Source organism: Herpailurus yagouaroundi, unplaced genomic scaffold, assembly GCF_014898765.1.
Source record: "Herpailurus yagouaroundi ecotype Mexico unplaced genomic scaffold, PumYag 192, whole genome shotgun sequence".
Lineage (NCBI taxonomy): Eukaryota > Metazoa > Chordata > Mammalia > Carnivora > Felidae > Herpailurus > Herpailurus yagouaroundi.
The window spans coordinates 15,286,628-15,358,716 of record NW_024412423.1 but is presented as its reverse complement, the minus strand read 5'-3'; the positions used below and the strand labels follow the sequence as shown (position 1 = coordinate 15,358,716).

Genomic DNA, 72,089 nt, shown 5'->3' with positions numbered 1-72,089 from the left:
GTGCCTTTCCAGGTCAGGGAAATTTTCAGCCATGATTTTCTTCAATTAAGTTTTCTTCCTTTTCTCTGTGTCTTTTCCTTCTGAATTCTCTGTAATGTGAATGGTGGTCTTCTTATGACATCCCCTAAGCCCGTTTAGCCATGTTTACTCTTTTCATTCTTTTTTCTTTATGCTGCTGTGATTGAGTTCCACTGCCTTAGCCTGAGTTCATTGAGCCTTTCTTCTTCATTTAGACTTCTGTGAACCTCTCGGTGTTTTTCAGTTGGCTTATTATATTCTTTATCTTTTGGACTTTTATTTTGATACTTTGTTATATTCCCTTTTGGTTGAAATTCTTTTCATCCATTCTTCTCCTTAGTTAAGTGGGAATATTTATGACCATTATTTTGAACTCTTTATCAGGTAAGTCACATAACTTCGTGTCATTAAGGTCTTTCTCTGAAGTTTTGTCTGGTCCTTTCATTTGGAACACATTCCTCTGTTTCTTCATTTTCCTTGATTATCTGTCTTGGCTTCTTTGCATTGTTTAAAGCAGCCACCTCTCCCATTCTTGAAGGAATGACGTTAACATTCAACCTTGTCCTAGTTCTTGGTTGTCTACCAAACCTTTGCAGTTTTCCAAGCAACTAATTTCTTTCTAGTGGCTTTAGTAGTTGAGGGTGTAAGAGCTGTCACTGTTCCAAAGAGGCAGATCTCAGCACCTAAATGTAGGCTGAGTGGAAGCCAGACCCTTAGGCAGCAGTATTTATTTATTTATTTATTTATTTATTTATTTATTTATTTAATGTTTATTTTTAAAAGAGGGAGAGGGAGTACAAGCAGGGGAGGGGCAGAGAGAGAGAGAGAGAGAGAGAGGGAGACGGATGATCCAAAGCAGGCTCTGTGCTGACAGCAGAGAGCGTGATGCTGGGCTTGAACCCACTAGCCCGTAAGATCATGACCTGAACTGAAGTTGGACAGTCAACCATCTGAGCCACCTAGAAGCCTCCAGCAGTTTTTAAAGTATGCAAAAATACTTCTTTCAGGAGAAGACTGGGAGGGTGATGTTTCTGCTTGTGTCCTCTATGCCGAGCCCTGGAATGACCCACAATTAAGAACTGCTTCTTGGGGCACCTGGGTGGCTCAGTCGGTTAAGTGTCTGACTTTGGCTCAGGTCATGATCTCATGGTTTATAAGTTTGAGCTCTGCCCCTGGCTCTGGACTGACAGCTCAGAGCCTAGAGCCTGGTTTGGATTCTGTGTCTCCCTCTCTTCTCTGCCCCTCCTCGTCCCACCCTCTGTCTGTCTCTCTGTCTCTCTGTCTCTCTCTCTCTCAAAAATAAACATTAAAAAAAAAAAGGACTGCTTCTTGGTTTACTACCATCCCATTGAACCTGTCAGCACAAACCCTACTGGCCGCTAGAACCAGACTATCAAGGGATGTCCTCTGGGCAACAGACATCATGGCCTAATTGCCAGATATGTACATAAGGTCTTTTTTTGGAGACTTGAACAGCCCAGGGTGGGGCAAAAGAAGAGCATGAAGTCAGCACCTTCTGGCCTCTTTAGTCTCTGGAAATGACTATTGTCAGCCTCCTGGTGTATGTTTAAGTACAAACCTGCCCCTCAGGCTGCAGCCATGAGAATAAGCTCAGGGGACTCTTTTACAGACACACTGTGGGGACAGGTGTCATTCTGCTGTCTCTGTGCTTGCCCTGCAAGGGAGGTAGGTTGTTAAAAACTGTCCATTTGTAACAGTCCCATGGGGCCTGCTGGTGCAGATCCCTCTGGCCACCAGAGCCAGGCACTTAACAAGTGTTTACCTTGGCGGCAGCCACAGAGATCCGGGCACCAGATGACTGGTTCCCCCCACCACCACCACCACGAGATTCCAGTGGCCCAGAGTGAAGCAGAGGAGAGTCACAGAGATGGTGCTCACAGGCCTCTGTCCACAGACAGTGTCTTAGTGGGTTCCTAGTTGGGAGCCAGACCAGAAGCCTGCTTCTCAGGCCAAAGCTCCAAGGCGGGCACACAGGTCTCGTTCATGCAAAGACTGGAGATGTTACAGTCTGATTATTCAGTACTTATCCAGATGTTACACGCAGATATTTTTCTGCATGTAGCCATAGTTTCAGTGCATATGTAGGAGGAGGTGAGTTTAGGAATCTCCTTCGTCACCATATTCAACCACAACCTCATTTTTTTTCCCACTCTGGTAAGAGTTGTCTTGTTGTCCTAATGCGAATGTAGCACGTTTTTTGTTTGTTTGTTTAGTTGGTTTTGTTTTGTTTTTAATTGTGTGATATTCTAGTTGAGGTTGTCATCAAATTTCTCACTGCTCTGGTTTCCAAGAGGGATGAGTTCTGAATAATCAGACCCTAACACCATCCGTTCACGTAACTTCTATTTCTTACACGCAATTATACAGAAAGCAAAGGTTTTCGGGAATACATTTATCCAATCACAATAGAAGTGTCTGTGTGGTGAAAACCATCCTTGAAAAATCAGCCCTGAAGGACTGATAGAGGAGAGCAACGTGGACGTGTCATATTATGCCCAGCGTAGCACATGCCGCAGTGCTGGGTGGATGATTGGTTGGCTAGCACTTAGAGTTTCCATTACATGAAACATTCCCGTTTTCCAACATCACAGCCATCATCATGGTGGGCAGATGTTCAGAGTAAATGGACTTAAAGGAGTTGACTATGAATATCACTTGATGTATTTCCCAAAATGGTCTTGTGCCTGTGGTATCAGCACTTGTGTATTACTCATAAAAAATGTGAGGCTCGAAGAGATGAAGAATTTGCTTGAAATTACCCAGGTCCTGAGGGCTGAGCCCGTGTTTCAAATCCAGAGTTTCTAACTTGGAGCTCTCCTATTCTGCAATGGTTGCTTTCAATTCTTCACTCCTCAGGAGTTCAGTCTGCAGCTTTCAGTAGTCTGGTCGTTTCAAGTTGAACACTTCTGACGGACAGTCATCTTTAAATCAATTTAAACTCCTTCTTTCATCATTAAGTGACTGACAGTCCTTTCAAAGTCAGACTTGCATTTGATATTTTAAAAAAGTTTTCGTACTGAAAAGAAAGAGCACAACATAGGCATTAAAAAATCATCCTGCATGGTACAGAAAAAAAAAAAACCAACAACTGGCCTGTGGGGTCATACACACTTGAGCTCCTTTAGTCACAAGATATTTACCCATTTTTGTATTAAATTTATTAATATTTATAATCATGTCAAGCCCTTAAGTATAATGGTAGATAGGACCTCCATGGTGCTGGTGTTCCATGGGCCATCCATCGAGTGGAATAACCTTTTTAAAAAATGTGTGAAATGATACTAACACTCACTTTGCAGGGATGCACTAAGAATTTGGAACTAGGCATTAAAAGTGGGCCGTATGTGGGGCGCCTTTGTGGCTCAGTCACTTGTGTCCAACTCTGGATTTTACCTCAGGTCATGATCTCACAGTCCGCGACTTGGAGCCCTGCATCAAGCTGAACTGCTAGTGTGGAGCCTGCTTGGGATTCTCTCTCTCCCTCTCTCCCTGCCCTTCCCCTGTTCGAGCTCTTTCTGTCTCTCTCAAAGAACCGTGAAAAATTTTTTTTAAAAAAAGATGCCCCACTCATAGAAACCATCTGGCTATTAGTACCTATTTTTGAATTGATAGGGAATAATGCTAATTACAAAGCCTCCTAAGAGGCAAGTAGATTTTAGGATGATGGGCAGGTACCGCATTGTGGTCAGGAAGTTAAATCTGTACTCTGATGAGTGGCTGCTTCTGAGCAAAAGCCACCACCACAAACCGCAATAATCTAGGTCTCTCCTACCCCTCTGACATGCGATAACCTCACTGGTGTGCAGGGTGTGTGGAGGTGTAATTTGAATACTCCGATAGACTCCTCTATAGTTCTACTTGTTCTGATATATTTCAAATGAACTTGCTTGGAATTTAATGGTTTTCTGCAAAGGACTTTGGATTTGAAAATTCTATTGAATGATAAATCTTTGCATTTCCCTGACCATATAGTTAGAGACACGATAGCTTTTATTTAAATGACAAGGTGAGTTTTACTTTTTTTTTTTTTTAATTTTTTTTTTCAATGTTTATTTATTTTGGGGACAGAGAGAGACAGAGCATGAACAGGGGAGGGGCAGAGAGAGAGGGAGACACAGAATCGGAAACAGGCTCCAGGCTCTGAGCCATCAGCCCAGAGCCCGACGCGGGGCTCGAACTCACGGACCGCAAGATCGTGACCTGGCTGAAGTCGGACGCTTAACTGACTGCGCCACCCAGGCGCCCCTGGTGAGTTTTACTTTTAGTAACAGCAACTGAGATTTTTAGATACAACCCTCCCAGAAAGAGCAAATGAAAAGCCAGACAACATATCGTATAAAAAAAACAAAAACAAAAACAAAAAAAACCATTTAGTTGAAATCAGGAAGCTGCGAAAGAAGTGAAAATTTGTGGAACCAACGTCCAGGAGTGAAGGGAGAACAAATTTTCCATGTATGTAGAAAGAGGCATAAGCCTGGCACCAATTTAATCACTGGGAATATTGTGAAATACGAAAGCAGTGGCTGAGGTAAGAAATGGAACACAGCTTTGGTCAGATTCACAGGACTAGGGAGAGAGAAACGGAGTGTGAGACCTGCCACGGCTTTCAGGTACATTCCAGGAGCAAGACTGAACCAAAAATAGAGCATTCCACTCCTCAGAAGGATTAAAAGCACCTTAAATTATTTTAATGTCTTAGTGGGTTAAGTTGATATGCTGCTAACCTGGTTCCTTGGCAAAAGCAAAAGTAGATCCTCTCTGAAGGAAAATACAGTCTCAGATTACCATGGCAGTTCTCATACACAATGTTTAGCCCTCAATCAAAAATGAGCAGCTGTTACAAGAAGACAGGTTTTTACCAGAAACTAAGAGAAAAGAATCAGCAATAGAAACTGACCCACAGGAGGTTCAGACAATAACGCCACCAGATGGGATCTTTAAAATAACCAAAATTAATATTTTGAAGGAACTAAAAGAAAAAATGGAGACTTTTATCCAAAAATGGAAATTATCAAAAATACAAAAATAGAAATTGTAGTGCTGAAGAAAAGAGTATCAAGAACTCAGTAGATGAGTTTAGTAGCAGAGTAGGCACAAGAGAGGAAGGAATTAGTAAACTGAATGCTAATTGGAAGAAAATGATCAGACTTAAGTTCAGAGTGAAAAGGACAGAATGGAGAACAGAGATCAGGAACACAGTGAAAATGTCTATTGTATGTGTAGCTATAGTTCCAGAATAGAGGTCTAGAGAATTTGGAAGCAACGGATTCTCAGCACATCATGGTACATCTGCTGAAATCCAAAGGCAAAGAGAAAATCTTGAAGGCAGTTCGAGTAAAAGCCTGTATCACCTGTTTTCAAAGAAACAACAGCAAGACTGACAACTGGCTTACAAATAGAAACAATAGAAGCCAGAGGATATAAGTATGTTATCCTTAAAAGCATTGAAGAAAAAACATATGTGAAACCGGAATTCTATAACCAGGGAAAGCATCCTTCAAAAATTATGAAAAAAATTATGGAATAAATTTTTAAAAAAAGAATGACCCCAGAAGATGCACAACAAAGGACCTGTAGAAAGCAGTTTCTTCAGGGTAAAAAAGAAAATAATACCAGAAGAAAGTTCAGAAACACAAAAAGGAATAAAAAGCAATAAAAAGAGTAAATCATAGGTAAATATAAATGAATGTTGATTTTATAAACAAAACCAATAATGTATACTGAGATTTAACATATGTAAAGGGGTGCCTGGGTGGCTTATTTGGTTAAGGTGTCTGACGTTGGCTGAGGTCCTGATCTCACAGTTCATGGGTTCAAGCCCCAAACTTTGTGCCGACAGCTCGAAGCCTGGAGCCTTCTTCAGATTCTGTGTCTCCCTCTTCCTCTGCCCCTCCCCTGCTTGTGTTTTGTCTCTCTCTCAAAAAGAAACATTAAAAAAAAAATACATAGAATTTCTCTTTTTAAGGAAAGAGAAGCATATACGGTAGAAGGACTTTAATCCAGTTAAAGTGCCGTAAGGTCAGTAAATCTAAGGATGGTCTTTTACATAAATGGTATCAGCAAAACTGTGTATTTCTATTGAGGGGAAAAACTTGTAACATTTATGTCATGCCCTTTATACATATATGAAATGGTTCCAGAAGGTCTGTCAATCTCAAATACAAAAGCAACAACAGTGAAGAATGTATAAGTCAATGTAGAATGTCTTCAAGAACTTAGGGTAAAGATTTTCCTTTTTTTTTTTTTTTTAATAGGGCACAAATGGCACTAACCATAAAGGAAGAGAGAAAGCCCTCTCTGTTATAATCTAAACTTTTGTTCAGTGACGCATACCACAGAGGGAGTGGAAAGACAAGTGTGCGGTATCTGTAACATGTATTACTCAGAGTACATACAGAGTTTCTAAAAATCCTTTGAAAAATAGAAAGAACTTAATGGGAAAATAGGAGACTTAGTACTTCATAAAGGAAGATAACAAAATGGCAAATATATGAAAAGTGGCTCAAATTCATTTTTTTTAAATTTTTTCTAATGTTTATTTATTCTTGAGACAGAGACAGAGTGTGAACAGGGGAGGGGCAGAGAGAGGGAGACACAGAATCTGAAACAGGCTCCAGGCTCTGAGCTGTCAGCACAGAGCCCGACACGGGGCTCAAATCCAGAAACTGTGAGATCATGACCTGAGCCGAAATCGAACGCTCAACTGACCGAGCCACCCAGGTGCCCCTCAAATTCATTTTTTAAAATTTACTTAAGTAGGCTTCATACCCCATGTGGGGATTGAACTCATGACCCTGAGATTGAGAGTCACACGTTCTACCCAATGAGTCAGCTAAGTGCCCCTTAAGTTTATTTTTTTAATTTATTAATATTTATTTATTTTCACTAATTTTTTAGAGTGTGTGAACAGGGCAGGGGCAGAGAGAGAGGGAGAGTGAGAGAGAGAGAGTCCCAAGTAGCGTCCACATCCAGTGTGGAATTCAACGTGGGGACTCGATCTCACCACCTGGAGATGGTGACCTGAACAGAAATCAAGAACGGGTGACTTAGCTGACTGAGCCACCCAGGTGCCCCTCAGATTCAGAGAAAAGTAAATTGAAACCCTAATAAAAGGAAACATTTTAATGAATTGTAGCAAGAGTTGGCAAGGATACGGAATTATTAACTGTAGGAAAGCAGAAGAAATACGTACTAATGGTGGGAGCGCAAAGTGGTTTGATCACTCAGACCACATTGTGAGAATACCTACTGGAGTTAAGCATATGCGTATATTATAACCCAAAACTTCCACTCTTTGGTATATTTCTAGCAGCATTGCTCTACATGTGCATCACAATAACTGTACCAGATGTCTGTCCACAGCTGCATTACCCATTATAGTTAAAAAAAACAAACAAACAAACAAAAAAAAACCCAAAAACTCAACACTGGAAACAGGCCCACCTGCCCAGTAACAGAAGAAAAAAATGCATAAATTACAGTATATTCAGACAACAGAGCACTACACAGAAAGGCAAGTGGACAAATAATGCTGTACCAACATCACAAATGATTGACACAGACATGGTGTTGAAGAAGAGACACCACAGAAGTATTTAAAGTCCAACGACAGGCAAAAGCCTTATTGGTGTTGGAGCGCGGGATAGGGGTTGTTCACCTTTGGGGAGGAGGTAGAGGACTGATTTCAAGGAGGTCTGTGGGGTGATTTGAGGAGCTCGCTTATTTGTTGATCATAGCGGTGGTCGTGTGAGTGTGTCCACCTTATGGTAATTCATCAATTCATTTGTTATTTCTGTGCTTTTCCCTCTGTATATGTCGACATGGTGTGGCAAAATAAACAGATACTCTGCTTTTTTTGTCTTAAAGTGAAGAAATTCTTAATTTTCTTTTTTTTTTAATTTTACTTAACATTTATTTGTTTTTGAGAGACAGAGCATGAGTGGGGGAGGGACAGAGAGAGACACACACACACAATCCGAAGTGGGTTTCAGGCTCTAAGCTGTCAGCGCAGAGCCTGACACAGGGCTCGAACCCACAAACTGTGAGATCATGACCCGAGCCGAAGTCGGACATTCAACTGACCGAGCCACCCAGGCACCCCTTAATTTTCTTCTTTTGAAAGGCTGCAGAAGTGATTTCCACTTTGTACAGTTGAAAAAAAGTTTTTGCACCAGTTAAGTATACAAATCCTATAGATTTTTTTCAGAAAAACCTGAGGAAATTAGTATTGTAGCACTTAACATTGATGACGATGTCAGATCAAGTATTTAAAGTTCTGTTAATTTATAGGGAGGTGTGTTCACTTAGATTCTGTATTGCTTTCATAAAACCTTTCTCCAACGGTAGTTGATTTTTGAAGCATCCTTCTAATATTTGTGTTTGTGCCTTGTGGACTTTCTGTTTTGATGTGTATCCTTTATGTACATTTGCATTTCTTCATAGTTGTAATTTTTCCTATCTGACCCGTCTGTTCATTATTTGAATATTAAATATAACTTGCCAGATTTGTTGCACTATTGGCTCATAATGATACACTGGTTACTCCAATTAATAGTTGACTGTCAGAGGCTGCCTTTTTCAGATAAATATTGTCATAGTAACAGAAACTATTTTTGTAGAAAAATCAAGTATGTAAACATGTGAATGGTATTATTAGAGAATAACTGATATACAATGTAGTATTAGTTTCTGGTGTATCGTTTCTGGTGATTCAGTATTTATATACATTAAAAATAGTCACCACAATAAGTCTAATTCATCCATGTTGTTACAAATGGCAAGATTTCTTTCTTTTTTAAGTCTGAGAAATACTCCATTTATATATGTGTGTGTGTATATGTATGTATATGTATATATGTGTGTGTGTGTGTGTGTGTGTGTGTGTGTGTGTATATATCGCATCTTTATTAGTTGATGTGGACATTAGGTCGCTTATGTATCTTCGCTATCATAAATAATGCTGTCACGAACAAAGGAGTGCATGTCTTTTTAAATTAGTGTTTTCATTTTCTTCAGGTGAATACCTAGAAGGTGAATTGATGTGTTGTATAATATTTGTATTTTTTTAATGTTTTTTTTTATTTTGAGAGAGAGAGATAAGTGTGAGTGGGGAGGAGTAGAGAGAGAACGAGAGAGAGAGGGAGAGAGAGACAGAGAGAGAATCCCAAGCAGACTCCGTGCTGTCAGTGCAGAGCCCGATTAAGGGGCTCAAACCCACAAACTGTGAGATCAAATTGAGCTGAAATTGAGCTGAAATTGAGAGTTGGACCGACTGAGCCACCCAGGCACCCTAGTATTTGTATTTTTAATATGTTTAAAAATCTCCATGTTTTCCCTACGGGCTGTACCCATTTACATTACCACCAATAATAGAGCATGAGGGTTCCCTTTTCTTGACATACTCAGCAACACTTATTTCTTGTCTTTTTGATCATAGTCATTCTGACTGGGGTAAGATGATAACTTACTGGGGTTTTGATTTGCATTTCCTTGACGGTGAGTGATGTTGAGTATCTTTTCATGATAGGTATGTATCCTTTGGGAAAATATCTGTTCAGGCCTTTGCCCATTTTGTTATTGTTCTTTGCTATGGAGTTGTAGGAGTTCTTTATATACTTGGATGTTAAACCCTTACCAGTTTCATCATTTGTGGTTATCTTCTCCCTTTCGTTGTGTGGCCTTCTTGTTTTGTTGATGGTTTCCTCTGCTGTGCAGAAAGCTTTTTAATTTGATGTCCCATTTGTTTGTTTTTGCTTTTGATGTCCTCGCTTAAGGAAATAGGCCTCCCAAAATATTGCAAAGACCAGTGTCAAAGAGCTTACTGCCTATGTTTTTTTTTTTCCTGTGAGTTTTACAGTTTCAGTTCTTATATTTAAGTCCTTCATCCATTCTGAGTTTATTTTTGCGTATGAGGTAAGAAAATAGTACTCTATTATTCTTTGCATATAAGCTGTCCAGTTTTCCCAGCACCATTTTTTTTTTTAATTTTTTTTGTTCAACGTTTATTTATTTTTGGGACAGAGAGAGACAGAGCATGAACGGGGGAGGGGCAGAGAGAGAGGGAGACACAGAATCAGAAACAGGCTCCAGGCTCTGAGCCATCAGCCCAGAGCCCGACGCGGGGCTCGAACTCACGGACCGCGAGATCGTGACCTGGCTGAAGTCGGACGCTTAACCGACTGCCACCCAGGCGCCCCTCCCAGCACCAGTTTTTGATGAGATGGTCTCTACCTCTTTGGAGATTTTTGCCTCCTTGCTGTAGATGAATTGACTGTATAAGTGTGGTTTTATTTCTGGCCTGTCTCTTCTGTTCGACTGATCTGTGTATCCATTTTTGTGCCACTACCATACTGTTTAGAACTGTAACTTCGTAGTATAGTTTGAAATCCAGGAACAGGATACCGCCTACTGTGTTTTTCTTTCTGAAGACTGCTTTGGCCCTTTGGAGTCATTTGTGGTTCTATATAAATTTTAGAATTGTTTATTACAGTTCTGTTTTTGAAAATGCCATGGATATTGTGACAGGGATTGTATTGAATCTGTAGATTGTTTTGGGTGGTTTGGACATTTAAACAATATTCCTCCAATCTGTGAGTATGATAAATCTTTCACTTTGTTTTGTGTTATCCTCAGTGTCTCTCATCAATGTGTTATAGTTTCAGAGTACAGATCTTTAAGCTTCCTCCTACGTTTTGTTTTGTTTTTTTGATGCAGTTATACATGGAATTGTTTTCTTAATAACTCTTGTTGATCGTTGACACATAGTTCACGTGTATAGAAATGCAACATATTTCTACATGTTAATTTGGTACCTTGAAACTTTACTGGACTCATTTCTGCCAGTAGTTTTTGGATGGTGGCTTGAGGGTTTTCTATGTATAGTATCATGTCATCTGTAAATGGTGATGGTTTTGCTTCTTCCTTTTTAACTTGGAAGCCTTGGTTTCTTATCCGGTTGCTGTGACTAGAACTTTCAATAATACACTGAACAAAAGTGGCAAGAGTAGGTATTCCTAATTCTGGTCTTAAAAGGAAAGCTGTCAGCTTTTTATCATTGAGATGATGTTAGCTATAGGCTTATCACATATGGCCTTCAGTAAGTGGTGATATGTTCCCTCCATACCCATGATATTGAGAGGTTTTATCAAAAGTGGATGTTACATTTTGTAAAATCCTTTCTCTGTATTTATTGGGATGATCATAAAATGTCCTTCATTTTGTTAATGTGGTGTATCATGTTGATTTATAGATACTGAACCATCCTTGCATGCCTGGAATAAATCCAACTTATTCATGGTGTATGATCCTTTTAATGTGTTATTGAATTTGGTTTGCTGATGTTTTGCTGAGGATTTTTGTATCTATAGCCATAAGGGATACTGGCCGATAATTTCTTTTGTAGTGTGTCTGATTTGGGTATCAGAGTGATGCTAGCCTTGTACAATAAGATTGGCAGCATTACTTTCTCTCGTTTTTATTTTATTTTATTTTTTTTTAATTTTTTTTTAACGTTTATTTATTTTTGAGACAGAGACAGAGCATGAACGGGGGAGGGTCAGAGAGAGAGGGAGACACAGAATCGGAAGCAGGCTCCAGGCTCTGAGTCATCAGCCCAGAGCCCGACGCGGGGCTCGAACTCACGGACCGTGAGATCGTGACCTGAGCCGAAGTCGGACGCTCAACCGACTGAGCCACCCAGGCGCCCCTCCTTTCTCTTGTTTTTAGATAGAGATGGCATCTTGTAGTTTCTGGGTTGGTGAGACTCAAAAGAATCCAAAAATTTTTTTCTTGGATTTTAACAAAATGTTTTGAAGAACACACAGTTGTTGAGTTATAATTATATGTACGGAATGGCAAAATTGCCATTTAATCTAAAGAGGTCGGCAGATTTTTAAAAATTCTTCTCTTTTCCCCCAAACCTATTAGGATTATGCTTTATTGTTTTGGAAGAGTATTGTTCTTAGTTTTTTCAAATGCCACTTTTACCCCCTTAACCCCAAAACTTCCTCATAAAGGTTTTTATTTTATAGCTTCAATTTATACAAAAATTAATAGACTTAATTTTCATCTCTAACCTATTCTTCATATTCTCTCCCATAGTGTTTTCTATTGTATCCTCTTAATTCTTAATCTTGGATTCTACTTTACACATGTGGGCATGTATGAAAAAGCCAACACAAAATTTAGTATCACCTTTCTGAATTACAATCAGTAATGGCAAGTGCCTTTCATTCCTTATATTTTCTAAGCCTAGAAAATTTTCCAAGTAGGTTTGTTTCTACAAGAATTACCAAATGAAATGTCTGAAGAAGTTACATTGTTTGAGATCTTTGCTTCTTAGTGTAGGCATTAGTGCTATGAATTCCCTCTTAGAACTGCTTTGGCTGCATTCCGTAAGCTTTCGCATGTTGTGTTTCCATTTCATTGTCTGAAGATAATTTTTATTTTCCCCTTTAATTTCCCCTTTCTGCTGTTTCCCTCTTTATTCTCTGTCTGGATGATCTGTCCAGTGTTGAAACGTTGGTAGAAAAGCCCCAATTATTGTATTACTGTTGATTTGTCTTTAAGCGATTCATTTTTCCTTCATTTATTTAGGGGTTCTGATATCGAGTGCATAAATATTTACATGTGTTACATCTTCTCAGTGGATTGATCCATTTCTCATTATATAATGTCCTTTGTCTCTTATTATTGTAGTCATTCTTAAAGTCTATTTTGTCTGATAAAAGTAGAGCTTCCCTGCCTTTTTATTTGCTTGTTTTTGGTTACCATTTGCTTGGAATATCTTTTCTCATCCCTTTATTCTCAGTCTGTGTCCTTTTTAAGGCTATAGTGAGTCTCTTGTAGACAACATATCATTGGATCTTGTTGGTTATTTTTTTTTTCCCCCACAGAGCCATTCTTTGTGTTTTGGAGAACTTAACCCATTTAGGTTTAAAGTAATTATTGATAGGTAAGGACTTACTATTGCCATTTTGTCGTTTGTTTTCTGGGTGTTTTGCAGATCTGTTGTTCATTGTTTCATATCCTCTCATTTTGTGTTTTGATATCTTTTGGTACAGATATCCTTTGAACTGTAATGTTGTTTGTGTAATTCTTTAGGTTTTTCCTTTTTTTTTATTAAAAAAAAATTTTTTTTTTAACGTTTATTTATTTTTGAGACAGAAAGAGAGCATGAACGGGGGAGGGGCAGAGAGAGAGGGAGACACAGAATCGGAAGCAGGCTCCAGGCTCTGAGCCATCAGCCCAGAGACCAACGCGGGGCTCCAACTCAGGGACTGTGAGATCGTGACCTGAGCTGAAGTCGGACGCCCAACTGACTGAGCCACCCAAGCACCCCTAGGTTTTTCCTTTAAAGGTACCATGAGGCTCACATAAAATATCTGAAAATTGTAACACCCTATCTTAAACTGAAAACGTAACTTGAATAGCATTCTTAAACTTCATGCTTTCCCCACCCCCATTTTTGTTTACTGATATTATAGTTTGCATATCTTTAAATATTTGGTTTTTAGTAACAGGATAGTACAGATATGGTTATTTTTACTATGTTTTAAAACTTGAAGTATCAGTGCATTATCTACCACCCTTCCATGTTACAGAATCTAACTTTGATTATGTATTTACCATTACCTGTGAGTTTTATGCTATCTTCTTAGATTTTTCTGATGTTAATTGGATTCTTTTTATTTCCACTCAAAGAACTCCCATTAACACTTCTGGTAGGGCAGGTGTAGTGGTGATGAACTCCCTCAGCATTTATTGATTGGTAAAGTTTTCACCTCTCTATTGCTGACGACCAGCAGTTTGGCCGGGTGTGGAATTCTTGGTTGAGTTTTTTCTTTCAATATTTTGAATATATCATCCCATTCTCTCCTGGCCTGGAACATTTCTGCTGAGAGATCAATAGTCTTTTGGGAGCTCCTTTGCATGTAACTCTGCTCTTTTTTCTTGCTAGCTTCAAAATTACTTACCTTTGACTTTTCACAGTTTAATGATAATGTGTCTCTTTGCAGCCCCTTGAGAACTCAACCTATTTTGGGTCCTTGGGGTCAGGTGTTGGGAAGTTTTCAGCCATTTTTTATTTAAATCTACTTTGTCACTTACTGTTTTTCTTCTTCTTCTGGAATTCCCAAGGAGTGAATATTGTTTCTTCTGATGGTGTCCTGTTGGTGGTAGGCTTTTCATTCATTGTTGTTTTTTTTTTAATTTTTCCCCCTTTGCATAATTTCACCTGTTCTGTCTTTTAAGTCACTAATGATTTCTTCTGCATGATCAGATCTGTTTTTGAAGCTCTTTATTGAGTTCTTCACTTCAGTCATTATACTTTTCAGCCCTAGGAATTCTACTTGGGTTTTTGTTGTTGATGATTGCTCTTTATTAGTGGAACTTTTCAGTTTGTGCATGCATTGTTTTCAAATTTCATTGAGGTATCTGTGTATTCTTACAGTTCACTAAACATTTTTTAAAGGATTCTTCTGAATTTTAGTCTGATATTTGAGAGCTCTCCATTTCTTTAGGGTGAGTTACTGGAGTTTTATGTTTTCTTTGGTGCTTCTTGCTCCCTTATTTTTAATGATCCTGAATTCTTGATGTTGGTATTTGCACATTTAAATAGTTCCTCTTCTCTACTTTACAGATTCGATTAGGCATAGACGGTTTTTCCCCAGGAAGCTCAATATGGTAGGAAGTATGTGCTAGGCGCATCCTTGGGCTGGTGAGGTTTGCTTTCAGGGTCTATTGTGGGTTGAGGCCACTGCCCAAGCTCTGGTCTGGGTTGGGAGGTGGGGTGTGGCTTTGAGAATGGTTGGACTGAACTCCTGCTTTGATTCTTTGCCCAAGTGAAGTGGTAGGATTCTCTGGTCAGGCATACTAGATGGTTGGGACTGGATACTAAGCAGCGTGGGGAATTAGCTTCTGTGCCCTGGCAGGGCAGCAGGGCAGAACCCAGGACATGCATGGTTCATTGATTGGGCACCTGAATCACGCAAGAGTACACAATGTATTTCCTGGCCAAACAAGGCCACTGGTTTTGTTCTTTCTAAATGGGTAAAGTCGTGAGCTATTGGATGGACTACATGTGCTCTGGCTAACTTCTCTGGGAAGGCAGGCTCAGGCTTTATTCAGCATTGCGTGAGGCTATGAACTAGTTTCTCTGTCAGAGCACATTGGGAGAACCAGCTCCAAGGTGGGTGGTAAGGCTCTTTATTTATAGTCTTGTCTTAAACCATTCTCTGCCTCAATTTCCCTACCCGACCAGGGGTACTAGCTTTGCTCCGCAGACTGTCAGCTCTGCCTTCCACATTCTCTGCTCAAGAATTGATAGGCTACTTAGCTTTGCAGGTGGTAGAGCCAGGCTTTCTGGCTTGGTGGTGGTGGTGGGAGTTTTTACTTAATGGTGAGTGGGGTATGAATTAGCTCCTCTGACTGGGTCACCTGGCACTGACTTCATTTTGTGGATGATCAGCTCTGCCTACCATACTCCTTGCACGAGCACTGCCAGGCTATGCAGCTTCCAGGGGTTTCTGCTAGCCTTTCTGGGTCAGATGGGGCTAATCAGAGTCACACTCAGCAGAGGGCTGGGCTCTGATTCAGTTCCACTGCCTGGGTGGGTGCAGACCAGGATCCAGGGCTGGTGAGGCCGTTGATTTATAGGACTGAAAGCAGGCTGACCCGCCCCCTGCTGAGTTCCCTCATCAGACTGTGCCACATCCTTGGTGCTGCAGATGAGCAAAACCACTTCTTGGGACCACTGCTTGGGGGCTGCAGGGAGGAAATGGGTTGGCCAAAGTGCCAGTGCTGGTTGTTGGAAGCCTCTGCTTATTTTTCCGTCATCATCAAATTCACTGTGCTCAAGTCCTGCAGATTCGCCCACAGTACCTAGGATTCAAGACTAGAGTAGGAGCTCCCAAGAAGTAACCCATAATGTTGGGGGAGCTGGATGTCCAGCCTGGGTTCTGTTCCCCACGGAGGGACAAGAGGCTCAGGGAGGCTTTCTCGGTGTGGTGCTGTGCCGGCCTGGTGGTGCGGCAACAGAGTCCCATACGTCGCTGCTCCTCCTGCCCTTCCCACGCAGTCGGTCCTAGTCTCTATGGCGGAGGGGTACATCAACCTCGCTATCTTGTTCTGATCCTCTCAGTGGTATCTGTTCCATGAATAGTTGTTAATTGCTGTTCTGAGAGGAACGGGGAAGTTAGGAACGACCTATGCTGCTATCTTGGTGACCTCACCCTCTAAAATAACTTAGGACATTAAGAATGAGTCAGGAATGGTATCACAGCAGTGGTTCTCAAAGTGTGGCCCTTGGAGCAGGAGGACTCAAAATATTAAAATACATTTTGAAAGGTATGTGGTCAGTACCTTGCCTGAAGACTAGACAGTAAGGACATTTCTGGCTCTAATCCTAAAAATGATACTCAAATGTGAGCCTAGTTTCTGGATTGTTGCATTTGGGAGAATATTCAATTATCACAGATACATTCTCATACCCGTTGGGAAGCCCCAAGTAGCACTTGAAACTAAAAGGAAAAAATATGGAGTATGAAGAGTGTTTCTTAAACATAATATTGTAAAACTAAAAGTACACCAGGGCAGAGTCTCAAGGTATGAAGTTGAATTCGACAAACGTTTACAAGATTAGCTGTGTGCCCACTTAGTGAAGCAAATACACAGGATGCTTTGGAAGAGAAGGGTTTGGTAACACCCTCCATGTGACTCCCTTCTCTGTAACTCACTTGCTGGGATGATACTGACGGAACAGCTGATTCTGTTTCACTTCCATCACCTATAAAAATACGTTTCTACTGCACTACCTAACCAGCAGTATGCATTTATCACGTAACTGTCAGTTCCTGGTTTTCTCTCAGCTTTAAATTACTTCACATGCGTTCACATTAAGGAGAATTTCAAAGCTATCCTTCATGTGTAAGTTTTTACACCTTGATATTGGCCTTTGGTCAATTTTGCTTCTCTTGCCCAAACTTCTCCTCCAGTTAATTCTGAAACAGGTTATACATTTAACAGGACCTTTCCTAGGTTCCAAATGGGTGTTTTTCTAGTCTTCTGCGAACAATATTGTTTTCCTTTGGCAAACAAACAAAACACCCACATGAACATTTCGTTGTGTTTTGTAAAGTACACCCTTGCCTACCAAATCAAAACAAAACTCTCCGCCCTGAGATCACAGGCTCAGAATAGCATATAACAAGGTTGTTTTGTTGTGTTGTGTTTTTAAAGAAGGTGTTTGTGGAGGTTAAGGGTAAATTAACCCCCTAGTCAAGAGATCTCAGGAATGCAGGCCATTAACTTCTTGCCCATCAACTCTATCTCCAGACTATCCTCTCCCCTTAATATTCTGAGTTCTCTGAACTTGAAATCAGCTTCCTAGTACATCTGAATGCTACCATTGAACTGGGAAGATGTGTTTTAAGTTGCTACCGTGTAAGAATTCTTGACAGCCAGTAGCTAGTTCAGACAAAGGAATGTAGGTCCTCCTAATCCAACGTTAATATGACTTAGCATTAAAAAAAAATCACTATACACCTTAGGGCAATAAATTGAGGTATTATTTATTTGACATATTTACATACTTACAAAATTGTTTTTATCCAATATGTCATCCTGCATAGTATCTGAAGAATGAACATCATATTCTGGGAGTAAAAAAATCCAAGTTTTTAAATAATTTATACATAACCCAACATCTCTTGGGTCACAAAATACCAATTTGGCTTCAGAGAACACATATACCGGTTTCGGGTTTTTTGTAGTTGAGGAACAAAGTAAATTCAACAACATATTAAAGTAATTTAGCTGACCCTGAGTATATCACGAATTTGCATAATTTTTGAAGACATGCATATAATACTTTCCTTAAACTTAGAATTGCACTACCATTTGGCTGTATATTCAGTCATCTCGATTTTCTACCTCATTAATCCTTGAGATAAAAAGGAACAGAGAATGGAGAAGTAGTAAAGAGACCAGGAGGGGAAAACTAGAGACTACCTGAAGCTTTCCAACTGCACGAGTCCGTGGCAAAGCTCTGGGTCCAGGGTTACGTGACAAGCTTATTAAGAGGAGGGTCTTGAACTGAACCATCTGAGAACCTTGTGTCAACTGAGGTTACATGACTCTTCCTGCATTTTTCCTGTCGTCTTTGACACTACTTAATTAAAAGTGTACCAGCTGAGAGAATTCAGTTATTACTTGAGCACTTCAGAAGAAAAACGTATTGTGGCCAGAAGTAAAGAGCCGTGTTAAAGTCTGGTTTTCCTGAGAAGCTTGAGGGACAAAAAAGCAAAGACCCCTGGGCTGACGGATGACCTGAGTTATCTTATGCCAGCACAAGGAAACCCTGCCTGCCTGCCGCTGCCAGGGAGTGAACAAGATCACACGTTACTCTTCTCGCCCGAGTACAACAAAGAAAGCTAACAATGAAAAAACAAGCCTGAGGTTGGGAATACAGCATGTGTGCAGGCAGTCACGCTCAGATGCCTTTCAATGGCCGAGAAAGGAATCCAGAGGCCGGAACCAGATCACATGTGCCCTTCCCGGATCCAGAGAACGGAAGGCTCAGCAAATTGGCAGGAGCCGGGAGATCACTTGGCTTCCTTCACCCAAGTGGCAGAAGAAGTGAATAACTGGAGAAATGTGGGAAAACTGTCATCTGAGGGAGGTCCGTTGTTGTGTCCTTAAAAACATAAAATATTTGCGACTTGCTAAAATAAAACAGACATTCCTTAGGATCTATAAAATTCGCTATAACAGGAGGGAAAGCAGCAGAAATATGGTAGGGGCACCCTTCATCCGTAACTGTGTTTTCTCCTCAGGCCAATGCCGCAATAAAATACTGTTAGCTAAGAGTACCTTTTTAAAAATAAAGGAGAAAAGTACATGGTAGAGAAAAGCTCTTCTTTATTAACGAGATGGAGGAAACATAGATAGACTGTTCCACAAATAGCAATAAAAGAGGAGAGAAAAGTATTCGATCCCTATTATGCCACAGCAGCTGGTTACAAGTCTTTTCTCTCTCTCTCATTACTTTGAATGACAAACAAGTCTGAATTTCACCAAACCACAGTTGTGAAATTAATGCTTCTCATCCTCAGGTAAAAAATAGCACGGATCAATTAAGTACTCAAAACAATACAAAGAAACCGGTACATGTAATGACAGTGCAGGGTAAGAGCTTTGATACCCTTTATAAGATTGTGCTAATTCTGGTCCATCTAAAGACTTGTATAGACGAGTAAATAAAAATTAAGTTACACTTAGGTAAGAAACTGTCTTCAAAAAAGTTATATGAACTTGCATATATAGAGTCCAAAAGTATAAGACAAAACTATTTAAGTTTTGATTTATAGAAATTCAAAAACGGTAAAATATATTATTTGGGGGAAAAAGAAGCTTTCACTAAATACAAACACAATGAAGTAGATAAACCAGAATGAGTATTAAATAGTTTCACTGAAAACTTCCATAAAGAGTAAAGGCAGAATGGCACCAGGTTAGAAAAGCAGTGTTTAAGGCAAACTAAATATTAAGTAACCTTAATTAAAATAAGAGGCGTACAATCCCATAAATAACAAAGCAATTCCTCTGAACACTTTCTCTACAACGGCTGAGAAAACACGAGTAGAAAGAGAAATAATGGCCAACATCAGAGTTTACTTGGAAATACTGGATAGTATTACATGAAAATAACCCAAATGTTTCTGATGTAAAATACACTTGAATCATGTGCCGCTTAGTTGTCCCACAGCCACGGCAAACAAAACCCATCACGCCAACGTTTGAGTGTAAATCTGTGAAATGCCAAAACTTACTTTGAAAAAAATCTTTCCTTTTTTAGACTATGTATGTGTGTACATGATAACACCAACAAAATTATCAATTTCATTATTTTGGCCCATGTAAAAAATATGCACAGAAATGCAAACCATCTCCCTGCAAGAAGGTGTCTCAGGGTCAACTATGAGCACAGGGCTCAGTGTCTGACCTGAGATCACCTGCACACACAAGAAGCATCAAAAACTAAGAAGGAAGAGATTAATCTTGAAATAGAAGAAACAATGACACGTTCTTTAATGAGTTAAGTCTTCTTAACGAAAAAAATCAAGTACATATCATTAAGTTAAATGTAGCAGGCACATGAATTTGCACCTTATAAATTTGGTATATCAAAGTATCTTATAAAAATATTTATAGATTTTCTTTTTTAAGAACTGTGGTACACGAAATGACACGATCAAAGAAAGGATCTGTTTCTTTTCATCTACTGGAATGACCCCGTGCCTTTCTAAAAAAGAACAACCGCAGCGCACAAACTATCAAGACGGCTGCGTTCACTGAAGCTGTCCACTTAGGGGGGAGGTACAAGGTCTAAATACCGCCAGGCCCCAAGCGAAGGAGTCTGCGTGCCCGGGGCGAGCGTTCCCTCACACGGTCCTGGGGGGCAGGCGCTGTCTATACATGCCGGCAAGGGCTTTGGCCGCACTGTAGATCATCTGTCGCCGAGACATGCCGGTGAACGTCCTGTGCCAGTCAGTCCGGGTGACATTTACTAAGCTCTTTTCCAGAACTTCACCCACCGTCACCAAAAGGCCTGACCACCTCAGATGGTAGTCTTGGGGAGTGAGACTTTGAGCCTATGGAAAAAGGAAATTTATCAATCTATAATACATTTTAAAAACGACTGGACCTAGCTCTGACATTCCAAAGTCTCTCAGATTACTTTTACTACAGATGAGGACAAACCCGGAGAAGCTATGCGAGCAGCTACAGGAAGGGACCAGGCTACAGAAGAACCTAGAACAATGCTGCACACACCTCCTGTGTTTACTGTCCACAGTAAGCTCATTCTCTTGCTCACATGTCATGTCAGCCCTAATCGAACGACTCCAACAGAGCTCAGTGTCCAAGGGTTGAGGTCTCAGTGCCAGTCAGTGTGTTGTTCCAGGTTAACAAGCTGGGTGGTGAGAGAGCGCACCTTCCCGTCCTTTTCCACAGTCCCTCGCTCATCAGTGTGCTCTTCGGAACCTTTCCACCATGTCAAGTTTCCATTTACACGTTTCACTTATAAAGTGTCTAGTCTGGGGCATGTCTGAGGATCTAACATTTTATCAGCAGGTCTGATTTTTGCTTTGTCACTACACACATACCCTTCTCATCCCGATTTGCTAACAAGTTATCGCTGTGGTGATTTGTAGCAAATACATGTCAGTTCTGTAGAAATACTTTTTTCTTCTTCAATAGGTTTTGAACTGTGTGAGTTGATGAGCTGTTGCTTGAACCATCAGGCCGTTTCTGGCATAAACCTATCGTGGCTAGGCTACAATATCGGTGATACCGGGACTTACAATAAAAAATATACTTACACATGACCACTGAACAATGCAGGGGTTAGGGACAGTGACCACCTGGTATAGTTGAAAACCCACATATAACTTGTGATTCCCCAAAAACTTCACTACTAAATAGCCTACTGTTGAGAAGAAGCCTTTGTAATAACAGAGTCAATTAAGACCCACTTTGTACCTTATATATGTACACCATATGCTTACAATAAGGTAAGCTACAGAAAAAAATGTTAAGAAAACCATAGAGAAAATAAGTACTGTACTGTAGAAAGTCTGCGTGTAAGTGACCTGTGCAGTTCAAACCCATGGTGTTCACGGGTCAACTGTGCTTGGTCATCCCATCCCCTCCCAACTCAGGGGAGGGAGGGAGGCTGCAAGGTGACCAAGTAACCACGGGCCAGATGTACCAATCATGCTTATCGAATGAACTCCATAAAAACCCAGAAGGATGGGGCTGTGAGAGCTTCCAGACTGGCGAACATGTGGAGATCGAGGGAGAGGGGCGGGCTGGGAGAGGGCATGGAAGCACTGCACCCTCTCCCAGTACCTTGTCCTCTGCCTCTCATCCATCTGTTTCTGACTTGTATCCTTTTGTAACAGGCAAGCCATCTAATGAGTCACCAGGCTTTCTGAGAAGGAAGGTGTTATGAGAACCAACGTGCGGCAGTGGGGCCAGAAGCAGAGGTGATAACCTGGACTTGGCCCTGGTGTGTGAGGTTGGGGAGGGGCTGTCTTGTGGGACCGAGTCCTTACCCTATAGGATCTGACACTATCTCCAGGAAGACAGTGTCAGAGTGGAGCTGCAGTGTATGATACCAGCTGGTATCCTAGAATTGCTGGGTGGTGTGGAAAACCCCTCCCACACACTAGAAATGGGTAGGAGACCTAGTTAGTAGGTGTCAGAAGGGGTAGCTGGCTTGCACAGCCATGGCTCATAGAAACACGTAGCTTGCCAAGAACAAAGATGAAAAATGAGGGAGGAAGACCGTCTGGTTGCGGGGCGGCCACCACTTGCATGGAACAGCATCTGGGATGTACTCGGTTACTAAAAGGTCAAGTTACCAGTGAAAATTAGAGATGGATCCAACTCCTGGGAAGCTGATTTCTTGGAAACCCAAAGAAATGCAAACTATTAACAAAAAGGCACAATAGTCCCTTGGTGGTTGTTCTCTACCACAGCTACACTCTAAAAGAAAATGGTGAGTCCAGCCTTGATGCTGGGCCCAACTCGACTTGTCTGGCTTGGCTTATGCCACTAGCCTCAAGGCCACCCTCTCCAAGGTACAAGTTATGCCCGGACAACACAAAGAACCTCTCAGACCTCTGGTCACTAAGAAGGTGGTCAATGGAGAGGGAAGACCTATCCCTTGTCCCTCTTGCTGGAAATACAAAGACCTGTGCACACAAGCAGAGACAGTGGCCAAGAGTGGAGAAGAGAGGTTTCAAGTCCCTCGAGCTGCACTACCAGGCCTACTGGTGAAGCTGTGATGAGAGCTACAATTAGAAAGTGAAAATGGAAGGGTTGATTGGGTTATGGAAGCTGAATTGTTTCAGCAAGTTTTATGTGAAGGTGTCTCCTTGACTTGGATTTTATGTGCAAATGGTGATCATGTCTGTTTGGGGAATAGGTGCCCTGCCTATTATTGTAAAACCATATCCTGTGGATGAGCTCCAAATAGAGTCTAGCATTAGGGGGATAAAAGTACAGATCGAAGTACCAATGTGTAAGGAAACCGTTAGGTTTGAGCAAGCTTTATGTGAAGTTTTTTTTTTTTTTTTATCTGATTGCATTTTGGGCATGGACACTGTAATCACTGTGGAAAGCTTCCCCAGCCTAGTGAAGGGCTGTAAATTCACCCTTCAAGTATCATTTATTGGCCATGCTATACAGTAACCAGTAGGACTGGCTGAGCCCACACTGTGAGGCAGAAGCTGTGAGCTGGCAGTGACAAACTCTGTGCCAGTCCGATGTGGAGCTTAGACTGAGGCTTACGGCAGAAATCTGAGTGCCATCCAGCGACATTTCCTGGGACTCCGGAGTAGCATGTTTCCATCTGAGGGGCATTTACTACCTTGCTACCAGACTATTAGTTAAAGCCACCCCGTTCACTGAAGGACATAAAATGATTTTGAAATGTGAAATACGCATAACGTCTAGGATGATATTGCAGAATCCCTTAATAGGACAGCAGTGCCCAGGAAAAGTTCCTAATATGGAAATGGTTTACATACAGGATCATGATGCCTAGGGAGACAGTCATGACCAGGGCCCCTCTTTTCCTCTAGGACTCACTTTGGAGCCATGGGAAAAGCTGTGAGAACCAACTGCCATGTAGACCGTGCCCTATGAACAACTCTCAACTGAAGAGCAAAGAGCTAGCTGCTTGGTCCGTGGATGGCAGTTCCACAGGTGAGGGGACAGTCTATCTGGAAGGCCATCACTTGGACAGAAGAAGGTAAAAATGAATCAGCTCCATGGGCTAAAATGCACACTATTTTCTCAGCATGATTGGGGGTTTTACCAGTGTTTTTTTTTTTTCCTGTTTCAGTTTTTACTGACTCAGGGCAGTGGCCAATGGTCTGACCATATGGTCGGGCAGGAAGGCACACTGGATATGTTACCTATTAAAAGGTTGCCCATGTGGGGCACAGCCCTGTGGAAATGAATCTGAGGGGTGCAATGAAGCAGGACAGGATCCCATCAGAACTTCTTCCAGGTTTGGAAGGTGAGTGGAATGGACAAACAGATACCCCTGTGTTAGATGGCTACCTGGGTCTACAAAATGAGTGGATAACTACAGAGGTAGGCTGAATCTAGACAGAGTCCTCTTGCATTCTCTGAGACAAAAAAATGCCAATATGAACTGTCTCCCAACCGGCGACAGAAAGCATGCAAATGGTTATGCAGCACGTTCCCTGCTGGGAAGACCATAAACACAGACGACAAAGGAGACTGATGGTGACAGCTCTGGGGGCTACAGATGGGCCTTGGCAGGAACAGACGTTGACTTTGGATGGAGCTTTCCTTACTAAGGGGTAGGTGCAAATGTTCAGACAGCCTAACAGAACCTGAATAGAAGATACTGTGCCAATTTGGATGGCTGAGCGTTTCTCCAGAGCAAGGAACACACCTGACAGCCCGTGTCTAGCAATGGACACGATGGACAGAGATATCCTCCTTCGAGAACGAGTTTGGTCCAGAAGAGAAAGGGGCAACAGAAACACAGTTGTCTGAAAAGCTGCAGGTGTAGGCATTTAGGTGCCGGCTCACATGAGTGTAGGACTGAGCGTGAGTGGGATGAAAGAGATGAAAAGCTCTCTTTTCCTGTGGATGTGGGGCAGGGGGCAGACGAGGATGATGGTCTCACGCTGCAATTCTGGCCAAGGGAGGGTGACCCTGGTATAGTGACTTGTTCCTTCTTCCTTAGATCACTTCAGCTTTCCATTCCCCTGTTCGATGTTGCAAACACAGACGTGGAAACAGGGATGACTCCTAAGCAAGAAACTCTAGGTATGGTTTCAAACCTGACCTTACAAAGTTCCTAAGGGCCTACGGGGCAGGAGGTGCCTGCACTCTCTGTGGCAAAACTGGGTGACAGGGAGTGTGGCTACACGTACCAGTGGTGGAGACAGCCCACCATAGGGAGGCGTCATTTTGTTGCATCTCGCTTTACCGCGCGTTGCTGGTACTGCACTTTTTACAAATGGAAGGTGTGTGGCAACAGTAAGCAAGTGTATTGGTGCCACATTTCCAACAGCGTTTGTCAGTCTCCTAAATACGTAATTCTCACAATGTTTCCAACTTTTTCATTATTTGTTAGTGATCTGTGATCGATAATTACAACTTGCTCGATGCCCAAATGAATTTTTTTAGCAGTCATGTATTTTTTAATTGAGGTATAAACATCATATTGTTTTTTTAAATATAATGCTAATTTGGGATAGAGGCAAATAAGACGGGAAGTAATGGGAGGAATAATTCCAGAAAAATAATCACTAAGTAGAAAATTAAACTTGCCAGTTTTACAAGAGCTTTCTGAGAGAATAAATACTATTTTATCAATATGGGAAAAAAATAAATATAATGCTATTGTACGTTTGACAATATAGTGTAAACATAACCATCATCTGCACTGAGAAACCAAAAACACATTTCAGATGCGTTACTGTGACACCAGCTTTATCTGAGGTCTGGAAGCAAACCTGCAAGATCTCTGTACCTCTGTAACCTCACCTTGTCTGAATACAAGTGGACTGAGTGGATGTACTTGCTAGACTACTACGGCTGCCTCCAAAGCATGCCAGCAGATGCAAGGGAAAAAGTTTCAGTATGAAAAGGAAAACAGGGTAAATAGTAGCTATGGGTAAAGGAACGAATTAATGGGTTATCCAATGAGGGAAACCAAACATTATGCTAACACCTCAAAAGGCCAGGGCAAGAGCTAACACTGGCTCTGAGCTCCATTATACCGCAGGCCTGGAAGGGTAAGGCCACCACACCCGGTTTAGGAAGCCAACAGAAGACTACAAACCTGAGTGACCTCTCCCTGTGGACATTCTGACAGGACGTGATGACACACTAGATAGTTAATTATTACTGAATGGGATTCTAGTAATGTGCAAGTTGTCTTAAACCTTCGTGGTGGTTTTGCTATAAGGAATTTGTGTTTGAAGACCAGGCGGTGGACATGTAATACTGTGGTTTATAGTAAGAAATACATATTGGATCTTGGACCCCAGTTTTTGGCACAGTGCTCCTACCATCCTTGTAGTTTCTTAAGGACTGAGAACCACAAAGATATCTTTTGTTAATCAGGTTGAAAGCCCGAACCTATGGGCTTGGTAACATGCCTCCATAACCTACTCGCCATAAAAACCCACAAGGATGGGGTTGGGAGAGCTTCTGAGTCAACATGACAAATCTGGAAAAGTGGAGGGTCCAGCCAGCATGGAACCTCTGTCCCCCTGCCCCATGCAGTTCTTCCATCTAGTCATTCTGGAGTCAGATCCTTTTATAATAAATCCATAATGGAGAAAAAGTGGGTTTCCTGAGTTCCAGGAACTTGTTAGAAAAGATGAACTAAAAAGGAAGATCAAGACAAAAGATAGGAATAATTAAGGGAACCAAAATGGTAGATAACGAAAAGTGGATATAAAACCAGAACTGGTAAATCGTTTTTCTGCTGTTAGTAGCACAGCACAATCATAAAAACAAAAGAGGAAATTAATGATTAAGGTTGCCAAGTATTATCTTTTCAAAGACAGCTGGAAAACGAGGAAGGTACTCAACCTGAAAGAAATTGGAAAGCAAAGAGAAAAAGCTGAAAGGGGAAAGAATTAAGAAGCAAAATCAAAAATGTATATCCAGTGAAAAATCTAACAAAAGCTTTTTTTGTTAAAACAGTATTTCAATAATGAAAAAGGAGAAAACCAACCTGTTGTACAAATTCCAAAGGCACTGGTGTGGCCTGGGTAAACGTTTCAAGGTGAATGCCATGGGCAGGATCTTCAACTATCAAACAGCCAATGTCAAACCACCTACAACGGGATGGATGAGGATTAAGTTGTTGATGTGCCATTAAAAAAAAAAGTTACAGTGAATAGAAAAAACTAACCCAAAAACTATTATCGTTCAAACAGGAAATGTTTTTCTAATCAATTTTCAAGAAAACAATCCATAAGAATAATATATAAAATTACCTATTAGCTTAATTCCAAGAGGAGGGAGGACACTTGGTAAAATATGAGAAATTTTACATTACCATCTCCATCGTTAATACGTAGCTGATTTGCAAAGTTAATAGCAGATTAAGCTCATTGAGAGGAAATAAATCTTCTCATTTTTGATAATCAGTCTTGAAAAACACTTCAAGAAAACTTTCTCCTATTTAAAGTTACTCATAAATTACAAAAATACATTTTATAATTGCCTTAAGTCATCTGTAACACTACCAGCATTTTAGATAACTAGAATTATGCAACCACCAGATGCCATGAAATCATAAGCCTGAATAACAAGAGGATATATAGAGCAAAAAAAGTTCACTATTTTTAAAAATATGTAGATCTAATAAAGTGTGATGGAAGAGAAAATGAATTAGGTAACTTCTATTTACATATTTAAAGAAACAGCAAAGTAAAATATAGAGTAAGTTTTGCTGAGGATTAAAATGATCAGGCATTACATTCTTAGTATTCATATCCTAAAATCTGGTTTCAAAATAACATTAAATGACACTCTTTATTTGGCATACTCATCAGTAACTTGTGTATAACTGTAGTGACTGTTAGGCAAGCACTTGCTGAAAATGAGACTCACTCAAGGTAAAAGTCCCTTGGTGATGCTGGTGAAGACGCATTAGAAGAACTACAAGGTCCTCTTTGTTATCTAAAATTCCATCAGGCTCTTGAGCATGTCAACAGGGATGTGGCTAAAACTGCAACCAAGATCACGCCCTTGGAAACCGCCTGCATTTCTTTCAAGAGTGCTATTGGCCAGGGAAACTTAGGGTCTTCCTCCTCTCCCAAATACTATCCTTCAAGAACTCCAAGGGCACTCCCCACCACACATTCATGGACAATCACCGAGGATCCCTCTCCAGGTAGCTGCTAAAATAACCAATCTCATGTAGCTGCCATTTTGACTAAAAAAGAGCTCAAGAATTGTGATTCCAAGATACTTGAATACTTTTTACCAGCAAAAATCTCAAAACAGAACGTGGGAACCGCCACTCTATTTTACAAAGACCACCTACCACCACCAGTCAGTTCACACACAAAAAAAGACATTTTAACACAAAACCTAAGATTTCTGAACTTGACAGGTTAATCTCTGAATAAGGATAGTCCATGCTTACACGGGCTTTTGTCCAGGCATGGTACAGACCATGTTAGTTTTCCTCACATAACATGAACTGATATAAAATTCATCAGAGAAGTATGTCTGTACTGGCTCTACTCTTGGTTTTTAGGCGTCAACACATTTTTTCGACTGACTGGCTCTTCCTGGATGGGTATCTTCCCAGCATTTATTTCCTACAGGACCAGGACCACAGCAGAGAGAAAGCAGGAACTGTCAAGTGGTTTGATCCTAGGTTTGCTATTTGCTCTGTATGTTCTCCCTCTCGGCTCGTCTGCACTTTCCTATCACAGCCTTTCCATCCCCTCCTCTTTAATCCACACTAGAAACCAACAGATTTCCTAATACTACAGTATCCCCTTGAACAATGTGGACATTTAGGTTGCCATGACCCCCTAGTGCCGTCCAAAATCTAACTTCTGACTCTCCAAACACATATAAAAGCCTACTGTTGACCAAAAGCCTTACCAATAACAGTCTATTAAAACATGCTTTGCATGTTTTATAGGCATCATCTACCATATTCTTGCAATAAAGTGAGCTAGAAAAAAGTAAGAAAATCATTAAGAAGAGGGGCACCGGGGTGGCTCAGTTACATGTCTGACTTCAGCTCAGGTCATGACATCACAGTGCACAAGTCTGAGCCTCATGCAGGGCTCTGTGCTGTCAGCACAAGCCTCATATTCCGATCCTCTGTCGCCCTCTCTATGCCCCTCCCCTGCTTGTGCTCTCTCTCTCTCTCAAAACTAAACACTTAAAAAATCATTAGGAAGAAAAAAAGGCATTTATAGTACTGCATTCTATCAGAGAAAAGCTGTGTAAGTGGATCTGTGCAGTTCCAATCTATGCTTTTCACGAGTCAACTGTTTTTCTATCCCTAATCTTCCTAAACGCCACTGTACTGGTTAAAAGGTAATTGGTAGGAAAAATGCCACAGCTAGCTACAATGGGGCAGTTTATGGCAGACCAATGCTCCCAATGAAAAGGTGGACGAGGTATGTAAACCCTATATGTAACCAAATTAAAGAGCTGTAAAAGCCAGGAGGGCAAAATGGAGGACCGCTCTGGATGGGGAAAACCTTCAAAGTGAGGTGAAGACTTTCAGTTGGACCTAAGTACCACCTAACCTTAATTCAGCAACTCGACTAGAAGTGAAGGAAGCTCATTCATTAAGTCCACAGCATCTCCCAAGCAGTGGGGAAATTGTTAGACTTTTCTCTGGGGTGGGAGGTGCTCAGGACCTGTGACAATGCAGACAAGCTGGCATGCCACCTCAGTGAGCCCTGGCCCCTAGGACACACACACCAGCTCAAGCCATTTTGTGAAGGTGATGCCAGCATGGTATGTCCTGGGAACCTCCCAAGACTCCAAACACACATCTACACAAAGCCACGCCTTCAAGACTGAGAAAGGTAGGTGTTTTTGCCTAAATCACAAACTCCTATGCTTCAAACAAGAAAAAACTTAGAGCTACACAATCTAACGGATAAAGAGTTCAAAGTAATGGTCACAAAAATGCTCACTGGACTGGAGTGCGTAAACTCAAAACATAAAAAAGAACTAATCAGAGTTAAATACAATAACTGAAATGTCAGACTAGAAAGAAGAACAGATCTGTGATCTGGAAGAGAGGGTATCATAAAGCAAAGAGGCTGAAAAGCAGAAAGAAAAAAAATGAAGATACATAAAAGTGATCTCTGGAATAATATTAAGCATACTAACACTAGCAGGGTAGGGGTCCCAGAAGAGAGAGAAAGGAGCAAATCCTTCCCTGACCTGGGGAAAGAAATAAATATCCAGGTCAGAGAATCACAGCCTGAAGTAAGATGAACCCAAGGAGGTCCACATAAAAAACATAAATAAAATGTCAAAAAATAAGACCGAAAATCCTGAAGACATCAAGAGGTAAACCAGTTATATACAAGGGAAACCTCATAAAGCTCTCGGATTTCTCCACACAAACTTTGCAGAAAAGAAGGAAGTGGCATTATAATCACAGTGGAGGAAAAAAAAAAAAAAAACCTACAGTCATGACTATTCTACCGGGCAAGGGTAAGTAGTTCATTACCACTAACCCAGGCTTGTAAGAAATGTCACAGACTTTTCTAAGAAGCAAAGGCCACAGAGATAACACTATAAAGGAAAAAAATTTACGGGTAAAAGCAAACACACAGCAAAGGGAGTAGATCAATCACTTATACAACTGCAAAGGTTAAAAGGCAAAAGTAGTAAAACCATATTTACATTAATTAAGGGATTCATGGTAAGATGTAAAATACGACATACAGAAAGGGTGGAGGGATGAGTAAAAATGGAGTTTTTGATTGGCGTAAGTTAAGAGACCGTTAACAGACTGCTATATAGGTAAGGTGTTATATAGAAACCTTATGGTAACTACAAACCCAAAACCTCTAATAGATAAAAAAAATAAGGCTATGTATAACACAACAGAAAGTCATCGGTCATAATGAAAGAACGACACAACTACAAAACAATAAAATGTCTAAATGCTCCAATCAAAAGACATAGGGTGACTACATAAAAAAACAAGATGCATTTATATGTGGCCTAAAGGAGACTCACGTCATACCTAAAGACACATATAGACTTTTAAGTCTCTATGTCTTTTTTAAATAAAAAAAAATTCCACGCAAATGGACGTGAAAGAAACCAAAAAAAAACTGGGGGAACAATACTTAAACCAGACAGACTTTAAAACAGACGGTAATGAGAGACAAAGAAGGGCAAAGAAACTGTATTTCAAACAATATATATTACCAAGCTATACTCATCAAAACAGTATGGTATTGGCATAAAAACAGACACACATCAATGCAACAAAATAGCTGACAAACCTACACACATGGTCAATTAAAATTAATTTACGACAAAAGACCCAAGAATATACAATGGGGAAAGGAGAGTCTATAGGATAAATGGCGCTGGGGAAACTAGACTACTGACACCATACACAAAAACTCAAATGGATTTAAGACTCGAACTTAAGACCTAAAGCCATAAAACTCCTAGAAAACAAGAGAGAGTAAAGTGCTTGCTATCAGTCTTGGTGGTGATTTTTTAGATTGGACACCAAAAGCAATGGCAACAAAACCAAAAATGATTCAGTGGGACTGTATCAAACTAAAAAGGTTCTACAGAGCAAAGGAAACCATCAACGAAATGAAAAGGCAACCTACTGAATGGGAAAAATCATTTACAAATCCTTTATCTCGGAAGGTATTAACATACAAATATATTAAAAACTTCAAGAGCACAAAAACCAAATGATTAAAAAATGGGCAGAGGCTCTAAATAGTTTTCCAAAGACATACAGATGGCCAACATGTACATGAAAAGGTGCTCAAAACCACAATGAGATCTCACCTTACATCTATCGGTATGGCTATTACCACAAGTCAAAAAAATAACAAGTGTTGGCAGAGATGTAGAGAAAAATCCCTTGATGAGAATGTAAACTGGTACAGCAGTATGAAAACAAGATGGAGGTTCCTCAAAAAATTCAAGCATATGATCCGTCAATTCCGAGTATTTATCTGACGGAAATGAAAACTAACTTGAAGAGATAGATGCACCCCTCACCAATGTTCACTGCAACAGCATTTACAATTACCAAAACATGGAAGCAACCTAAGCACGTCAGTGGAAGAATGAAGAAATTGTGGTATATACACACACACAAACACACACACTATTCAGCCATGAACAAAGAAGGAGAATCTAAAGGAAATAAGTCAGAGAAAACAAATACTGCAAGATCTCACTTATACATGGAATAAAAAAAAACTCACAAAGAATAGACTGATGGTTAGCGGGGGGGGGGTGGTTAAAATGGGTGAAGGAGGTTAACAGGTATCAACTTTCAGTCATGAAATAAGTCGGGATAAAATATATAGCACGGTGACTATAGTTAATACTGTACTGTGTATCTGAAAAATGCTAAGAGAGTAGATTGCGAAAGTTCTCATTACAACAAAAAAAAATTTTTAATTAAAAGAAAAGAAGCCTCTTACTTGTCAGGTAGCAATTCTGCGATGAAGTTTTCTACTGACACAGCAATCTGTTTTTCATGGATCACTCCAGTTCGACGCAAACTATCTATCCGTTCCTGGGCACCCTGAATGACAACGGCACAGGTTAGAAGCCATTTCAAGTTACTCAGTATTCTATATACTAATTCATGGTTACGTAAGTAATATATACATCTACACCAAACACACCTATATACCCACTGCATATATCCAAAGAATACAGAAGTATAAACAGTATAAGAGTCCAATCATGTTCTCCTCCATATTAACGTTTACAGAGCACTTTCCATATACACTATTACTTTGGTTGTTACTATAAAATGGATTATTTTTACATTAATGTTCTAATTGGTACTAATTGTACTAATATGAAACTGTGTGCTACTTCTTAATGTTGATCTGTCAAGAGGATATCTTACTGATAAATCTTTTTTTAGTCCTAGTAGTTTTTATTCAATTTGCTCTTCAGTTACCTAGGTAGGCAATCCTATCAACAGTAAATGTTTTTCCCTCTTTGTTCTTATTTCCTTTAAATATAGCCTTAAAATAAGCACCAAAATGACGGTTGATGTATTTTTAACTGCAAATGGATATACTGCACCAAGATTTATTCAGGAAAATGCCATTTATGCAACAAAACTGAGGGGCTGACAATGCTACATAACTCAATATCATCAATACATATCTTACGATACAAAACTACAAGTTTACAATAAGGTTGCTGTTTACCTACTTTCATCTTAATTACTTCATAAACAGTGATAAGGGAAGTGACAGGAAATGTCTAAACAGTTAGACAAATGTGTTCTAATTTTTAATAAAACTTGCCATGGAGAATACATTAACCTATTTTTACTATGGGTAACAGAGCTAAGTAGTGATTAAGAAAAAGTGGTCAATGCTTATCAAATGAAAATTTAAAAGCAAGAGCACTTCTACAGACAACTGAACTGATTTTAGAGACAACAGAAATAAAGTGATAACTGCAAGAAAATGGGTAAATCAATTTAAGACATTAGCTTATAAAGATGGATGAAAGAATGAACGAAACTGTAATAGTACCAAGACTGTATTTTTGCTTACTCTTATCTCTCCAGTACCTCACATAGTGTCGAACTACATGAAAAAATAAAGGAAGAAGGGTTTCTTAAAAAATTTTATCACTCATGTTAATCTTAATAGTGTAAATTTTCTAGTAACAGTGAATGAGGAGGCACCTATTGGATATGAAAGAAAACCTAAGAGATGTTAGACTGGAAAATGTAAATTTGCCCCAGTTATTCCTCCCGAGGAAGTTAGTTATGGTTAAATTCTGATTATGAATAAGTTTAAATAAATGTTATTTTACTGTTAACTCAGTAAAAACTATTAGGAGATTCAGCCCTCTTGGAAGAAGGTATCTCAGCTATGCACAACAAAATATTCCTAGATTTAATGCTTTCAGGAAAATAAACTTGTTCATTTTTTTTACTTTCCTACCACATAGGGGTTTGTATTTCACAAGGAACACAAAGAGAGGGTTATATGTGCCTCTCTTCTCCCCTGACGTTAAGTATGGCATCTTCTGGAGTCACAAAGACACTTTAAGCAGAGCCCCCATCCATGTTTTGAGAACACATTTTAACTTCATTTTCAGAAGTGTAAGGAATCAAGAATTAGGTACTTTTGAGGCCACAATGAAGTAATGATCTCAAATGGAAGCAATCCACAAAAAGGCCACCAGAGCTTACTGTGTACTCTTAAGAGCTTCTACTAAGCAATTTGGTTTAATCAAAATTCCATACTTCTAAAATGCATGTGGATTTTTATCTGTATCTGTTGAAGAGAAGTTATAAAACAGTGGTCATAATTATTGGCTTTTCCATACAATTAATGGTTGGCATACATGCTTCAGAAGCTTCCTAATTTTAATTACGGCAGGTTTATTTCCTGAAACACTCTCGTGTGCTTAAAGGAAAACTTGGGTTTAGCTGAGAAAAGTCATTTAATTAAAATCTGATGGAGAGTAAAAAAATCTGTGTTGAAATTTTAAATTCTAGGATTCTACATTACTTTTCTTCTCATTAGCTCCCTCTGCTGTTTGTGGGGAAAAAATAGTTGATAAATTTATGAAGGATTTTCCTATGTATCAGTTTCTGTGAATTTTGATTTTAAGCTTCTTATTAAATATTATGGAAAAGAAATCTGTATGTCTGAAGGGAAAAAAAACAATAATAAAAATGAATCTGACTAGAAAAATCACAACATACTGAGCTATTAATATTACCTATTAATATTATCTAAAAGATGAAGCTTTTCTTGCAGAAAAAAATTTCCATAAGCCTTTCAAAAACAGCACCTAATGATTTTAAGTATCTTCTTTTGAGACAGAGCGAGCACGAACAGGGGAGGGGCAGAGAGAGAACCCCACGCAGCTCTACACTGTTAGCACAGAGCCTGATGCAGGGCTTGAACTCTCATGGGAGAACCAGGAAATCATGACCTGAGCCGAAAACAAAAGTTGGCTGCTTAACTGATGAAATCACCCAGGCACCCCAATTTTAAATCTCTTCTGTGTAATAATATTTGACATGACAAAATATTTCAGACCCATGTTTTAAAAACCATGAAATTTTGAGTTATAGTCCAAATATCACAAGGTGATTGATCTTCAAAAATTATTAATGACCTATCAAGCTGAGAACTCTGTCGGTCCTTTTTCAGTATTGATGAGAACAAACAAGATTTTACTTCATCATTATGTCATTTGTAGTCCCGACACTGAACACAGTAATTTGAACCGTCCCTTCAAATGACACTCCAGAGCATTTTATGTTCTGGGGCAATGTACCACATGAACATTTAGTGGGGAGGAGGTAGGTCTCATTTCCCAAAGGGAAAAGAACAGAGCCTCTCAAAGGCTGAAGCTGAATTCCTTAAAGCTCTTGGGCTCTCCTGAGACCCTGCAAAATGTGTGTGTCTCCACAGAGGTACTTCTAGACCAGTCTTAAGACCACTGTGTGACTGTGGAGGTACAATCAAGGGATAGTGATGGGTGGGGGGCAGCTAGAGTGCTCTTAAGTGAGCTTAAAAAATGTCTACTCTTCTCATGAAACCGACAGGACGTTAAACCAAAACTGAAAGCAGATCCCACAATGAAAATGTCTTGTGTATCAGACTGCTTACTTGAGAAAATTAATAATTTTAAAAAACATACCCTAGAATTTTTAGTTCTGATGTTTGCACTTCAGACATCTTGATAAAACTGTTAGATACTCACTTTGAAAAGCACCAAGCACTTTAAGAGTTCACATCTCTGAACCAAACCAAAATTCCTACTCCTGAGGAACTTAATTCTTGTGGGGACACATTCCGAAACACGAATACAAAACACAATGACACAGTGTATCAGAAGGTGCTGAGAACCACAGAAATAAAATGCAGGACAAAACAAGGCAGTCAGGACAAGCCTTGCGGTGCAGGCAAGATGTGCGTGAAGACTTAAAGGTTTAAAGAGCCTGCCAAGCACATATTGGAGGGAAGAACGTCCCAGACAGAGGAAAGACCTAGTGAAAAGGCCCTACAAAGACAAGCAGGCCAGGCAAGTATGAAGAGCAGCAAGGAAGCCACTGTGACTGGCATGAGTGAGTGAGGGGACGACCAGGAGTTGTAGCACCGAGAGAAGAAACAAAAGGCCACGTCAGCCAAACTGTGAGGGGCCGTGGAAGCCACTTAAGGAACGTGGGCTTACGATGAGTGAAATACAAAGTGTTGAAAAAGAGAGTGACGTGCTCTGATGTATGATATGAAAGGATTATCTGGCCACTCTGCTGAGAATGACCTAGAGGGCTACAAGGTCATTACTACCCTGCCAGGGTAACCGTAACAGCTGGATGGCCTAGTCAGAGAGGATGGCAAGATTCCAGCAAGGCACTGCAGTGGCGGTAGAGACGCGAGAAGTCAAATGCTGGCTGGACACACCATGAAGGCAGGACGAACAAGATTTCTTCATAAACTGAACATGGGGAAAGAGAGAAGGGTGACTCCAACATTTCTCACTGGGGAAGATGGAAAGATAGTGCTGCCATCAATCAAGAGAGATGGAGAAGGCTAGGGGCAGACTGGGAGGAAAGAAAAGCAGGTGGATGTTTGAGGCACTCAAGTTAAGATGTTGAGAAGGCAACTTTTACATAAATCTAGTTTACATGGGAGGTCTGTGCTAGAGACAGAAATCTGAAACTGTCAGCACACAGATGGCATTTAAAGCCATAGGACACCATGAGCTCACCAAGGGAGGGAATATAGATAAAGACAAAATCATCAGAGGGAACCAACAAAGGAAGCACAGGGGAATGAACAAATAGTGAGGTGGGGGAAAAACATGTGGAACCCCAGAAGTGAAAAAAACATTAAAGAAGCCTAAGTGTCTCAAAAGCTACAGACGGGTAAAACCAGATGGAGACCACTGGTGACCTGGCCAGCATTCTCTGTGGGGTCAGAGATACAGGATTAGCAACTCTTTGGAGAAGTTTTGCTGCAAAAAGAAGCACAAAATAATAAAAAAGTAAGGTGATAGATGATGAGTTAAATGAGATAAAAAATTTTGTTAAAATTTCTTTGGTTTATTTAAGGTGAGAAAAATATTTGCATGCTAATGACCTGTTCAGTATTCATTTGCTGTTGCACGTCTATATGCTGGTGGTAAAAAAAATGTATGAGAGAAAGGATAGGATTCTTGGAATTTTAATGTTTGAGCGAGAGACAGACAGAGCATGAGTAGGGGAGGGGCAGAGAGAGAGGGAGACAGATTCCGAAGCAGGTTCCAGGCTCCGAGCTGTCAGCACAGAGCCCGACGTGGAGCTCGAACCCACAAATCATGAGATCATGACCTGAGCAGAAGTCGGACGCTCAATCGGCTGAGCCACCCAGGCGCCCCCGGATTCTTGGAACTTGAATCCTCGCTAGCTTAACAAAACCAGCTCTAGTTCACAGGGAAGTGGACAGGTTTTACACAGATATAGGACAAGGTTTTGAACTGTAACAGGCCAGAAGACCAACTATAAAATTTAAATGGTGGTGTGAGTATGCAGTGGTGTGAAATTTCTCTTTAAAACAAGTCATTCTATCATCTGCCCCTGCTACAAACTTGATCACAAGATCCTATTCCTTCATTATGGAAAAAATAAGACCGCGTCTTCCTTTTGATATTAGTGCTAATGAGATTTTAAAAGTTTCTATACACTGAGGAGACCCTGAAAAACTCTGGTTATACACAGGTATTGTACCTATAAGGTAGGTGCCAGGTAGTCAGGTCTTTAAGACAAAGGAATTAAAAGGATGGAGAAGAGGAAGAATCAAGGCAAGGAAGCTGAGAAAAGCTTTCCAGATGACTGCTAAGTCCCTTCACCAAGTACAAGGCAAAAGGGACATTTGTAGGGTCAATCGAGATAGCACCTGCCTACTGGCACCCCATTAATAGTCGGGAAACTTTCAAATATATTAGACTTCCCCAAACCAGGAAGAAATACATAAGTATAAAGTATTATTTACAGTGAAGTAATAAAAAGCTTACAGAATTCAAGAGATACTATAATTTCAGTATAAAATGATAAATTACATGCTAACACTGGGTTAAGATCTCTCTTAGCACTAACTATTCTTTGTGTTCTCGACGTGTTTCCTCCCGTCCCATCATCGAAACCTACCCTTTCTTTAAAGTAAAATTACACAACGGTTGTCTAATTAAAAACCAAGACGATCAATATTTCAGAATGTAAAAAGCCAGTAGCACCATAAAGACCAAAGGATTACTATCAGAATTCTGAAAAAATTAGCTTCCAGTTTCTATATACTGAAAAAGTTTTCTATTACTCACTTTTAACCCAGCTGCATACCCGACCGGCTGTGGGGCAATATTGGACTGTCCAGCTTCCCCTATCACCACAGCTAAGCCAAAGACCTCCTGGAAGGCATCTCGGACGGCGGCAACTTTCACTTCTTTATTCGAGGTCACTACGATATCCAGTTCACCTCCAGATTCTACCAAGACAAGAAAAAAATTTCAACTTCAGATTAATGGAATTGTCCTAATTATTGTCATATGCCAACATTACATAATTACTACTAAGCTCACAAAATAATGCAAGACACAGATTATCAACTTCTTTATAGGCTGAGGAAGCTAAGACTGATAAGACCTTGCCAACAGTAACATAACAATTTTGCGATGATGTCAGGATGCAAACCTACGTCTCTCACACTCCGAAATCCTCTTTCACTATACCATCTGCTCTATCAGACACACTTTCACCCTCTAATCTAACAGCATCTTATTCCAAGTGTTTGGACGCAAACTACCAACTTTTCCTGACTTTTAAAAATGAGCATTTAATGCATTACCTGAGACAGTCTAATCTGCAGGCGGGAGATACTGCATACCTTCTCAATGTTCTGAACATCTCATCTGCCACAAATAGAGCACAACAGTTGTTTTCCTATGAAATGCTGTTCCAGGGTATATTAGTAGATACCCTTAAAACAGCCATTTTGTGATCAAATAAGCTTGAGAGATGCTCTACACATTTCTCTCTTAGAAATCCACAGGGAGGGGCACCTGGGTGGCTCAGTCGGTTGAGCGACCGACTTCGGCTCAGGTCATGATCTCACGGTTTGTGAGTTCGAGCCCCGCGTCGGGCTCTGTGCTGCCAGCTAAGTGCCTGGAGCCTGCTTCTGATGCTGTCTCTCCCTCTCTCTTTGACCCTCCCCCACTCATGCTCTGTCTCTCTCTGCCTCAGAAATAAATAAACATTAAAAAAAAAAAATTTTTTTTTAAAGAAATCCACAGGGAACATTAAGAGTCTCAGAAAACCAACAGTTAAAATTCATGGCTTTAACCCAGTACTTTCCATACTTTCCATCTGTTCATGGACTACTTATTTAGCATCTAATGACAGCTCCTACAAAGTCTTTCAGAGATGTCAATTTGGGAAATAATGTTTTAACAGCTATGAAAAAAGTTTAATTTTCTATTATGTTGCTCTATTAATTTCACAAGATTTCATTTTCTGGTAAGATTACACTTTGGATAAAACACACTGCCATTTTTAAGACTGCAAATCACAATGGTTTTCCTGCTTTCAGTTAACAAAGACACACACCTGTTATGCGTAAACTTCTGATACCATGAGGATGATGGAGTTCCAAGTCCTTCAACTAACTGAGCGATCACAGAAATTAAATACGTGGCTTGTGGAACCCAAGTTACACATTTAGGGTATGTTACAGAAAATGAAAATGAAGGCTGTTATTGACAATAAGGAATGTGTCAGAGTTGTAAAAAAGTTCTGCACTCAACAAGGGCTGCCATGAAACGTACTTTTTATCTAGAAAATAGTTTACATGGTGAGTCAACTTTTTTATCCTATGTCTCCATCATTAGAAGAAAAAAACAGCATATGCCATAAATAAATGGGTTATCTAGCTATAAATTGTACATCTATTATTGTCCTAATATGCAAGCATATAAGGAAATGGAAGTACCAACACATATAAAACTTGAAATCTAAAAAGGCAAAGAGCAATATGAAATAAAAATTCTGAAACAGTTTTAATACATCACTTCTAAAAACGGTGTTCCATTTACACAGGGTAATTTGATAAATACACCTAAATATTTTTTTAAAACCCCAATCTAACATTTTGTGACATACTGAGTTCAAAGACCTATTTCTAAACGCTGCATACTTTGCCACCTGGCGTTAATGGCTGTCACGAATCAAATACAAAGATCAAGAAAGCGGTTTGTATTGTAAAATATTTTGCCCCAGAGACAATGTTATGGTATGCCCTAATAAACATCTTGTGGAACAGCTGAAAATATTTTCAAAACATCTGGGCTTTTTATCATGAATCTTTCTTCCTATTTAATAGGATGATCCACAGATCCCATCTGTACTAGAGTTTCTTAAGTTACTAAAACCTAAAAGCATTGAGTCTCATAGGAGAGAACAAATACACTTTTTTTCCTAACTTTTTCTCCATGTGGCACCTATCTCTTGACTCTAGCTGAGTACCATTCGATTAAACTTCAGCTCAAAAGGCTTCTCAGCCTTTTTTTGATGAGCAGTGCCACCTTTAATAACGACGAGGAAAGTAATTTTAAGAATTCAGGAAGCTAAATTGTGTTAAAATCCATTTCTAATACTCTTGTGCCTTCTTGATACAAATGAAACTGTAATGATTTCTAGAATATTTCCGTAAAATTTTTTTTTTGAATTTTGTTAGAATGGTCTTGCTTTCACCGTCACTAAAAAGTTGGCTTTTTCACATCAGTTTTACTGCTTTTTATAGTTAACTGATTAAGACTATATATTACGTTACGATATTTGCTGGGAGACAATTTATTTGATATTTTCCCCTGCAACCCGACCCCTTTCGTTTTCTGCCTTTTTCATGATGCCACGCAGACCACTGGCCTGAAAAAAAGCCCAGGATGTGAGTCCTGACTTGATTAGCTTTGTCACCTCAGGGCAGTCAATGAGCTTGTTTTTTCACGGAAAAACATTTGCCACCTCAGGGGGCTTGTTGTTATGGTAAAATAACTGCTTTCACAGTCTAACACAGTACCTGTTAAAATAGCAAGAGCTTCAAAGATACTAATTGCTTTCCTTCCCTCATTCAAAACATGAGCTTGCGAAGAATATATATGATGCATTAATTATGTCAAACTTGATTATTATGAATACGTGAAATCAGTTATCTATGACAGGGTCCAATTTCTAAATCCTCTGGCAGTTACAAACACAAAGAACAATTCAGCTGATTTAATACTTGCTTCAATTTTCTATTTCCAGAGAAGCAAGTGGCTAAGTGTAAAAACAAATTGAACATGGGTTCAGTCTAGCTCCACCAAATTGTATACGACCTACGATAATAATCTCTCCTAACCGAGGTTCTTCATCTCCAACTTGAAGCAAATACTTACCCTGCAGAGGTCTTAGGACAAGTACTGCCTGGCAGAGCAACCACTTAATAAAGGATACTCATTCCAATTAGGTCCTGTCCTTTGACATTTACTAGCCAACCACCAAATATCAAGACTCCTGAAAGCTACTAACTTTTCCCTTGCTACTCAAAATCTCTATCCAAGTACCTGGTGCATGGCTCTGGCTTTTAAGTTGTTATCTTTAATAGAATTACTAATAATTGGTCACTGATCCTGCTAACGATTATGCTTGTTCACATATTAGAACATGTACCTTCAAAATTAAACAGCATGGAACATGTATGTCTATGTCATCTGTCTGGAGAATTCTTGGTAATGGGGATTCAAAGGTGGTTAAAATAACTTCCCCAACAGACCTGGTAATCAGACATTATTAGTAAATAGATCAACTCCCTCTAAAAATATTCCCAGGGTAAGCACAATCACTTAATTAAAATAGATGAAGTGGAGAATTATCAAAACCAAATATAAACAAAGCATCATTTCAAACGTCAACAGTGAATAAAATACAATTCGCACAAAATACCAACCACATTTACAATTAAAATACACTAACTGCGATTAAACTATACTATATGAATTCATATGGGTTTTACTCCTCCCAAAGTTGATTCTGTGGAGTTTTCAAAATGTATCTGTGACTAAGAAAAAGTTAAGATTGCCAACGCTAAGACTTATAATCAAGAACATAAGATCTCCAATGATTACAAGACTATGGGTCACAGTGAGTGGCTGACAAAGGCATATACTTTAAAACCATACGGCAGACGCAGCTCTATCTTAAGTACATACTGATATACGGAGCCATGCCAGGGTCCAACGTCGTAATCATACTTTCTACCGAATGTTTTGTTTTGTCAAGCACAGATTTCACCATGGGATTTCCGGCCACACCCTGCACAAGACAAAGTAATATATAAATGCCCATTCTAACTACAGAACACCTGACGGTGGAAGAAAACTTTTTTGAAGTTTCTGATACATGGTAGACCTGTGATTTTGTAAAATGTAAGAAAAACATGGTTATAGCAATGTCAAATTGCTGTTAAGATTTCAAAATGCTTACCCTCAATTTCTCTTCTTATCGCAGACCCACAGCAGTCTACAGACCACACTGGCCTGTATATCCACATGTGTATGTATTCATTTTGTGGATGTATATATTCATTCGTATTCATTTGAGACACACATACACACGATCATTTCTCTGTATGTACATATTCTTATTGCATTTCATTTCCACTTATTTATATGAAAGACTATGCAAAACTTATCCATTAAGGTCCCAAATAAAAACTGTAATGAGATGTCTCCATAAACTCATACTTGATTCCCTAACCAAAAAATAAAAATAGTAATGTTTCTCACCCTTATTCCCCACAAGTTACCTATTAATATGTATTACTCCGCTATGTTCTACTAACGTTTCTTTTTTCCTGCTTCTTGTTTGTTGCGTTCATCCCCAAATTCTCTCTTTTAACCCAGACCCATTCCTCTGAATTCTTACAACCACACTATTAAGCAGTAGGAACTAGGTCTGAGTATTCCCTTCTTATGCTATACTTCTCCCGTGGTAAGAGACTTCTAGGGAGAAGTGCCTCCTGAGATGGCATCTGACTAGCAGGCTTTTCCAATCTACCACTGAACTAACTGGAATCAGAAAAAAGTTGAGTTCATAACACATGCTATTAACAAAGGAAACTAGTAGTAATCCCTATATAAGGAAAAACCTTTAAAAAGTACAGAAGGATTTAAAAAAAAAAAAAAAGGAAGCTTAGAAAAATACCATCCCTGTGTAACATAAAGCTCAAATGTAGTAAATAAGTTAGCTACTTAGCAATTTAAAAATATGTTTAATATATAATTAAATTGTAGCCAAACTCTCCACAGAATACTGGGAGAAACTCTGTCAGAGTGATTCCAAAATTCATTAAGAGAAATAAATGCAGAAGACTAGTAAAAAAAAATTCTTAAGAGAAACCTGCAAACTTATAAAATTAAATACTGATAAATCACTGCAAAAGCAGGCACTTGGAAATGACCTTTCTATCTTACTCATCAATGAATATTCCTAATCTCCCTGAGCACAGAGTCAACTTTCAATAAATAATAGTATAATAATAAACAGAGTTAATAATAATCGAAATAGTGAGGTACTATTGCAGGGGCAGGCCAAACAGTGGAAGAGAAACAAGTCCAGAAAATGACATTAACACACAGTTGCGTAATTAAAATAAAGATGACGTATCAAAACACTGGGATACAATGTGGCCAGAGTCGAGTAAGTGGTCAGAAAAAAATTAAGTCTGACTTCTACTTCATGTAATAAAGTATCAGCAACAATAAACTGGTGGGTATAAAAAAAATGAAACCATAAAAGAATTAGAAGAAATCACAGAAAAACATTCATGATATATCGTGTTGGTAAAAGGTCATTTTTAACATTAAAAAATTAAAAAAAACATAACACTGACATGAAGAACTTCTGCAAATTTAGATTTTGTGTCAAAAAAGGATAATATAATTTAAATGTATGATAAAAATAGAGAAAACTGCAACATATGATGGCATATAATAAAACATTCTTACTACTTTAGGAGCTCTTATGAATTTTTGTTCAGAGACGAAAAATCATCCCAATTCAAAAATGGGCAAAGAAAAGGACTAGAGACTTAAGAAAAAAAAATACGATGGCAAAAAAAATCACATGAAAAAAATGTTCAAATCTGGTAACGAAGAAATGCAAATTAAAACAAGGTATGTGTTTTGTTTATCAAATCAGAAAAAGTTGTATTTCAAATTCATAATCAGTGCTGACAAATGAAAAATGCTGGGACAGTCAGACATTCACTCTGTTCACGCTGACATTCATCAGAAATTAACCTCAACAAAACAGAGATGAGCACAAATATCTGCCTACAAGCATGCTCATCACAGCTGTATTATAAGAATTACAATTGAGAACACTAAAGTCCATTAGCAAAATATGGGAAATAAACGCCACGGCATGAAGGGCAAAGCAGCCATAAAGAAAATTTCTGAAGAATGTTTATCGCTTGGAAGATGTTCCTGATATGTGCTACATAAGGACAAACGAGACACAAAATAGTGTCCACGTGTCACTACCCCATTTTGACTTTAATTTTAGAAAAGATCTACACAGATAAGCACATAAAAAAGATGGAGAGAAACTATAAAAAACTGGTCATAAGACTAAAAAGAATTTTTACTTTTCCTTATATCATTTTGTTCTTTAAAAATTATTCTAATGGCCATCTAATAATTTTAGAATTAAAAAGTTCAGCCTAGTTTTTACACTAAATACCCCTTACCTTAATAAAACCCCAGAGTCCGCCAGCAGATGCTTCATCCTGACCTCTACCAACTCTGGGATCTTCTTGTTCCTCTGGAAAAGTAATGGCTGATGTGGTTCCAGGTCCCTGTGCCAGAGATGACAAACTGGCTTGCTGAGTAATGGGAGTCGGCAAAATACCTAGTAAATGGCAAAATTTTCTAATATGTGTAATTTATTTCATAAACTATTTCCTGTAAAAAGATGTATGAGATGAGTAGCTCAAAACAGCTTCAATAATGTGAATATATACTCAGGCATTTCTTTCTTTTTTTTTTTTAATTTTTTTAATGTTTATTTATTTTTGAGAGAGACAGAATGAGCCAGGGAGGGGCAGAGACAGAAGGGGGGTAGGGGGACAGAGGATGGGAAGCAGGTTCTGCAGTCAGCATGGAGACTGAGGTGGGGCTTGAACTCACAAACCGCGAGATCATAACCTGAGCCGAAGTCCGACGCTTAACGAATTGAGCCACCAAGGCACCCCTATACTCAGGCATTTCAGGACTGAGTTATGTACTCCAAGAATCACCTAAATCTTTATAAAATACAAATGAAACAAGATTCCAAAGAACAAATTTCCTTCCCTTTCTGTAGACATTTTTATGAAGTGTCCCGAAAAAGGACCAAATGTATATCAAAAAGTACTTCCTATTGGCCCTATTTAGCACTTGGGTGTGGGCAGCTATAATTCCAATCCCTTTAATGCATAAAATTAATTGATGTGAGCACCCAAGCCCATCATATAAAAGAATATGACAATAAGTACATATTCCATGTGCTCTACTTGAACTCAAAATAGAAAACTCACACATTCATGGACTAAGTATTATACTGTACTAAAAATTCTGTTTTTAAAGGTAGATAAGCAGAAACCTTGGTAATAAACATCACAAGAAAAGTAGCTTCTTTTTGTAAAAGGAGAAGTAACAGGCAGAAGATGACAAGGCTGAAGTTTGGATACTGGTCTTCAAAAACCATTCAGGGAAGACAAAAAAGTAGGTATAACCAACTTAGAAAAGGAAAATGGCCCAACACCACAAACTTAAGGAATACATGAGCTTTTATTTGGTTCTAAATTTTTACCTGGCTAATTAAAACTATTTCCTGAACCATTCTGCCCATATAACCTTTCATGTAAAGCTTTAAGAAACTCTAGAATTTCACCCTGGCATTTCTCTGTAGGAGAAACTGCACTTCATATACTAAACATGTACATTTTACAACATATTAACTTTAGCATTTACTAAGTTAACAACAGCTTTATTTCGATAGTTTAAATGTCAATGGGGCACCTGGGTGGCTCAGTTAGTTGGGCATCCGACTTCAGCTCAGGTCATGATCTCATGGTTCGTGGGTTAGAGCCCTGAGTCCAGCTCTGTGCTGGTGGCTAGGAGCCTGGGGCCTGCTTCAGATTCTGTGTCTCCCTCTCTCTCTGTCCCTCCCCGCTCATGCTCTGTGTCTCTCTCAAAGATAAATAAACATTAAAAAAAATTTTTTAAAGAAAAAAAAAAGTCAAAACATGAGAACATTCCAGAGCTTAAAGAAAGGAGCTAAAAATAATGCAGCAAGAAACAACAAAGTTAAAAAAAAGAAAATAATACAGAGACAGTGCTGAGGCGAAAGTGAAATGGTACAACTGCTTTGGAAAAGTCTAGCATTTTCTCAAAGCCAGCAATCCCGTGCCTAGGTATATACCCAAGAGACATGAAAGCATGTCCTCATGAAAACTTGTACACCAATGTTCATAAAAGCAGTATGCATAACACCAAAAAGTAGAAACAAAACAAAGTTCATCAACTGATGAAATAAAACGTGGAAGGAATATCCATACGACAAACAACAGAGTACAGAAACATGCTACATATGCTAAGTGAAAGAATCCTGTCACAAAAGCCACACACTGCATGATTCTATTTATATGAAATGTCCAAAATAGGCAAATTCGTAGAGGCAGAAGGCAGATGAATGCTTCCTTCGGGCTGTGAACGTTGGGAGCAAGTCAGGAGTGACTGCTAAGAGCAATGGGGCTTCTTTTCGGGGGGGCAGGGGGGACGGTGTGATTAAAAGGTTCTAAAACTGATGATGGCGATGGTTGCAGGACTCTGTAAAAACTGACAACCACTGAATTGTATATTTTAAAGGGGTGAATTATATGGTATGTAAGTTATTTCTCAATAGAACAGTTATTAAAAAACAGCAACCACATACTTAAACATTACCTACAGCCATTTAATTCAAAGTATCAGTAAGAGAGGATTACCTGTGACGGGAGGTGCAGAGAACGACGGCATCAGGGGTGTCTGAGGAGCTCTTCCCGCATGTCCCCTTGTAATGTCATAAGCCGCCCCAACAGAAAACCCCGATGTGGGAGGACCAGAAGAGGGTGCAGGTAAGAGCGTGTTTGGGGCAGAAGACGGAGGAGGGAAGTGGGACAGAGGAGGGCTAGTGAAGGCGGCAGCAGGTGCTGGCGAACCCGGAGGTGGCACGGAGGCAGCAAGCGCTGGGACAGAAGGGACGGGTGAAGGCGGCACCAAGGGTGCAGAGGGCCTCACGGGAGGGAGGGGCGGCTGGGGGGTGGCATACACGTGCGGCGGCAAGGGTTGTATGGAGGACACATTTGGAGAAGAAAAGGAACCGGTTGCAGCTAAAAAAACAGGTGGGGAGGGGAAAAAAAACAGAAGACTGAAAATGCTTTCACTTGATTTTCAAAGTATCTTATCACATTTTTCTTGCAAAATCTAACACATTAACAAGCAAACCATAACTGAGTATTTAAAATGTACAATTTGAATTACACAACAAATATGACTGAGTGCAAATGACTTTCAACTCCCTTAAGTAAAAGAGGCAGCCGTATATAATTAAGTTACAGTCCCATTCATAAGCAGATCTTTGTGTTTTCATTCATTTTGGATGTATTTTTAATAAAATAGAGCTGTTTTTCACCACTGCTAACTTCAGCATAAAAACCTACATACTGGCTGAAAAATTTTGGCCAGAAAGTTAATCATCAAACCCAACAGAACATGAGACAAAACCAATAGGTGCTTCTTAGGATATTTTTATAAGAAGATGATTTAATATAGTCAGTATAAATACAAAGAACAAAACTTGACCCAAAGCAAAACATGACGTTTTCTACCTGCGGGCTTAAATAAGAAAGGCTCCTTCCTTTCATCCTGGCAAAGATCACAAGAGTTGTAAATATGTAGTCTTCTAATTGACTCTGAGAAATGTTAAGTGTCTTCACCGCCCTCCAGACACACTAGACACTCGACAGCTTCATGTACCTGAAGGAAGGGGGGTTGAAGACACAGCAGCCGCGGCTGGTCCTGCAGGATGTGGAGGAGGAGTCCCAGGCGGGGTGGTCTCTATTCCGCTCTCTTCCATCATTTTTCTTCAGTTATGGTTTACTGTAAAGATATAAAATTGTAATAAATATTACACGGTAATCAAGTGTACTTCTAGAGAATAATTTTAGAAAATAATCATCAAGAGACAGAGATCTGTCTTTGCTATTTATAATGCCATTTATTTCTACATAAAGGATCTGTCAAAATTCCTAGGAAAACAGTCTGTGCTTATGTTTAATATACACATAATATGGGACATTTTCATATACTATACTTTGTAATTAGGAAATAATTTGATGTTAACTACCCCAAAACTTCAAACAGTAAATTACTAATTTTCTATCACATGAATGCACATAAGTCTTATATCTAGATTCCAGTCACTGTTACATTTAAATTAAAAATGAATTTTTTAAGCATTAAGTATTACTCAGTATTTTTTGAGGGGGAGGGGACAGAATCTTAAGTAGGCTCACACCTAGCCTGGAGCCCGACACAGGGCTCATTCCCACTACCCTGAGATCATGACCTGAGCTGAAATCGAGAGTTGGACACTTAACCGACTGAGCCACCCAGGTGCTCCTATTATTAAATATTCTTAACATTACTTCTCTCCCCATAGCGTATTATGTGGGCCACTTCTGTTAACATGAAAATAAAACTGAAATGTGCTCCATTCCCAGTATCTCTAGTTCACATCTTAAGTCATCTTTAGTAACTGTGAAATGATATGTTTCACGTACTGGAAACATTAACTTCAGCAAAAATGTTATACAGTAACTAAAGAGCAGGTCTGGGGCGCCTGGGTGGCTCAGGCAGTTAGGCTGTCCGGCTTCGTCTCAGGTCATGATCTCACGGCTTATGAGTTTGAGCCCCGCATCAGGTTCTGTGCCGACAGCTCAGAGCCTGGAGCCTCTTCAGGTTCTGTGTCTTTCTCTCTCTCTCTCTCTCTCTCTCTCTCTCTCTCTCTCTGCCCCTCCCCTGCTCACACTCTGTCTCTCTCTCTCAAAAATAAACAAACATTAAAAAAAAATTTTTTTTAAAAGAGCAGGTCCTAAGACAATAATGAAGTACAAAATATGGGAAAACTTCCTTAAAAATGACAAATTTTCAAGCTTGTCTCAAATATAAAATCAAAACTTCCAAATAAAACTTCAGAATTTGCTTTCGATGTTTTTATTCATTTAACAAATATTCAGTGAAAGTCAACTGTTTGCCAAGCACTGTACTGGTGCCTGTGGACATACAATGTATGCAGAAACAAACAGGATACATACAGTCCAGTAGGAGAGACAATAAAATAATACCACCCATGTGCAATGAACTGAATTATGTGCTCCATGGGTAAGAACACAGTCTTGAGAGGAATAGGATTCTGAGTTGAAAGGGAGGAAAGACAATCACATATAAGCAGAGATCTGAAAGATATATAGAATTAAGCAAGGGAAAAGAACTAAGGAGAGCAGATTCCAGACAAAGTGAGAATACAGGAGGTAAACAAGCCCTGTAAAGGCGGGGGACAAGACAAGTTCAAGAAAATCCATGTGCACGGAACAGAAAAGAAGAATGAAGACTGGAGACACAGGCAACAGCCCACACTGGGGTGAACCTTATACACCAGGTCAAGGAGTTGGGGTTTTTAAGAACAGAAAATCATCGTACAGCATTCAAGCTGGAGATGAAATCTCTGTCTTCTGTTTTAACTTTTTAAAAGAAGTTTTAGAGGCACCTGGGTGGCTCCAGAGGTTAATCGGCGACTTCGGCTCAGGTCAGGACCACAAGGCTTGTGGGTTAGAGCCCCACACTGGGCTCTGTGGTCACAGCTCAGAGCCTGGATCTGCTTTGAATTCTGTGTCTCCCTCTCTCTCTCTCAAAAATAAATAAGCCTTAAAATTTTTTTTTTTAATTAGATTCAAAGAAAGATGCAAAATAGACCAGAGTTCTTGGACTACCCTACACTCAGCTTCTCCAGCAACAGCATCCTACCTAACTGCGGTACAGTGATTAAACCCAGAAAATTAACATTGGTTCAATACTAGTAACTACAGATTTTATTTGCATTTTCACCTGTGTGTATGTTTGTCTGTGTAGTTCTATGAAGTTTCATCATCTGCAAAGACTCATGTAACCAACACACAATCAGGTTACAGAACTGTTCTATTACCCTAAAGAAACTCCCTCAGAGTGTTCCTTTGTCGCATCCGCCCACTAACCATAAGCCGTGGCAACCGACTGTTCTCTATCATTTTCTCATTTCATGAAATGTTACCTAAATAGAATCATACAGCATACGTTTTGAGATCAGCCTTTTTTTTTTTTTTTTTTTTTTTTTACTCAGCATAATGCTCTGGAGACCCATCCAAGTTGTTGGCTCTATCACTAGGTAGGTTTTTTTAACTGCTGAACAGTATTCCATTTTATAGATGTGCCACAGTTTAGCTACTGGTCTGTTGAAAGATGTATTTAAAGCTAATTCCAGCTTTTGCCAATTCATATTTGTGTCCTAAGTATGAAAACATTCCTTTGACCACAGTATGCAGACAGGGACACGGGACAGTCAGAGTAAATGCAGAGAGACTATTAAGAAGGATCGAAGTGGTTCATATAAAACTGGTAACACTCTAGACAAGTGGCTCTCACGTGCAGGAGGAAAAGAGGATAATCCTGCCTCTCACGGTCATTTGCCAACGTCTGAAGACCTTTGTGGTTGTCAGAACTAGAGGGACTACTATCATCTAGTAGGTCAAGGCTAGAGATACCACTAAAGATCCTACAATACACAAGACAGCCCTCACAAGAAAGAATTATCCAGCCCCAAATAGCAAAAGCGCCAAAGGTGAGAAGCTCTGGCCTAGACACATGTGATGATACGGGAGAGAGAGGAGAGTAGGTCGACTGAAGAACTGGATATGGGGCAGTGGCAGGAAGAGGCATGACTTGCACAACTGCACAGATGTCTACACCATTCACGAAGACAGGGATACAGGAAGAGGTCAAGGTATTTGTATGACGTCTTCTTTCTTGGGACGGGGGCATTGTGCCGTGTTTAATACTGGACACGTCGAGTTTCAGCTCCTTGAAACACCCAAATAGAGACATGTGACTTGCTCTGCGGTTTCAAAGTAAGTGGGGGTGGGGATGTCTTCAGTTTACTGATAGCCTCTAAAGTCACGTTCTGGAATGAGGTTACCTAAGAGAATACCATGAAAAGAGAAGATGACCCCATCAGTCCTTGAAAAATAGTCTGGCAGAAAGAAGATGAGCTTACTGAGAAGAGGGAGACGACCAAAAAGAAGAAAACCAAGAGACCATAGTGTCCAAAAGCTAAAGAAGAGTTTCAAGGTGGGAACAGGCAGCAATATCCAATGCTGTGGAAATGCCAAATACGATGACTGATGTCTGAAAAATTCAATGGCTTGCCCAAACGAAGATATGAACACAGTGACAGCGATTTCCATGCAGAGTGGGGCTAGAAGGCAATTTCAACCACTATGAGTAGAAGGTGAGGCAGAAATACACACTTTCAAAAAGTATGGTTGTGAACCTACAGGAAACATCTATGTCATTAAGAAGGAATGGGGATCAGGGAGGCAAAATCCTTTCATTCAGTACCCATACACCTAAGGGCAATAACCTTGAACACAAATGGCCTTGTGGGGACTTTATCACTCCCTGCGAAAGCTACCTCTTTTCATCTCCCCATTTTCTGTTGGTCATTCAGTCTCCTCCTACAGGTGCTGCCAAATCCTTACACTGGCTGGTGGAAGTCAGGTTTAAAGATAATCTTGATCCATAACACTAACGAATGTGTTGGCAAAATGACCTGTGCAATGAAAACAATCTATAACCTGCAATAAAAGGTCAATTTTTTTCAGTCTTTAAAAGATACCCTATTTAAGAAACAGCTTAATGACAATACTGGATAAATGTTGTGTGCATAAACGTGAACCCTTCTAAAGAAAAGCTATCGTGACAACAGTGAAATGTCAAAGATGATAAAGGTTTTAGTGCAGAAGTCTCAGCCTAAGAAGTATTATTAATGTATTAACATTAAAGAAAGTGATGAAAATGGCTTAGAAAAATTGAGCCCCTCAGGCTTTGGCCAGACCCTCCTCTTCCAATTTGCTTCCCATCAGAGTTTTCTGTTAAAAAGTGAATGCCTACTTATTAGAATACAATAAAAGAAATGGAATAATGCAGCTTTGATGATAAAAGCACTAAAAGCCATTATTGATGTTTTACTAGCGCAAAAAACGGTCTCCACTAACAGACAAAACAGTGCCAAAGCAGGATGTGAGTTTTGCCTTTGCATTCTCAGTTGTGAGGCCAAAAGAAACTTCCATAAACGTTAAGTGAATGAAATAACGGCCCTACAGGAGAAAGGCTGGAATGCCAAAATGTGTCACTTTCGCGGGAATGTACACGGTGCCTCTCAAAGTACCTACTTTGAAATGCAGAAATGGATATATCGCTCGGCCAATCTAGAAGAGGAGCTTTCCTGCAAACTTGCCTAAAGACTTGGCTCCAGGGAGGAACAAAGAGACAGCAGAAGGCGAACACCCTCTGGAAAGGGGCTCGGCCCGACTGGAGAAACCTAGGGAAAACAAGCTACTTCCCAAGGGCGGGCCCGGGGTGTGCACCCCAGAGCCGAGAGAAGGCCAAAGCTGCCGAAATCCTGTTCCTGGAGGCAGCGGCCTCCCCGCAGGCTCTGCCACGTCTCCAGGCTGGGCTGGGCCGGCCTAAGGTCAGCGGGCGCCTGCCGCCGCTCCCGCTCCCACATTCAGCGCTCTGGAAGGCGGAGCCAAACGGCCAGGGGCGCCAGTCTGGGTCGGCGCCCCGGAGCGCAGGGCCGGCACAAGACCCACACAACCCGCACTCACAGGGCTGAGCGCGGCAGGGACTGCCGGCCTGGCGAAGCACGCTCGCACAGCTTACGCCCGGACTCCACGGCAGCAGGGCTCCGACGCGACCCTAACCATCTCCCGGCGCCGGCCGGCCGGCCGGCCCGCCCACCCGGCAGGAACTGCGCCCGTAGGCGCCCGCATCCCATCCCCCCGCCCGCAAGCACCCCCGTCGCTGCCAGGCTGACGCTCACCTGCGGGGGCCCGACAGAGCGTCTGCGTGGCAGTTGAAAAGCGCGGGACGTGGAGTACGGGGTGCTAAGAGTAAAGCTCAGAGACCACGAAGACGCCGGCCGGAGTTCAGCGCCGCGCGTCCCCGCCTCCAAGATGGCCACCGGAGGCGCACGCCCCTGCGGCTGCCACGTCGACCGCGCGTCGCCCCGCCCCGCGCGTCGCCCCGCCCCGTCCGCTGGGAGCCCGGTCTCTCCTCGCCCCGCCCCGCCCCGCCCCCCGCCCGCCCAGCCCGAGGACGCTAGTCAAACCCGTCTGAGTACCTCCGACCTAAGGTGCTGCTGCCGCGGGGTCTCGGCGCATTCCCCCCAGAAACGTTCTTCTGTAGCACGGTCATGCTTTCCACTCCACATCCCCGCACCCGAGAGCGGCACTCTCGTTACCAGGTGTAGCTCCCTTTATCCTGTGCCGTGGCTGCCCACGGGATGGAGATGAGCCAGCCAAGGTCGTCTAGTCCAGTCCCCACCTGCAAGCAGGACCCCGCTTCACAAACGGGGGACTTGCATATTTACAAAGATTTCTAGATAACAGCAGTGGCTTGCCTCCTGAGAAAGAGACAGCGGGCGGGTAAAAGGTAGCAGCTACTGTTACATTTTCCTCAACCACAGTACGTGTACATTATTTTTTCTTTTTAATTGAAAAACCCAAGACAAAGATTATCAACCTTCTTAACCTTATGTGCCTCACTTAAAACAATACTTGAAACAGTTTTGGCTCCATAATGTACATTAAATAAATAAGCGAATGGCGTGCAGTGGAGGAAAATAAGGGATTTGAAATCACAAGTCTGGGTTTGGGGCTGAGACTACCCTAATGCCAGTGGTGCACCTATGTCCTTGTACAGGTCGCTCAGCCTCTTCCCGTCTCCCTATTTCCATCTGTAAGCTGAGAATAGTATCATAGCTGAGAATAGTATCATCTGTCATCTCTAAGGCAGGTAACAGTCCAAATGAGATGTATGAAAGCACTTCTTAAACTGTCGTGTTAAACACATGAATATTTGTTTTTGCTGTTTCCAGATTCCTTTAGGAACCTATAGATTTCACATTAATAGATCTCTTGGACTTGACAGTCATGAGCACTCTAAAATGCCTCACTAAAAAGTTAATGGTATTTAACTATGCCCAAACTTTAGATCATGCCTTGCCACTACAATGGGTTGTTCCTTTTGGTGGTGACTCTTGTCCTACCCATACAGAATGGGTGTAGGTAGGTATCCAGGTTACTCTTCCAAAAGTGCTGTTTGGGGTGGGGCTGAAAGTAGTTACCATCTCCAACCTGTTTGGCTGAAACCCTTAACAGCTATAAGGTTTGTTGGCTTCTTCATTCATTCAACAAATATTCATTACTGGCTGCAATGTACTGCACATGAATGCTAGAAATATAGAACGAACAAGACAGACAAGGTCCTGACACTTCATTTTCACAGCAGACAGAGGCTATGAACAGGAAAATACACTGTTTGTAATGAGCACTTTGAAGAAAATCAATAAACCAGTAAGTTACAGACAGTAATTGGTCACTTTGGATAGGGTGAATGAGCAAGGCTTCTCTGAGGAGGTTTGAACAGAGACCTGTAGGGAAGCAGGCCTGTGGTTGTCTGGATGGAAGGAAGGGCACACAAAGGCTCTAAGAGAGGGTGCTTAGCACCTTTCCAGAACAACAAGGAAACTGGAACTGGGGGGTAAGAAATGAGGTCAGAGAGATAGGAGGGCTAGATCATATCTAGGCTTGCAGGGCCTGTAAAGACTTTTGGGTTCTATTATGACAGAAATGAGGAGTGGAAGGTTTTCAGCACAGGACTCACAAGATTTGACTTCAGGGTAAAATCACTCTCTGATTGCTGTCATTGTAGGGACACAAGGACTAACACGGGGTTGCCAATAATAGCACGTGAGTTGACCTGTATCTCTAATTGGGCAGGAAGAGGTGATACTTGGTCTAGGTATATTTTGAAGGTTGATTACCGATGGATTGAACGTGAGCTGTTACCAGTTTCCTAGGACTGCCCAACAAATAACCACAACTGGTTAGATAAACAACAAACGTTTTTTCTCTTCCAGTTCTAGAGGACAGAAGTCCAAACTCAAGGGTCAGCAGGGACTCTCCAAAGGCTCCTGGAGAGAATCCTTCCATGTGTGTCTAGCTTCTGCTGGATCCAGATGCTCCTTGACTTGTACCATTGCAACGTCCATCTCTACTTACCTTTGTATGTCCTTCTCCCTAGTGTCTCTGTGTCTCAAACCTCCCTCTGCCTTTCCTTAAGCATACCTATCATTGCACTGAGGGCCCCTCCTAAATCCAGAGTGATCTCATCTCTATATCCTTAGGGGTCTACACCCAATTCCCAAATAAGCTCCCATTCACAAGTTCCCAGTAGACATATCTTTTGGGGAGGCCACTATTCAGCTCACTACATGGGCCATGACAGACAGGAATCAACCGAGTAAGATTATGACCTTGAATTGCATTTAAAACATTTTATGTTTTGCTTTCCGCTTTCCAATGAAACTTCAAAAGAATGTGTGCCAGGTAATTCTACTGTTCTAATATTAGAAGACTTTGAAAATTGTGTGTAGAACTGGAATTGAAACCCAGAATTCTTTACCCCAACTGCAGGCCTGCTTTTGGGTGGTAATAAAATGTGTTCCTAGATAGAGGGCAATGAGGGGCATTGACAGAAAATTGCTGCCTAATGACAGAGCAAAGATCTGCTTAGTTTGTTTAGTTATTACTAACAGATCTCACCAAGTTTTTTCCTTCTGGGAAGTCTCTCATAAATAAAGTCCAGGGGCACCTGGGTGGCTCAGTAGTTTAAGCGTCGGACTTCAGCTCAGGTCATGATCTCACTGTTCGTGGGTTCCAGTCCCATGTCAAGCTCTGCACTGACAGCTCAGAGCCTGGAGCCTGCTTCGGATTCTGTGTCTCCCTCTCTCTCTGCCACTCCCCAACTCACACTCTGTCTCTGTCTCTTGAAAATAAATAAATGTTAAAAAAAATTTTTTTTAAATAAGAAAGTTCATTTTTCAGCCATCATAATGAGAGATACCATGTTAGAGTGGAAATTTGATTTTATCACCCCCAGGCAAACAGAACTATTTCCCACACGAGTTGAAGTTTTTTAGCTCACTTCAGAGTCTACGCTTAAATATTCTTAAAACAGTCTATAAAATGTATAATATTCATATGGATATTAAAGCATGTAGTTTGGTTTTATTTTTTTTATCATTTATTATTTTTGAGAGACGGAGTGCAAGCAGGAGAGGGGCAGACAGAGAGAGAGACAGAGAGAGAAAGTCAATGCAGGCTCCAGGCTCTGAGCTGTCAGCACAGAGCCTGACATGGGGCTCAAACCCACGAACCGTGAGATCATGACCTGAGCCAAAGTCTGATGCTTACCTGACTGAGCTACCTAGGTGCCTCTAAAGCCTGTATTTTGAGGTAGGAAGGAGAAGAGGCTGGAACTCTGGGCATCTGCAGCATGACCAGGAATAAAGGCAGAACTGAACCTGGTCAGAGATACCATGGGCTGGGCTGAGAAAATGCTCCGAGGTCCACATACACAAAAGACACATTAGCAGATACATCAAGGCTACCAGCCAACACATAGGGACCAGGGGCCCACAGCCAGGCAAACAGGATCTAGACGTTTCCTAGGAAGGAGAAGTATTGATCCAAACATTGCATGGGAAATGCTTGTACTGAACGATTATGCATGGTTTCTCTGGAATTCAAGTTTAGGAGTTAAGCAAGGTATGACTTAGAGTCCGCAAGGCAATGTGGTATAGATTGAGACACAGTTCTTGGTATAGACAACCTGGATTTGAATCCTTGCTCCAGCACCTGCTATGTCAACAACTAGCCCTGGACATGTCACTTAAGCCCTGCCTTGACTTCTTCACCCATGAAATGGGAATATATTAATACCTACCTCATAGTTTTTTGCTTGAAGAAAAAACGTGTCAAGTGTTGGTGTGAACAGCACCTGGCATAACATTGTCTAGGTAAGTGTTACCTCTTACTCTTTAACTTTGACATTATCTAAATAGTCCTCTGATGATGACTTTTAAATCAAAAAGAAGTTTACTTAGATGAGCCTGAGTTGTCATTTCCAAATTTTATTTGCTTGTTTGCTGTCAATGAAAAATTTCCTTTAGTTATAAATAGGGTGGCCCTGCCTCTCAATTTGCCCAGGACTCTCCCAATTTAGGACTACTGTCCTGGTATAATTATGAAAAGTTCCCACCTTTTATTCTCAAAAATGTTCCAGTTTGGACAATATGTCTTATACTCATTCTAGCTACAGAGATATTAAGAAGTTACTCTTCTTTCAAAAAAAAAAAAAAAGTTATTCTTCTTACACATGAGTTATAGCGTGAAAATTTCAATACCTGCCTCTCAACCACACACATGTAAGAATCCATTTCCATTTGGTACAAAGAAGAAATTATCTTTTATAAATATATAAATATATATATAAATATATATATATAAATATATATATATAAATATATATATATATATATAAATATATATATACTAACACATATATATATGTGTGTGTGTGTGTGTGTGTGTGTATAATGAAACATTCTTGGGCACCTGGGTGGTTCAGTCAGTTAAGAGTCTGACTTGTGATTTTGGCTCAGGTCATAATATCACAGTTGGTGAGATCCAGCCTGGGTCAGGCTTTGTTCTGGCAGCATGGAGCCTGCTTGGGATTCTCTCTCTCCCTCTCTCTATGCCCCTCCCCAACTCGTGTCCATCCCCTCTCCCCCTCCCTCCCTCCTTCTCTTTCTCTCTCTCTCAAAATAAGTAAATAAACTCTAAAAATCCATGATTCTCCACTGCCTGAATGATAAAATCTTAAAAATTAAACTTACCCTCACTTTCTAGATCCTTTCCTCTTCCCGAATCTTCCTTCATAATCCCTAGCCATCAGCTGCAGAGATCAGCCCCCTCTAGAAACCATCTGCCTTTGCTTCTATCAGTCCCTCTACCTGAAATGCTTTTTTTTTCTCTTTCCATCTTCTGCTAATAGGTATGCCTCATTTTTTAAGGATGTGATCAAAGTTTAGTTCCATCATAAAACATTTCACATTGCATCTTTGTTGGTTGTACATGTCTACAGTCCCTGTTTGCTTATGAGCTGCTTGACAGTAATAACTTTGTTTTTAGAATCTCAATACATTCAAATTTTCACTCTATGAACATTTTATTGAATTGATTTGAATTTCTGATGAAGACAGAGGTGTAGTATACACATTGCAAGAAGTCCTCATAATCCTTTTACTCCCCTAGATATGATTTCACTAAAAATAATCTTGTAGGAAATAGAACAAATATGCCTTTCTGGCAACTTTGAAATTTTACTTTGAAAAAGAAACCATGCAACCCGAGTGAGTTCTCTGGCCAAAGAAAAACTGTTAAGATGCAATAACATATTACAAAGTATTTACATTTTTTTCTAGACTTTCACGTTTTTGCAAAGTCAAAAGTTTGCATAACTTCAACCAGCAGCTCCCAGTGCAAAGTAACTCCTAAATATTCATATCTTGTAGTGGTGCTTCTCAAAGCCTTTGAATTCAGTTTTTGCCTCTAGGCGTTTGTATCACAGTTTAGGAAAAGAGTAGGAAACATAACACAAATGTTCTTACAAGCATCTTCATTTTCAAGGAACGTTTAAAGCTCACAAGTTGCATTCATTGCGTTGGCAATTCAGCATGTCTCTAAGGCTTAGAAGTGAAATTTGAGGAAGAGAGCCTAGGAGATGAACAGAGCCAAACCACATAATTCACGTATAAACCCAACTGCATGTGAACAGCCACTCAGTGTCCTCCCCGCTGTGGTCTCATAGAACCGCTTCTGAGCGGGACATCTAGGTAAGATGGAACACACAATGGATACGGAATCTAGTGCAATCACTAAGTAGCAATGCACCTCTGGGGTTATCGCCTCTGAGCTTTAATTTCCTCCCCTGACAAATGAAGGCTAGCTAAGGGATTTCTGCAGTGATGTTAATTATGGTTGGCTTCCTAATGAGCCAAGAAAAGGAAATGCTAACACATTTTTACATACCAGCACAGATGGAAAATCCTAGATGAAATCTTAGAGCATGGAATTGAGGACTCAGTGGGCATGAGGATGATAATACATTATGATTAAGAGGGTATTTTTTGCCCCAGGAATAGATGGGTTGTTCCGTTTCAGAAAAATGTTTCATCTGATAGAGGGCATCTACAGAATAACATGGCAAATGTCATACTTAACGACAAGATATTAGAAGCATTTCACTTAGTAGTAATGTAAAAGGAGACACAACTTTTTTTTTTTTTAATTTTTTTTTTTTCAACGTTTATTTATTTTTGGGACAGAGAGAGACAGAGCATGAACGGGGGAGGGGCAGAGAGAGAGGGAGACACAGAATCGGAAACAGGCTCCAGGCTCTGAGCCATCAGCCCAGAGCCCGACGCGGGGCTCGAACTCCCGGACCGCGAGATCGTGACCTGGCTGAAGTCGGACGCTTAACCGACTGCGCCACCCAGGCGCCCCGAGACACAACTTTCTAACATAAAACGAAGAAAATAAAAACTACTCTTATTTGAAGTAAAAATTCATGTTGAAATAATCCAGCACTCAGTCCTTGGGTCTCTTTTCTCAAACTTTTGTGGACTCCCCCAGGCCATTGGTTTCTACATTTATATTCTAATGATTCCCACATTTATATAGCTAACCATAACATCACTTGTAAACTCTATACCTCTTCAGTAGCATTACTTTGATGTCTAGTCAGGAGACTAATTAAAATTCTTAATGTTTAAAAAACAAAACAAAACAGGGACACCTGGGTGGCTCAGTAGGTTGGGCATCTGACTTCGGCTCAGGTCATGATTTCATGGTTCGTGAGCTCAAGTCCTATGTCGGGCTCTGTGCTGACAGCTCAGAGCCTGGAGTCTGCTTCGGATTCTGTGTCTCCCTCTCTCTCTGCCCCTCCCCCGCTCATGCTCTGTCTCTCTGTCTCTCTCTGTCTCTCTCTGTCTCTCTCTGTCTCTCTCTCAAAAATAAACATTAAAAAAATTAAACAAAACAAAACAAAACCCTGTTCCATTTGTGTTTCCCTGGTTAACAAATGGAATCTCTGGTTTTCCAATTGCTCTGGTAAAAAAAAAACAAAAACAAAAACAACGAAAAAGCAAAAAACAAAAACAAAACAAAACAAAAAACTACCTTGGATCACAGTCAATATCCACAGTGATAAGTCACGTTGATAGACTCTGCCCTTCACAGGCTGCGAGGAAAAAGGCACTTTCCTCCCTCCACCCCCCATAATCCTGGTTTAGTCCTGGGAACAAAGATGAATTCTACATATCTAACTAGTATTCCTCCAAACTGACAATGTCATCCCAAGTAAGGAAAGTCTGAAAAACTGTTGCAGCCAAGAAGAGCCTAAGGAGACGAGACTACCAAACACAATGTGGTGTGAACGCAAACGCCACCCAATAAGAGCAAGAAAAGGTTCTTTATTCAGACTTTATCTTTATCTGACTTTCTCTGGCTGGTCCTAAATTGGAAGCTGTCAATTATTAATTGAACCCTGGCCACGTGGGGCTGAATGCGACAAAGTTTGCTGTCTGGCTTCCTCGACAGCTAGCTGAGGGGTCAGAAGTCTATTCTTATATGTGGTCTGGCCATTCAATCTCTGTACATTCAATCTCTCAGTGGTATCCTGGTTAAGATCCTTGACCTGAAAGGAACATGAGGTAAAAACTAAGGAAATCCGGATGCGAGTATGGGCTTTAGTTACTAATAGAGCAACAGTGGTTCATTTATCGTAACAAAGGTACCATACTAACGTAAGGTGTTAATAATAGAGGAAACAAGGTATGGGGTGTAAGGGAACTCTCTGTACTATCTTCTCAATCTTTCTGTGACTCTAGGCGTGCTTGAGTGGCTCAGTCGGTTAAGCATCCAGCTCCTGCTTTCTGCTCAGGTCATGATCTCATGATTTGGGAGTTCAAGCCCGCATGGGGCACACTCTGATAGCAAGGAGCCTGCTTGGGATACCCCCCCCCCCCCGCTCCTCTGCCTATCCTTTAAATAAATAAACTTTAAAAAAAATATTAAAAAATCTTTCTGTGGCGGCGCCTGGGTGGCTGAGTTGGTTATATGTCTAACTTCGGCTCAGGTCGTGATCTCACAGTTTGTGGGTTCAGGCACTGAGTCGGGCTCTGTGATAGCAGCTCAGAGCCTGGAGCCTGCTTCGGATCCTGTCTCTCTCTCTTTGCTCCTCCCCTGCTCTGATTCTCTCTCTCTCAAAAATTTAAAAAAATCTGTGAATCTAAAATTGTTGGGAAATATAAAGTATATTTTTAAAAACACCACCACGTTAGAAAAATCCTGGACCCCTTGCTATCTTAAACCCTCCACATCCAGTCCTCTAACACGTCCTTAGACAGGACTTGACCACAGCTCGTCCACTCTGCTGCTGTCACGTTGGCCCCGACTTCATCATCTCACACTTGGAAGTCTTCACCAGCATCCTGAGGGCCCCCCTGCTCCTGCTCCTGCCTCTACAGAACTTTTCCACAGACCTCTGTGTCAGACCTGCAGGATACAGCCCCCGACACCTGTCTGCCTCGCTGTTTCCACAGGGACCTCGGTGCTGTTTCTCGAGTGCATCCACCCACTCACACCTTGGGCTGTTTGCATCTGCTGCCTCTTCCTGAACACTGGTTGACTTCCTCATGTCATTTGAGACCCAGAGAGGCCTTTGCTCAACCCTCGCTTTCTTTTTCTTCCTAACACTTAGCACGTTCTGACATTACCATATAAACGGTGATATTTCTTTGCTTCCAGTAATGTCCTGCATTATGAATGTAAATATTGGGGCACCTGGGTGGCTCAGTCAGTTAAGCATCAGACCTCAGCTCAGGTCAGGATCTCACAGTGCGTGGGTTCAAGGCCCATGTTGGGCTCTGTGCTGACAGCTCAGAGCCTGGAGCCTGCTTCAGATTCTGTGTCTCCCTCTTTCTCCGCCCCTCCCTTGCTTGTGCTCTAAATAAATAAATACATACATAAATAAATAAACTTAAAAACATTTTTAAATATATATATCTATATCTATGAACTCAAGAACAACTTTCTGTTTTGTTCACTGCTGTCTCCTCAGTGCTACTCTCAAACATCTGTGAAATGAATGAATAGATAAGCGAATGTACTGAGGGCCAGGAAGCTAATGCTGCAGAATGCTCGCATCATTCTTTTCTAAAATCTCATGATTTTGATTCCATCAAATTAAGAAAACAATTTTAATTACTTTTTTCTTTTTTTTGATGTTTATTTTTTTTTTTGAGAGAGAGCAGGGTAGGGGCAGAGAGAGAGGGAGAGAGAGAATCCCAAGCAGACTCCATGCCCTCAGCACAGAGCCCAATGCAGGGCTCAAACTCACGAAGTGTGAGATCATGACCGGAGACCCGGCTGCCTCACTGACTGAGCCACCCAGGCTCCCCAAATTAGAAATATTTTTGCAGAGATCAAGTTCTTTGTTTGCTTCATGCACATAAAATACATTTTGTTTAGTGTGGGTCCATTCAATGTGGCCTCAGAAATGTGATCCGTGAAGGCAGTTCAGTAAGATTCCTGACATAATCTGTAAGCGTAGGCCTGTGACATCGCCCACAGCTTAACTTTGTAGATGTCACAATTTCTGGAAACATTTCCAAGTATTCACTCAAGCAATGTTTACTGACTGAAACACTACGCTGGAAGCCACGGGCCAGAAATAACATGAACTAATTCTCGCCGTACGAGAGATCCCAGTCAGTAGGAAAGATATGCGCCCCAAACACAAAAACACAAGGAGGAAGACTGAGGGTCTTCTAACAACTACACGCACAATGCCAGGGAGAACATAAACTTTGGGACAATAACTTCACAGCGCTGTGGAAAACACCTTACCTTGTTCATACAGCTTTTGCAGCTGGCAACGAGGAGATAGATCTTGGTGGTTTTGTTCCTCAGACTTTCACACACCATTACTTTTATGGAATAGGCCATTCCTTTTTGAGACACGCTCTTCCCTTGGATCTATGATGCTGCACTAATTGTTTCCTCTACTCCCTCTGACTACTTCTGTCTTACTAAATTTATTATTTTCTTTCAGTCCTGCTGTCTTCTCATTTGAGAAATACCTATTTCACATGGAGATCCTGCACTGGAGTCATTGAACAAAGGTTTCAACTCCGGCTCAGTCACATTTTGTTCCTGCTCTCGCCAGACACACACTCATGAGAGCCAAGAGAGGAACGTGTCTCACACTCCTTCTGTTGAGACGGGCAGGAAGCAGCACACAGTTGACAAATCTTCACTCTCCAGCTCAAAAGAGTCACTGCGTACCACCCCCCCAGGGCCCTCATGCCCTCATCTTCCTCTCCAGACGCTCCCCCATCAAAGCATCTCACTTTTCAAGACTGCCAGGCCCGTGTGTACATTCCCTACTTATAGACAAGGCGAAGAGTCTACTCTGAGAGCTTTAACAGAAACCCTCAGTTCCGCCTGTCTGTCTCTAATTCGTCTCTACAACGTCGAACCACCTAGAAAGCTCACCACCTTCTCACGCTCAACCAGGTAAGAGAGAAACTCGTCATCTTACCCATGTAACTACTTAAAAATTGTGCCTTTTCAATTTCATTGAAACTGAATCGAATGATATCACTATTATCCAGTACTTAGAAATGTGGTCGCTCTCCCTCCTCCACCAACCATATTCATCAAGCACCAGACCTGTTAAAGCTTTGCATTGCCTCGTAGACCTCGGTGAAGCTCTGTGGCTCCATAGGAATGTAGGGAGATTTCCAAGTGAGCCATGATGATGCTGGGGCTAAGACGGTAATAGGGGGCATGGCAAGCATGTGCTCAAATACTGACCCTGCCTAAGTCTGCAGTTTGCTCTTTCCGGACACTGGATCCTGCAAGCACAGGTCTTGCTTGTTTGGTAAGCACAAATCCAGACTTCTGTTTTACATGCTAAGCACTTTTTAAAAGTTTTATTTGATTTGGTATTTTTTTTCATAGACAACATATGGACACAGTGCAAAAATAAAAGATACAGAAAGGTGTGTCATGACAAGTTGCTCTCAGAAGCCTGTTGTCCAACCCCATAGTCCCACTGCTCTGTATCTCAGAGGCATATATATATATATGCATATGCTTTCTCTTGTATTTTTTACACAACTGGAAATATGCCAGATATACTACATTATACCTTAGTGCTCAGGGTGTGTGTGTGTATAAAATACCACTCTATGACACACACATACACTCGCACACACATGCATATATCTTGGAGCTCAATCTCTATCGCTGTATTTACAGCTACTTCATTTAAAAGAGCTACAGATGCTTCCATTAAATGGATTACATTGTCAGTAATTTCTTTAACTTGCACCAATTCCTGAACATAGTTGATTCTAATATTTTGCTGATACCAGCAAATCTGTATTGATTCTACTTAGATACATGTCATTTTACACACATCCAAGCATAACTGTTGAATGAATTCTCATAAGTAGAATTACTTGATCAAATGACATTTCTGTGTGGAATTTTGATAAATACTTCCAAATTGCTCTGCATTGAGACTGTGTTAGTTTCTACTCCCACCAGTTAAGTAGGAGCTAGCTTTTCTCCTTCTTCTCCAAATGTAGTTTTTTATCAGATGTTTGACTGCTGATTTGCAAATGGAAAATATATCCCTTTGCATTTATCTTATGAAGACTGAGGCTGAACATTGTATGTAATTAAGGGTCCTTTGTATTTCTTTTGAAGCGGTCTCTATCTTCTGTTATATTGTTGATTTTTAAAAATAGTTTATAGGAGGTTTTTATGCAATAAAAATTGTCCTATTTATGCAATACCTATTGCAAATGTTTTGCCTTCTTCGTAGTTTGGATTTTGACTTTGTGGGGTGTTTGTGTGTGTGTGTGTGTGTGTGTGTGTGTGTGTGTGTTGCCATATAGAAAGGACTGTAGAAAGAGTCAAAGTTATTAACTTTTAACAACCAATTCATCTATGTTAAAATAAAACTCAGATGACATTTTCATTGGAAGCCTATTATATAAATAGAGTTAGAGAAAATTGACATTTTTATAGTGCTTTGTCTTTCTATCCATCAGTCTTTTATATGTCCCAGCAGTGATTTTTTTTTTTTTTTTTTTTTTTTTACAAAATACAGAACTTTAGTATTTCTTAACCTTTTCTTGGGTATTTTATCATTTTTCTTGCCATTGTCAATACAGTCTTTTCTTCTATTGCATTTTCTAATTGATTATTACTTCTGTATAGGAAGGCTATTTATTTAATAACATCAATTTTGTAACAATTCACTTTACAGAACTGGCTTACTTCCAATAGCCAATGAAGTGATTTGCTTTTATTTACTCACCCTTTATCATATTTGCACTTATTTATTTCTATCATCTAATTTTCTTAAGCGGACCAAGATTTTGCTTGTGTCCTACAAGATGGTCCATTAACTCCAATATTTTATGGGTGCGTGAAAATAATGTGAAGGCATGAAAACTTCATTCCATGCAAAGCAATTATACCTATGACTTTCATTATGTATATGTTCCACCCGACAAACATTTTTTCTTCACCAGCTATGTCATGAACTGGGATGCGGGAATTGAAATCTCCTATTTCCTCTTAGGTTTCCTGTAATTTTTGCTTTAATTATGCTGCCACAAGTTTATTTGATTCATAGGTATCCATAACAGTGAGATCATCAAAGTGGATATACCCTTTATTGTCTTCCTCACATTTGCCTGACAGGCCTTCACTCATAATCCTTTGCTTTTCAGTTTTTAGGAGCTATTTTATTTTAGGTATATCTCTTGAATTGGGAAATAAAATTACATTTTGCTTTATGATTAAAACTTTTATTTTTGTCTTTCGATGAGGAGTTAACCTACTTTTATTTATATGACACGTATGTTTAGTTTTTGTCTGACATGTTTTTTGTTACATTTTTTCTTTTTTATAGTATTTTGTTATGTTTTCTATAACGTATGTGTGTGTGTATTGTCTGATCATTTAGAAAGTTCATGTTTTTGTTCTAATGTTTATCTTTGTAATTACTACTTTATGCAATAGATTTGACCCCCTCTAAAGTATCTATGGAAGATGAAACCAGGAAATGCCCATGGCCTTTCCTTACTGCTACCCACCCACTTTAGCTGATTCTCTATTTTTGGTAGTATCTACCCTTATGTTTTTAAATCAAACACCTGTGTTACTGGATTTACTGGTTTAATACAATTCCCAAGAGTCTTCTTCATCTACCAGGCCGTATCTCCAACCTTAATCCTAACCTCATCTGAGGGGCAAAACCAGAGACTAGGACAAGCCAGAAACCCAGTCCCTGCAGCAGAAAATCTGACAGGGCATATGCAAACATCAGTAGCTATTGGCAATTCTGAGATCTTATAGTTTCAGAAATCTGGAGAAAGAGGAGCAAGGAGACATTAAGGAAAGCAATACTTTCAGTTAGGTTTGGAGAAGCAAATAAAAGGAACTTTGCTTTTGAGACAATTCATGAAAGCCAAGTACTTTAGAATGTTTGTAAAGTTGGAGTCTGTGAAGGGGGTCAGTGCAGTCAAGTTCATGTTCTGTACATGGGGTTTTGGCTGCTACCATCAACAGAAGAGAGGACACCTCTTGGTGTAAAGCCTAATAGTGCACCTGAAGATTAACAGGTAAAATGGGTTTTGCTTCTTTGTAATGGCAAAGGGTGATCTTGCTAGATCAACTCCTACAACGACAACTAAACTTTTGATGGTGCATTTCTCCTGGCAAGTTCTTGCCCCATCCTGTCCTCTAACATGTACTATCAAGTTCTAATACACACAAAAAGAAGGAAGGCTAGTGGGGGCACCTGAGTGGTTCAGTTGGTTATGCTGACTTCGGCTCAGGTGATGATCTCACAGTTTGTGGGTTTGAGCCCTGCATGGGGCTGTGAGCTGAAAAAGAAGGGCCTGCTTTGGATCCTCTTTCTCACTCTCTCTCTTTGCACCGTCCCCACTCTCTCTCTCTCAAAAATAAATAAACATTTTTAAAAAGAAGAAGAAAAAAAGAAAAGGAAAGCTAGAAAAGTTACTAAATGTGGAGTGCCTGGGGCACCTGGGTGGCTCAGTCAGCAAGGCACAGTCTGACTTTGGCTCAGGTCATGATCTCACGATTTGTGGATTCAAGCCCTGCATCTGGCTCTGTGCTGACAGCTCAGAGCCTGGAGCCTGCTTCAGACTCTGTGTCTCCCTCACTCTCTGCCCCACCTGTGCTCGTGCACGCTCTCATTCTCTCTCTCTCTCTCAAAAATAAAGAAACCTTAAAAAAAAAAAAACCTTTTCTAATAAAACATAAATAAAAAAATAAATGCGGAGTGCCAATGGTGTACCAGGCTTTCTCTGGAGCTTTTCCTGTGTTAGCTCAATCAAACCCCAAATAATTCTACAGCGTAATGATATGATGTTCATATTCTCATGAGAAAATTTAAAAGCCAAGGCCCACACAAATGCCAAATGGGAGGATTAAAATCTGTGTCAGATTTCGAAACTCTCTCTCTTTTCCTTTTTAATTAATACTCCATATTTTAGAGCAGTTTTAAGTTTACAGTAAAATTGAGTGAAAAGTACAATTCCCATATACTGCTCCCTAGCCAAAGTTTCTCACATATTAACTAACATCCTGCATTAATGTAGTATATCCATTACAGTGATGAACCAATATTGAAGATACAGTTTCACTGCTCTGAAGTTTCTTAATATTCCACCCATTCACCCATCACCCTGAACCCCTGGCACCACTCGTCTTTTTTTTTTTTTTTAAGTTTTTAATGTTTATTTTTGAGAGAGACAGAGAGACAGAGCACGAGCAGGGGAGAGACAGAGAGAGAAAGACAAAGAATCCGAAGAAGGCTCCAGGCTCTGAGCTGTCAGCACAGAGCCTGATGTGGGGCTTGAACTCTCGAACTGTGAGGTCATGACCTGAGCCAAAGTCAGACATTTAACCGACTGACCCACCCAGGCGTGCCACTACTTGTCTTTTTAATGTCTCCATAGTTTTGCCTTTTCCAAAATTTTATATAGTCATGCAGTATTTAGCCTTTTCAGATTGGTTTCTTTTACCTAGTAGTGTGCATTTCAATTCTTCCTTGTCTTTTCCTGGCTCGATGGCTCATTTCTTTTTATCACTGAACAATATCCCATTGTATGAATGTACCACAGTTTGCTTATATATTCACCTATTTTTTTTTTAAGTTTATTTAAGTTTACTGACAGAGAGACAGACAGAGCGAACAAGGGAGGGGCAGAGAAAGAGAGACAGAGAGAATCCCAAGCAGGCTTCTTGCTGATAGCATGGCTTGAACTCACAAACTGTGAGATCATGACCTGAACCAAATGAACCACCCAGGCACCTCCAATTTATATTGTTTTCATTTTCATTTAGTTCAAAATATTTTAAGTATCTCTTAAGATTTCTTTGATCCGTGTGTTAGCTAGAAGTGTGCTGCTTAATCTCAAGCACTGTGAGATTTTACAGCTTTCTTTCTGTTATTGATTTCTAGTTTAATTTCACTGTGGGCCAAGAGCATACCTTTTATGATTTCTAATCTTTTAAATTTGCTAAGGTGAGTTTTGTGGCCCAGAATGTGGTCCTCCTTGCAGTTTTATCAGTTTTTGCCTTATGTATTTTCATGCTCACTTGTTAGTTGCATACACAGTAAAATGGTTACATCTTCTTGAAGTGAACTTTTTATCACAACGACTTCTTTATCCCTGATAACTTTTCTTGCTCTGAAATCTGCTGTCTCTGAAATTAATGTATTTACACCCACTTATTTTTTATTTGTACTAGCATAGCCTATTTTTTCCATCAATTTGCTTTTAATCTATATGTGCCTTTATATCTGACGTGGGTTTCTTGTAGACAACACATAGTTGGGTCTTGTATTTTATGCACTCTGACAGTCTGCATCCTTTAAGTGGTACATGTAGACCTTTGATATTTAAAGTGATTAATGACATAGTTAAATATCTACCATATGTTTCCCACAAAATTTCTATTTATAGTCTTTTTTTTCCTTCCACTCTTTTTCTGCCTTCTGTGATTTAAAAAAAATTTTTTTTCAACGTTTTTTATTTATTTTTGGGACAGAGAGAGACAGAGCATGAACGGGTGAGGGGCAGAGAGAGAGGGAGACACAGAATCGGAAACAGGCTCCAGGCTCTGAGCCATCAGCCCAGAGCCCGACGCGGGGCTCGAACTCACAGACTGCGAGGTCGTGACCTGGCTGAAGTCGGACGCTTAACCGACTGCGCCACCCAGGCGCCCCAGCCTTCTGTGATTTTAACTGACCATTTTGTGATTACATTTTTCTCTTCTCCTATACTTACATTCTTTTGGTAATGACTGTCCTAAAGTTACCAATCAACGTTTACAACTAATCCAAGTTCATGTTCAAATAACACTCTACCACTTCACAAGTGACACAAGTTCCTTTTGACGGAGGATTCTCAAATCCCCTCTCCCATCCTTTATGACGTTGTTTTTCTCATTTCATTGATTCATAAGCTATAGTCACTGAATATGTTGTTGCTATTATTATTTTGAACAACCTATTAACTGTTAGGTCAATTAAGAATAAGAGAAATAGGGGTGCCTGGGTGGCGCAGTCGGTTAAGCGTCTGACTTCAGCCAGGTCACGATCTCGCGGTCCGTGAGTTCGAGCCCCGCGTCGGGCTCTGGGCTGATGGCTCGGAGCCTGGAGCCTGTTTCCGATTCTGTGTCTCCCTCTCTTTCTGCCCCTCGCCCGTTCATGCTCTGTCTCTCTCTGTCCCAAAAATAAATAAACGTTGAAAAAAAAATTAAAAAAAAAAAAGAATAAGAGAAATATTTTATTTTACCTTCATATATTCCTTCTGTAATGTTCTTCCATTCTCTATGTAGCTCATGGTTTCTTGCTTTTAAAGTTTTTTTATTTTGAGAGAGAGAGAGAGAGAGAGAAATAAAGAGAGAGGGTGAGAAACTTATGCAGGCTCCACATTCAGTGTGGAGCCCGACGTAGGGCTGGATCTCACAACTGTGTAGCTCACTGTTTCTAACCTGTATCATTTTCTTTCTTTCTGAAGAATTTCTTGTAACATTTCCTGTTATGCAAGCATACAGTTAACAAATTGCCTCAGTTTTTGATCTTTGAATAAACTGTTATTTCTCTTTCACTTCTGAAGGTAATACATAAATCTGTAGATACAGAAATCTACATTGTGGGATTCTCTTTCAAAGGTTTAACTATTTCACGTCAATTTCTTTTTATACATGAAATACAGGCCACTTTGAATATGTACAGCTCATATTTTTCTGTCCTGATTCCAGTCAATAGATTTTGTGTATGAACATGATCTCATGAGCACTCTTTTTTTGTGTGTGTGTGTGTATATATATGGGTGTATATATATGTATACACCCATATATATACACATATACATATATATACATTTTATACACACACACACACACACACACACACAGACAGAGTGAGCAAGGGGGGGGGGGCAGAGAGAGGGAGAGAGAGGGAATCCCAAGCAGGCTCTGCATTCACAGCACAGACCCCAACATGGGGCTCAAACCCATGAACTGAGAGATCATGACCTAAGCCGAAGCCAAGAATTGGCAGCTTAATGGACTCAGTCACCCAGGTACCCCTCATGAGCACTGTGCTTCATAATTTGATTATAGCTACAATGTACCTTTATTTGTTTTATACTTACTATTTCCTAGTTGCTGATCCAAGCATTTTACCAAGACTACATTCTTGTCATAATAATTCTCTGAAGTAGATATTATTATTATCATACCTATTTTACAGCAGGGGTAACTGAGACAGATAGAGACTAGGTTCTCCAGCACAATAAGCATGTACAGCCAGCACCCAGGCTTCACCCAAGCTCTCTGGATCCAGAGTGTGCTCTCATAATCTCTTGGTATGATCAAGTTATTGATAAAGGAAGCACAGCTGATCACAGAAACATTCACTATAAAATAGCATTTTTCATCATCCTCTCAACTTTCATGTATTTTTTTAAAAAAACAATCTCTCTCTCTCTACCAAACTATAAACTCCATAGGAACAGGAACTTTGCTTTATTTTTGCAACTCAAAGGTCCAGGTACTCAATAAATAGCTGATGATTTGAACTGAATGAGATTATGAAGGTTTATCTATAATGACGCACCTTTTAATAACATTAAAAGAAAAAATTAACTCATTTATTCATGAAATGTGTGCAAATTATAAAAAAAAAAAAGGAACCTAGAAGAATTGAGAAACACATAAAGTGTTTAACAATAAATATTCATCAGCAAATACACATAGAGAAGATACTCTCTTCCTGTTTTAAGTTTGTTACATTTCCTCAACCACAAAATGACAGACTGGACTAAATAGTATTGAGAGCTCCATCCAGTGCTTTCTAAATTCTATGATTTAATCTCTTAGTTTGAAAACATTTTTGTGTCATTTTTATAAATATCCACCAGGGGGTGAGATAATGTGTCTCTCCTAAGTAACATAGGCGAAAAGTATAGGCTATTTCCACAGCACCAACAGGTGCACATCAATTCATTGCCACCACAGACGCTTCATTTGCAGTGAAGCAGCCAACCGAATTCTTAAAATTTTAAATACATCTTTACGTGAGATTGATTACTTAATTTGTCTTACTGTTTCTGGGAATATTCTCCCTGGGCCACAAGAGGGAGCTCAAAGCTTGTTTGTTTTTTTCCTTCCGCTCTTTCTGCATTTGATTACCTAGACTCCTCATCTTTAAGACCCTGAATTTTCCTAGACTGTTTACAAGATAAAATGAAGTGCAGGAAATCTGCCTTCATATAATCATATGGTTGATCA

The 72,089-nt window shown here is 40.3% G+C and overlaps 1 protein-coding gene and 1 long non-coding RNA gene across 5 annotated transcripts; one reads left to right on the top strand and one right to left on the bottom strand.

The window, feature by feature from the left end:
- Positions 1-17,581: 17,581 nt before the first annotated feature.
- On the bottom strand, positions 17,582-53,237 carry PRRC1 (proline rich coiled-coil 1). Of its 4 annotated transcripts, XM_040444373.1 has the most exons (10): positions 53,094-53,237; positions 52,565-52,568; positions 47,932-48,057; positions 46,902-47,285; positions 44,622-44,782; positions 42,082-42,184; positions 38,161-38,324; positions 32,289-32,392; positions 26,834-26,936; positions 17,582-20,687 (listed from the first exon to the last, which is right to left on the bottom strand). In XM_040444373.1, exons 3-10 carry the CDS (start codon positions 48,032-48,034, stop codon positions 20,478-20,480), a joined length of 1,332 nt encoding a protein of 443 aa, XP_040300307.1. In that variant the 5' UTR covers positions 48,035-48,057; positions 52,565-52,568; positions 53,094-53,237; the 3' UTR covers positions 17,582-20,477. The 4 variants fall into 4 exon arrangements, with proteins under 4 accessions (XP_040300307.1, XP_040300305.1, XP_040300306.1 ...); XM_040444371.1 differs by lacking the exon at positions 52,565-52,568 and having other exon boundaries at positions 47,932-48,054; positions 53,090-53,237; XM_040444372.1 differs by lacking the exon at positions 52,565-52,568 and having other exon boundaries at positions 53,092-53,237.
- LOC121010645 (uncharacterized) lies at positions 20,784-25,033 on the top strand. Its single transcript, XR_005781311.1, has 4 exons — positions 20,784-20,889; positions 23,685-23,854; positions 23,948-24,124; positions 24,827-25,033. It is a non-coding gene; the product is annotated as an uncharacterized LOC121010645 (long non-coding RNA).
- Positions 53,238-72,089: the final 18,852 nt, after the last annotated feature.

What these genes read in the sequence shown, in the direction of transcription:
- PRRC1 (XM_040444371.1), bottom strand. Translation starts at nt 48,034, where the DNA reads ATGATGGAAGAGAGCGGAATAGAGACCACCCCGCCTGGGACTCCTCCT. An exon ending in CTCTGCACCTCCCGTCACAG is followed by an intron (nt 44,783 to 46,901) that starts GTAATCCTCTCT and finishes GCCATTTACTAG; the next exon opens with GTATTTTGCCGACTCCCATT. An exon ending in TGGCATGGCTCCGTATATCA is followed by an intron (nt 38,325 to 42,081) that starts GTATGTACTTAA and finishes TTGTCTTGGTAG; the next exon opens with AATCTGGAGGTGAACTGGAT.